Below are 72089 nucleotides of genomic sequence, written 5' to 3'. Positions count from 1 at the left end.
TCTTGGTTGGGCCATGATTATTTAATGGTCAGATGACAGAGTTTTGAATAAATGCGTCTATATGTTATGCAAAGTCAGTTTCAAGTGCCTACAACATTAATGTTGTTAATTCACACATACAATACACAACAGATAGAGCTAAAACAGCAGCAGTTGCTTAAATTAATAACAATTACCCTTGTGACAGCAGGCAGTGGTGGTGGGGGAGGGAACGGACAAAACTTACAAGAAAAACTACACAGCTTACAACAACAACACAAGATCCAAAGATGATATTAAAAATTATGGCCTTTGCTTTTATGATCAATCCTTCCTACCACACATAGTCACATCCGAGCCACTGTTGGGGGGTGAATTATTATCATTATGTGCCTTATTTTTAAGAGATTTACAGTTAGCCATTCTTCCAGTTGTGCTAGCACTGGCGCAGTCATTGTCAAAAAAAAAAAAAAAAAAAAAAAAAATCAAGCAAGTATGAACCAGGCTGGACAAACTAATTAAAAAATAATAAATAATGTACCTTGCAACAGAGCTGCATCCCACAGATTTTACTTGTAGCATACCATCCTGATGTATGACACTGTCTTTGGCGTCATACAGCTTTGTATGCTTCAATATTTCAAAATATCACGAGTTCCACATGACAATTATTAAACATCTGATTGCCTTTGTCACCTTTGTGTCGTTGATTCGTTTATTTATCCAACCATAGTCAATAAGCCCGTAAACATAGATGTCGCTAGCAGCTAGCAGTCCTAACTGCTTCAAAGTCCCGTGTCTGCACCACAGATGTCCCATTGAGAAAACCTAATGTCACTTTCTCTGCAAACCTTCATGGTAACACGCTTGCAAAATCAGAAAAAATACTGTGGCCTTTATGTAGACGTAAAAATAAAACATGGATGTCAAGCATTGTAAGGAATGGTACAGCAAACAAACAAAAACAAAAAAAATGGATGCTGCTGGAGCTTTTCAAAGTATATTTTAGAGCAATGGCTTTTCTCTTTGGTCAGCATTCTTTGAGATCATGGTGATGAAGTGCTCCCTTCAAGGTTTACAATGCCACACTTCTATATCTGTTGCCTCCAACTCCTTCATGAGCTGATTAGACCTTTTGTTGGACCTTTGGGCTTTTTTAATTTATGGGTGTTAATTTGGATCTCATTTCTCAATAACACAAGGTCTGTATGCTTCCAAGCTTCTTGTACTTTTCTATTGTTGTCTGTACACTTCTATGTGGTTCCATGAATCTTTTACAGATGGCTCGTAAGGAGGATTCGAATAACAACTAATCCTGTCAGTAATCTTTTGGAATCTTTCCGGATGCTTAAAGACAGCCATACAGTGCATCCGGAAAGTATTTCACAAGTTCCACATGACAATTATTAAACATCGCTTTTTCAACATTTTGTTATGTCACACTCTAATTCCAAAATGGATAAAATTCATTTTTTCCTCAAAATTCTACACACAATACCTCATAATGACAATGTGAAAAACTTTTGTTTTAGATTTTTTTTCAAATTTATTAAAAATAAAAACTAAGAAATCATATGTATTTACAACCTTTGCCATGAAGCTCAAAATTGACCTCAGGTGCATCCCGTTTCCTCTGATCATCCTTGAGATGTTTATACAGCTTAATTGGAGTCCACTTGGGGTAAATTCAGTTGATTGCACATGATTTGGAAAGACACACACGTGTCTACATATAAGGTCCCACAGTTGACAGTGCATGTCAGAGAAGAAACCAAGCATGAAGTCAAAGAAATTGTCTGTTGGCCTCCATCATCCGTAAATGGAATACGTTCAGATCCACCAGGACTCTCCCTAGAGCTGGCCGCCCGTCTAAACTGAGCAATCAAGGGAAAAGGGCCTTAGTCAGGGAGGTGACCAACAACCCAATGGACACTCTGTCAGAGCTCCAGCATTCTTCTGTGGAGAGAATAAGAACCTTCTAGAAGGACAACCATCTCTGCAGCAATCTACCAATCAGGCCTGTATGGTCGAGTGGCCAAATGGAAGCCACTCCTTAGTAAAAGGCACATGGCACCCTGCTTGGAGTTTGCCAAAAGGCACCTGAAGGACTCTCTATGCAAAACAAAATTCTCTGGTCTGATGAGACAAAGGTTGAACTCTTTGGCATGAATGCCAGGTGTCATGTTTGGAGGAAACCAGGCGCCATCCCTACAGTGAAGCGTGGTGGCAGCATCATGCTGTGAGGATGTTTTTCAGTGGCAGGAACTGGAGACTAGTCAGAATTGAGGGAAAGATGAATGCAGCAATGTACAGAGACATCCTGGATGAAAACCTATTCCAGAGTGCTCTCTTCCCCGCCTGACTGGAAAATCACTAAGGGCCCTTGGGCAAGGCCTTTAATCCCCTATTGCTCCCAGTGTGTAGTGAGCGCCTTGTATGGCAGCACCCTGACATCGGGGTGAATGTGAGGCATAATTGTAAAGCGCTTTGAGCATCTGATACAGATGGAAAAGCGCTATATAAATGCAGTCCATTTATTTGACCTCAGACTGGTGGGACGGTTCAAATTCAGTAGGACAAAGACCCTCAGCACACAGCCAAGATATCAAAGGAGTGGCTTCAGAACAACTTTGTGAATGTCCTTGAGTGGCCCAGCCAGAGCCCAGACCTGAATCCGATTGAACATCTCTGGAGAGATCTGAAAATGGCCGTGCACCGAATCTCCAAATCCAACCTGATGGATCGAGAGGTGCTGCAAAGAGGAATGGGCAAAACCACCCAAAGATAGGTGCGTCAAGGTTGTGACATAAAACTCAAGAAGTCTTGAGGCTGTAATTGCTGCCAAAGGTGCATCAACAAAGTATTGAGAAAAGGGTTTAAATACTTACATATGTGTGATTTCTAGATTTTTAAGAAATTTGCAAAAAAACAAAAAAAAAACTTTTTCATGTTATCGTTTTGGGGTGTTGTGAATAGAATTTTGAGAGAAAAAAATGAATTTACTCAATTTTTGAATGACTGTAACATAACAAAATGTGGAAAAAGTAAAGCGCTGTGAATACTTTCTGGATGTACTGTATTCTCTTCCAGAAAATCTGACATTGTGAATAAAAAAATGAAATAACTCTATCTTCCAACTATCTATATTAGAATAGCCAAGTAGCCTCTATGTGTATGCGTGTGTATGGCTTTGATCATGGAGAAACTGGGGAGAGCTGACATTTGCCGTTTGGTATGCTTATGTATTTTGAGTAAAGGATGAATGCTGCGACAATGAAAAGTTCATAGGACTAATATTTTTGGAGAAATTAGCAATATTAGCTAACAACAGTGAACAATGGACATTTGAGAGTTTGGGTTTTTAGGGTTTTAAATGTTGATATTGTGGTTCATGTCAGTTTAACTGTGTTGTTAGTGTTATTAATTTATTTTTTTTTGTAGTTCAATTAGTTTAGCAAATTTAGTTAATTGTCATGTTGCCATTACAATGAATGAAAAGTGTAGTGTGTTTGATGACTTCCACCGCCATCTCCCTTTGTGGGTATATAAAAATAAAAGCACGTGCTTGCAGCAGAATGCAGAAAAGACAAAAAGCTCTGTGTGCATGCGTGCTTATAACTTCGACTGCGGAAAGCTGACATTTGCCATTTGGTATGCTTATGTATTTTGGGTCAAGAGGGGGTGGTGGCCAAGTGGTTAATGCGCTTGGTTTCAGTGCAGAAGGTTCCGTGTTCAAATCCCACCCCTGCCACATTTCTCCATGTAATGTGGAGTTGCGTCAGGAAGGGCATCCGGCATAAAACCTGTGCCAATTCAACATGCAGATCCACCTTGGATTTGCTGTGGTGACCCCGAGTGCAAACAAGGGAGCAGCCGAAGGGACTTACTATGTATTTTGGGTCAGGATGAACGCTGCCAAAAGGGAACATTGATAGGACTAATATTTTTGGAGAAACTATGTACATTAATTCAATTCAATCAATCAATTTTTTTATATAGCGCCAAATCACAACAAACAGTTGCTCCAAGGCGCTTTATATTGTAAGGCAAGGCCATACAATAATTATGTAAAACCCCAACGGTCAAAACGACCCCCTGTGAGCAAGCACTTGGCTACAGTGGGAAGGAAAAACTCCCTTTTAACAGGAAGAAACCTCCAGCAGAACCAGGCTCAGGGAGGGGCAGTCTTCTGCTGGGACTGGTTGGGGCTGAGGGAGAGAACCAGGAAAAAGACATGCTGTGGAGGGGAGCAGAGATCGATCACTAATGATTAAATGCAGAGTGGTGCATACAGAGCAAAAAGAGAAAGAAACAGTGCATCATGGGAACGCCCCAGCAGTCTACGTCTATAGCAGCATAACTAAGGGATGGTTCAGGGTCACCTGATCCAGCCCTAACTATAAGCTTTAGCAAAAAGGAAAGTTTTAAGCCTAATCTTAAAAGTAGAGAGGGTGTCTGTCTCCCTGATCTGAATTGGGAGCTGGTTCCACAGGAGAGGAGCCTGAAAGCTGAAGGCTCTGCCTCCCATTCTACTCTTACAAACCCTAGGAACTACAAGTAAGCCTGCAGTCTGAGAGCGAAGCGCTCTATTGGGGTGATATGGTACTACGAGGTCCCTAAGATAAGATGGGACCTGATTATTCAAAACCTTATAAGTAAGAAGAAGAATTTTAAATTCTATTCTAGAATTAACAGGAAGCCAATGAAGAGAGGCTAATATGGGTGAGATATGCTCTCTCCTTCTAGTCCCCGTCAGTACTCTAGCTGCAGCATTTTGAGTTAACTGAAGGCTTTTTAGGGAACTTTTAGGACAACCTGATAATAATGAATTACAATAGTCCAGCCTAGAGGAAATAAATGCATGAATTAGTTTTTCAGCATCACTCTGAGACAAGACCTTTCTGATTTTAGAGATATTGCGTAAATGCAAAAAAGCAGTCCTACATATTTGTTTAATATGCGCTTTGAATGACATATCCTGATCAAAAATGACTCCAAGATTTCTCACAGTATTACTAAAGGTCAGGGTAATGCCATCCAGAGTAAGGATCTGGTTAGACACCATGTTTCTAAGATTTGTGGGGCCAAGTACAATAACTTCAGTTTTATCTGAGTTTAAAAGCAGGAAATTAGAGGTCATCCATGTCTTTATGTCTGTAAGACAATCCTGCAGTTTAGCTAATTGGTGTGTGTCCTCTGGCTTCATGGATAGATAAAGCTGGGTATCATCTGCGTAACAATGAAAATTTAAGCAATACTGTCTAATAATACTGCCTAAGGGAAGCATGTATAAGTGAATAAAATTGGTCCTAGCACAGAACCTTGTGGAACTCCATAATTAACTTTAGTCTGTGAAGAAGATTCCCCATTTACATGAACAAATTATAATCTATTAGACAGCAAAAAGCAGCACTGAGGTCTAACAGAACAAGCACAGAGATGAGTCCACTGTCCGAGGCCATAAGAAGATCATTTGTAACCTTCACTAATGCTGTTTCTGTACTATGATGAATTCTAAAACCTGACTGAAACTCTGAAAATTAGTGAGACGCCATTTCCTCTCCAACTTACGGGTTATCTGCTTTAAGCTACGAGTTTGTGAGTTATACCACGGAGTCAGGCACTTCTGATTTAAAGCTCTCTTTTTTAGAGGAGCTACAGCATCCAAAGTTGTCTTCAATGAGGATGTAAAACTATTGACGAGATACTCTATCTCACTTACAGAGTTTAGGTAGCTACTCTGCACTGTGTTGGTATATGGCATTAGAGAACATAAAGAAGGAATCATATCCTTAAACCTAGTTACAGCGCTTTCTGAAAGACTTCTAGTGTAATGAAACTTATTCCCCACTGCTGGGTAGTCCATCAGAGTAAATGTAAATGTTATTAAGAAATGATCAGACAGAAGGGGGTTTTCAGGGAATACTGTTAAGTCTTCTATTTCCATACCATAAGTCAGAACAAGATCTAAGATATGATTAAAGTGGTGGGTGGACTCATTTACTTTTTGAGCAAAGCCAATAGTGTTATGTGGGCCGCTGAAGAGGAGGTACTGCTGGCCCACTACCACCAGAGGGCGCCCTGCTTGGAGTGCGGGCTCCAAGCACGAGAGGGCGCCAGACCCAGAAGAAGTGACAGCTGTCATTCATCCCCTGCACCAGCTGTCACTCGTTCATCATCATCATCACCATCATAAAAGCCGGACTGCAACTCCACCTCCTCGCAGAGAAATCGACTACCGAGAGGTAATTTCTCTGCTGACTGACACATTGTGTAACCAACTGAACTTCTGTTGCAGCCGTTTTCCTGAAGTGTTGCCTTGTCTGGAGGATTGGCGTTTGGTGTGAGAGTGACGGCTTCACCTCGCACCCCATCCCAGATAAGTGGTAGATCAGGAGCTGCACAAGTGTGTGTGATTTGGAGGTGGAGGTGCTCCCTCCTAACTGTGTACAGACTGTAGACCACTGAGTGTACGGATTTACACTCATTCATCTTGTCTCTGCTTTTTGCCAGCAGTACCAGGGTCGACAGCCGAAGACAGAGGTCACCTGGGGATTCGGGACTTGGCGGCTCCGGTGTTCTTCAGACCGTTGGTGGTGGAGGCCGTGTGGGACGCGGCCTCTCTCTCGTCGGGGTCTTCTATCTTCGAGCCTGCCCACACGTCACCTGGTGTTAATTGACTTTGCAATTTCTGTGTATTTAGTTGTGTATTGTCACAACAGTAAATTGTTACCTTTTGGCTTACTCATTGTCCATTCATTTGCGCCCCCTGTTGTGGGTCCGTGCTACGACACCTTCCCAACAAATAGAGTCTAATAATAGATTAAATGCAGTGTTGAGGCTGTCATTCTCAGCATCTGTGTGGATGTTAAAATCGCCCACTATAATTATCTTATCTGAGCTAAGCACTAAGTCAGACACAAGGTCTGAAAATTCACAGAGAAACTCACAGTAACGACCAGGTGGACGATAGATAATAACAAATAAAACTGGTTTTTGGGACTTCCAATTTGGATGGACAAGACTAAGAGTCAAGCTTTCAAATGAATTAAAGCTCTGTCTGGGTTTTTGATTAATTAATAAGCTGGAATGGAAGATTGCTGCTAATCCTCCGCCTCGGCCCGTGCTACGAGCATTCTGTCAGTTAGTGTGACTCGGGGGTGTTGACTCATTTAAACTAACATATTCATCCTGCTGTAACCAGGTTTCTGTAAGGCAGAATAAATCAATATGTTGATCAATTATTATATCATTTACCAACAGGGACTTAGAAGAGAGAGACCTAATGTTTAATAGACCACATTTAACTGTTTTAGTCTGTGGTGCAGTTGAAGGTGCTATATTATTTTTTCTTTTTGAATTTTTATGCTTAAATAGATTTTTGCTGGCACCGTCTCTACGGGGATGGGGTAATGAGGGGATGGCAGGGGGAGAGAAGCTGCAGAGAGGTGTGTAAGACTACAACTCTGCTTCCTGGCCCCAACCCTGGATAGTCACGGTTTGGAGGATTTAAGAAAATTGGCCAGATTTCTAGAAATGAGAGCTGCTCCATCCAAAGTGGGATGGATGCCGTCTCTCCTAACAAGACCAGGTTTTCCCCAGAAGCTTTGCCAATTATCTATGAAGCCCACCTCATTTTTTGGACACCACTCAGACAGCCAGCAATTCAAGGAGAACATGCGGCTAAACATGTCACTCCCGGTCCGATTGGGGAGGGGCCCAGAGAAAACAACAGAGTCCGACATTGTTTTGTAGCCAACAACACTGAACAATGGACATTAATAATTATATTCTGGACTCACAATTATTTCCATTGTGGTCAATTTAAAAATCAAATTACAAAATAGAAGAAATAATAAAATATAATAGTAATAATAACAATAATAATAATAGTGTGTATATGACAGCAACAACCTAAACAATTTATAAATACATTAAGACATTAAATTTACCTTAAAAATGACATAACTAACAGGAAATAAATAGGTTGAGTTCTTCTAAGAACTGTTGAGGTCTAAGATTATAAAAAAAAACATTCTGGACTCACACACCATTTCAACTCATTATAGAAACTTTGCATAATTTATTACCACCCTTGAAAAAATGTCATCTACCTATTTTATCAATCTAGAGCCCATTGATCTCCATGGATCACATGCTAGTTATTTTTAAATGGCTTCACATAGAAATAAATTAGAATTAATTTATTAATTAAAATAAATTAATTATAATTTGCTTAGCACACATACTGTTTGGTAAAGTGGAATATGTGCCATTGGGGGAAATTCCATTTTAAAGTTTTTAACAAATGTCTATATAAATTTATGCACACAACAGTAAAGAGGCACAGCAACAACTCTATTTTGTGAGATTTCTCAGGAAACAAATGCACTACAGGAGAAGCTGCTGGTGTCCATTGACCCAATGTTGCATTGAGGTTATGCTGATGTACTGAAACCCTGTGTGGTATGCCAGCTGCTCAGCAGTAGACGGGACAACCCCTCAGAGAATCATCTATGCAGCCCAGAATGTCAGTGGCTGTCAGTGACCTCTCTGGAAGACGTATTCAGCTCCTGCTGCCTCAGTACACCAGCCAACATACTGAACAACCACTCCCACCCTGGACATCACCTGCCACTACCTGCCACACTCTGGTGAATGCCATTATATCACAGATAAACACATTTAAGCATGGCTTCTACCCCATAACCACACTGAACTGAAAACAGTGCAGGGCTGGTTTCCATGACCTGCCAAATTGAGCACTTTGAAGTAGAACATTAAACATATATTTAATGGAAACAGGTTTGCCCTGCAATAGACAGGCATCCTGTCCAGGGTGTACCCTATCTCATGCCCTATGACTGCTGGGATAGACTCCAGACACCCCCCCCCCCCCCCATCACCCTTAATTGCAATTAGCGAGTAAAGAAAATGGATGGATGGATGGAAGCAGGTTTATTTCTCATATATTACAAAAATGAATAAATAAATACATACATAAATAAAAAAAATATACAGTCACATGTTGTGGCTTTTCAGGTGATTCAAAATAGCATACTTCGCAAAACTGCAATGGAAGCACCTTTTTCACAATTATAGGTCACATGACGTACAGGAAGAGTCACATGACATTCTAAAATACATGCGATGATACATGTAGACAGAGAAAGAGCTGAAGACCTTCTTCTTTATAGCAGATGATTTTACTGCAAGATTGGATTTAAAAATCAACAACAACAATGAAATGCCGACATGTAGCAGGACTTGCACATCTGTTGTCATGTGTATGGGAAGGACAGTTATGGTGACAGGACAAAATCCAGTATTTACAATACATCACTCAATGGAAACACCGTCATGTCATTGTTTTTGTTAACATTCTGAAAATATCATTTAAATTTTGCATAAATTTGTAATGGAAATCCAATTGCTACCATGCATTATTTGTAACCTATGTAACTAACAGCTGTATTCATTAACCATAAAGGAATCTATCTGCAGTATGTATCCATACAAAAAGACAATAATACGGATGAACAAAGACATAACTAATCACAGTAAAATTAGGAAATAAGATCAGCCAATAATAGTCCATAACAACAACAACAACAATGGAAAATAAATGAATGAATAAAGCTAATATATATATATATATATATATATATATATATATATATATATATATATATATATATATATATATAGAGGCTTCTCTTATATTTATATAAGAGAAGCCTCTATATGAAGGGGAATTAAAACTATGGCTTCACTTAATCAGTCCCCATCAGATAAAACAAATATTATAGTAGCAGGGATAAATGACTCAGAGTTGCCTAATACACTCAATGCGTTCTTTTCTAGATTCGAAAAATCTGACTTTTTAGAGGATATTGTTTCTCTCAAACAATCTTTTGCTCCTTCAATGGACATTGACATTAGTCAGGAGGAGGTGGGTGCTCTCCTCAGGAATGTTTCTGTGTAGGCTCTCAGTTGTCCAGGTGGTTTCCATAGTAGAGAAGCTTGAATCTTCGACTGGACTGGGTTGCTTGACGTGAGGACGTTTCACTTCAAATCACAGAAGCTTCCTCAGCTAAAATTCTTGCTCTGGTAGTCTGACTTCTGTCTTGACTCTTGTCAGTCTGGGCTCTCATTAGGAGAGTGCTAACTAGAGCACAATAGGTGCTAATTAGAGCTATTGTTTAGTCACTAGCCTATAGCAGTCAGCCTCTCGGTAGGAGGGGTCTGGTTAGGTTAAAAAACTCCAGCTTTTGTTGGCTTCTGGTTTATTCTTCTCTACAAGTCAAGACAGAAGTCAGACTACCAGAGCAAGAATTTTAGCTGAGGAAGCTTCTGTGATTTGAAGCAAAACGTCCTCACATCAAGCAACCCAGTACAGTCAAAGATTCAAGCTTCTCTACTCTCCTCAGGAAGGTCAGCACTAGGAAAGCGTGTGGACCTGATGGCATCTGTGGGTGCACTTTACATCACTGTGCTGATCAGCTCAGTGGAATTGTGACCCAGCTTTTTCAAATGTCTATAGACCAGGGTCAAGTCCCCCAGTTATGGAAGACCTCAACAATTATTCCCATCCCAAAGTCCCCACGACCGAAAGAGCCTAATGATTTTTGACCTATTGCTCTTACTCCCCTGATGATGAAACTGTTTGAGAAACTTTTAAAAGACATTATCTTATTTTATACTGCTGACAAAATGGATCCTCTACAATTTGCCTATCAGCCCAGTAAAGGGGTGGAGGATGCTAAAATATTTATTATTGATAAAGTTTTAAATCACCTTGAAAATCCTGGAACCTTTGCATGGCTTTTATTTGCAGACTTCTCATCAGCTTTTAATAAAATGCAACCGCATGTTTTAATTGAGAGAGACTCTTCACATTTTAATCTACCTGATCAGGTGCTGGCAATCCTTCTGGACTTCCTCACAAACAGAGTGCAGTGTGTGCAGGTAAATGGGCAGATTTCTGATGCTTTTGTGTCCAATACCGGCTCTCCTCAAGGATGTGTACTATCGTTACTTCTTTTTATTTTGTACACAGATGGGTGTAGGAGCCCAAACAGCAACACACACTTTGTCAAATTCTCTGATGACACAGTGTTGCTGTCCCTTCTGCGTAGCGATGGTCAGGGGCATGGCTCGGCCCTGTCTTCATTTGTCACAGGTGTGATCAAAACTATCTGGACCTGAACGTTGCAAAAACAAAAGAAATCATTATAGACTTCAGGAAATGTAAGAGTGGTCATACTCCTAGCATCATTCATGATGAAGATGTCCAGATAGTGGAGCAATATAAATATCTGGGAACCATTTTTGATGCTAAACTGAGATTTGATGACAACACAGAGGCCATCTGTAAAAAAGCACAACAGAGGATTTATCTGCTGCACAAACTTCGATCCTTTGAAGTGAGTGAGAGGATCCTCAGAGTCTGTTACTGTTCCTACATAGAGAGCCTACTCACCTTCTCCTTTGTCTCTTGGTTTGGTTGTCTGTCTATGAAGGACAAGAACAGCCTGAACAATATAGTGAAAGTCTGTTCAAAAATAATTGTCGTCCAGCAGAGAGACCTGGCATCACTGTGGGAGAGTTGTGTCATGACAAAAGCCCAGCAGATCATTGATTTAGATCAGAGACACATTTTATCATTAGGCTTTACACTCATGCCCTCTGGGCGGCGCTATCAGATGCCCCAGATGAGAACTAATCGCTATTTAATGTCTTTTATTCCTTCTGCGATTAGACTCCTGAACACTGGTTGAGGATTTTGTCTTTGTTTTTAACCTTGATTCTGTGATTGTCATTTAGCATATACTTATGTTAATGTTATGTTTGTGTTTTTATGGTTGCCAGGGGGTCTGCAATGAATTGCCCTTTAAGGGACTAATAAAGTATTCTGATTCTGATTCTGAAAAATACAGCTTAATAGCAAACAAATGTCTTTTCAATTTACATTTAAATGGCTCAGTAGAACCAAAGTGTTAGAAAACAAAGAGGCACAATAAGAGAACGTCCAACAACAAACTGTCCTCATACAGACCATAATGTCTCCCATTGATTCCCGTGTTATTTGTACTTTGGTAAAATAGCACCCTGACCTGCACTTCAACTCAGTTAAGGAAACATAAATAGAGTTCTGTTGGACCTTGGCGGAGGTATGTGTGAACTATGTGCCCTTTAGCTTTTTTTGTGTTTTGTCTTCTTCATACATTTTAATACTTTTTTTTTTTGTCTAAATGTGTAAGCAAAATTTTCCACAAACGCTCAAACACTGTGTGAGTGTGTGTGTGTGTGTGTGTGTGTGTGTGTGTGTGTGTGTGTGTGTGTGTGTGTGTGTGTGTGTGTGTGTGTGTGTGTTAAGGCAACGTGCAAAGTGTTAGAAACATTATTTTATTTCAGCATAAAGTCATTTTCAAAACAATACCTACAAGACAGATTCATTTCATTTTTTTAAAACTATGTCAGATTTTTAGTGGGTCGTTTCCACCAAGATGACTGTTTCTAAATACTATGGAGGATTACAAAAAATTCCAGAAGATTCTGGAAATTAATGGGACTATTTGTAACCAAATCAGTGAGTTCTTGCACTGAAAGACAAATAAAACCAAAGCCTCCAGACCACAACCAAAGAGCTCCTCTGATTCATGGTACCGTATGATACAAAAATGTAAGAAAAACATAAGAAGTTTGTTACCATAAAACCTTACGCCATTGAGGAAGGAGGGCCAAACGAACACCCAGGAATTACTGAACTTTATTTCTAAAGGGCTGCCAGAACCTCAGGATCAAAACTAAGGAATTGATAAATGAGTTGGAGGTGTCAGAGAGAAACATGACATCATCCACTTTTAAGCGCTCCATCAGCATGGACAGAGGTTGTCCATCAAGTGTAATCTGCACTGTGTGTGAGACAGTCCTGCGATGGACCAGAACTTATATTGCTCCTTGCTGGAGCATGTGAGATGGATGCTTCAACAACGAGGTGAAAACACACAGTCTCTAGCCTCTTTCAGGACACCTTCTGGTGTTGGTTTGATGACAGTTACTAACTACTCACTCTGGCTGCCAATACACAAAGAGGAAGCTTTTAACCCAAAATCAACATTAAAGACAAACTTAAGTAGATCAGCACGGTAAAGGCTGAGGCTATGAAAAAACTGTTACATCTTCTGTATATATCATTTGGAAAGTATGCAGTTGTTGATTTTTGTGATGAAATAAAACTGACATATGCATGCACGCACGCACACAAGCTGATATAACCAACTGCCCGTCAATAAAACGACTGCTGAATCTTATACCTTTGATCTTAAAACATATTTATTTCCTGTTGCTTTATCATTTGGGCATGTATATATATTGCTTTTTTACTGGTTTGCATATGTTTTCATTTTTTAATTGTGTTTGAATTTGATGCTGTTTCAATTTTGTTTTTATTGGCTTGTTTCAACATTGCTACCATGGAGATCAACGCAAAAGTGCTCTATATAAATTTTACACAGTGTCCTTTCTGACACAACTCCAGTTCTACATGGAGAAATGTGTGCAGCACTTGGAGTTCTAAAAAATGTTTTCAGCCAAGTAGTCATCAGGGGCCTCATATACAAAGACTTGTGTGGATTTCCTACTGAAACATAGCATACGCCAAAACCCAGAAGCTGGCATGCGCACAAAAATATCCAGATTTATCAATGTGTGCATACTCATGGATCCAAGCACATTCCATTTGTGCATCCCACTGAATGTGGTATTGAGCACACATGCAGATGTACCAAACTCCTCCCTCTCCACGGCCCTATTCAGATATGTAAATCCATTTAAATAGGCCCTGGGATGTGGGATTCCCCTCTGTCTGATAATTCCACATGAATACAGAAAAGAAATTATACCGAGTGTGAGCTACAGTTGACTGGAAATGATGTGGACACACGCAGGGATAGTTTATTTAGTTCCCTATCAAAAGGAATAAACATGAAACAGAAATAAAGCTAGTGGGACCATGTGCGTGTGAGGCTGTAAACGCTGTGGGCTCAGAGCAGCGCACACACACTGCTGAAGTTAAAACAAGTAAGGTGCACCACGGCTGTTACTGTGTGACATTCAAAGCTTTACACGCTCATTTATTGACAAATACTGAATACAGGGAGAGAATCGGGGGCCTGTTAAGAAGCTCTGCAGCTTAATTTCACCATCAAGAAAAAAAACAATAACAAAAAAAAAACATATTTGAATGTGCACATGTGCAAATGTGCCCGTGCTGGTTTTTAGTCGGAACAATTACACAAATAAACTATATACTCACTAAGCAGCCACCCATCGGGCACCGTAACAGCCCCTAGCCTGTTCCCAACCCAACCCAGTACATTTTTGCGGATCACATATGATTTGAACATCAATGGAATGAAATTATTTCCTATTAACAAAGACAAATTCATCATGTGATGGCACCTTTATACCAGTGTGTGTGCAGTCCATAGCTCCAATTACATTAGGGAAACCGGCTCTTGCTGTAAATTGTGCTTTAATGTAGGAATATGTAGCTGGAGGACATTGTGATGAAGGCGTTCCACACAGCTGGCATGGCTCGGCTCAAGGTTGACTGGCACACTCCTGACTGCTCGGCTAGCTTCTGCTGGAATGCCCCTGTTGCCAGGATGCCCGCGTGGTCAGCACCTGTTTGGACACAGACAACTCTGCACTCTGGGCCAGTCGCAGTTCTGCAGTGATATCCAGTAACACTGGCCTTGGTATTCGAACTTGGCTTATAGCCAATTATCGTCATTTGCAAGGAAATCCTCACATTCCCTGAATACACACTCACCTCAGATTGCACCATTTGCAAGGTCCTCTGACGCTAACGCAGCCATTGTTAGTGCTATTCATCACTTTGCGCATGCTTTTATATCCATCCATATAATTGCAAACACATTAATTGTTCATAAGTGTGGCTCTGTGTGCACATCAGTCTGTGTACTTCTTGTTTTCATACTATTAACAGTTTCCCAGCATCACCTCTATGTGTCAGCACTGGACCAATAGCTGTAGAAATGTTCGTACACCAGCCATGAACTTGGTGTGGCATACTGCACATTTCCATGGTCATTTCACTTTTGATACATCTGAACGTTAGCGTGGAGAAGGACATACTCCACATTTTTGTGCATACTCAGCCTTTGTACATGAGGCCCCAGGATTTGTTCTGCTACATGTTAGAGTTCTGATGAGATCAGATGTACACAGAGCAGCACGGCTGCAGCAGAAAACATTCACATTTAACAAGCATCTTCAAATCCGCTGCTTGTCTAAGGGCCTGGTCCCACTGGAGAGAGGATTAATTGCGCATGAATTGAGTATACAGATGTCGGGCGTCTGCCACAAAATTGGCCAGAAATGACAAATTACTCAGTATGACTTACGGATATATTAATAATGTATAGCGAATATATGATGAACAATCACGGATGTATCACGCATGTATTGAGGAAATGGATCGGATGCATTGCGATTATCACGGAAGTATTACGGATGTATTGAGAATGCATTGCGCATGTGTAGGGGCAACAGCGGTTGTACTGCGCATACACGAAATCTGCATTTCGGTCATAAAAGAAGTGCACTTGGGCCTTTCGGCATCACTATTCATACCAACACCACAGCCTCTAGAGCAATTGCTGGACTTGGACAAGTTGATTGATATATTGTTGGATGGCAGCAACTATCACACTACATCTTTGGGAATCCATAACTACATCTGTACGTCTCCACAGCTGGACTCGCAATGACTGGCAAGTATGTCGATTTCTGCCACATTTATATACTACTTTGGGTTTAAGTGAAGTGTTTGTTATGCATTCACAAATTGTCCGCAAATCAGATGCAAAGCAGATGTAATACAAATGCTTTATCCATGGCTAATCTGTATGCATTCGCTACAGTTTAATTTAGTCCATGATGTGGACATGATCGGCACACTATATATCCGTTTTACACACTGTCCCAGTCCGCTGTCAGGCCGCAATTCCCCATCAGTTGCAGATATCAGCGGATAACGGTGGATATACAGCGCATAGATTATGTATTGAGTATGTGTTGCGTATGTAAGGCGGATGTCATCCGCAACCAAAATTTTGTGCAGCTCAAAAATCCTGGCAACGGAAAAACATGCCTCTGTGGATAATTGCGGACGTGTGCGGATGTCGGCCGACTCATGCAAGTATGTTTCACGGATATTGCGGATGTTTAGGGAATATAAACCAATTGTGTGCGTAATTCATGCGCAAAACTTCCTAAAGGCCAGTGGGACCAGGCCTTAATGTCAAATTACAGAGACAGATGTTACAATTTTAAGCCCTCTCAGAAGTGTTATATATCAGAAACAAAACGCTACAATCTATCTCAAAATCACATGTTCAAATCAGCAGGATGCTGATTTGAGGCAGCAGAGTTTTAATTCCTTGTCTGGAGGAGTGAAAGAAGAGCAATGAATTGCATTCATGGAGTTCTTTATCTGATCTATTTATGCATGTGGACTTGAAGGGCCGTGGGTTGATTTATCACCACTCTGTAGTTGAATTGAGGGGCAAGCAGGCGAGTGTCAGCGCTGCAAGAATTAGGGAATGTGAATAGGTGTAGGATGAAGTCATTTTACATCATGTCTGAAGGCAACTCTTCTCCTTTGTGATGTGTGCAGTATATATGGGAACTTTTGGACTCCATAACCTACTTGCAGGATGTGGGGCACCTTATGGAGAGTTGGAGATGCATCATGGTTGGGGTGAAAACTGGGGAATGTCTTATTTAATTGACTGATCAAGCATCAGTTCAATCACTGACTTAATAATTACACTCTGTTTTACTGGAATTTTAATCTTTTCACCTTTCTGTCATTATGAATTATGGACTTTAGATGGTTCCTTAGCTTCTACCACAGCACGGTTTGACAGTTCTTTGTTGGACTTTTGTTTTATTTGTTAGTACGGCCAAAGCAGATGGTCACCCCACTGCATCTGGTCTGCCTGAGGTTTCGTAGTTCAATCAAAAAACACTTCGGGTGTTCTTCCTTACTGCTGTCACCAAGGTTCTATCTCTTGGGCTGGATAATGTCTGGACTCTTGGCCTTGCTCATGTGTAGCACCTTGAGATTACATAGGCTGTGATTTGGTCCTTTAAAACTAACTGAGTTGAAACAACGCCATCACTAAATTACACAACTGCATCTTTCTTTTGAACATAAACTCTCATTATGAGCTTGGTGGACACTAGATCATTCCATCCTCTCATTTGTAGCAGTCCTTTTTCCTTCTCGCTTTGGTTACCATAATCAGTCTAGGGGCACGCCATGAGGCAACAGCAGCTGAGGTGTAAGGCTAAACCTGCGTTAACACCGTACAGCTAATAGGCACATCCATCATGGAGGAAATGAGATGGGCCCTCCCCCGCTCTCACCACCCTGCTCCGTCTCCCTCAGCCAAACAGACACACTCATACACTTCCAGGCAAAATTACTGCAAAGTTCTCTGCGAGGGTATCCTTTCTTTATTATTTTAACTGAACAAGGGGGCCCTTCATAGTCAACGTAATTTATCCAGCCTCTCATTTCAAAATAAAAAAGCCCAAAAATGAAGTGAAATGAGTGAGAAGGTCGTTGTGGTTTGAAACCTCCAAACCTCAGACCTTCCTGAGTGGCCGATACATGCACATGGAGCTGAGGCCACAAGGTCCAGTAGAGACCTTCTCAGTCCTGGCTCTCTTTCTGACACTAAACACATTTTCAAATACGTGCATTCTTACACTTTGATTTTCTCTCAGTCAGTTGGTGCTGGTGCTTTCATAACACTTCAAGGCCTTCAGTGGCAACTAGTGGGTATGACTAAATATACCAAAAAGGTTATACGCACAGTGTCCCATGAAAGGGGCAATACTGCACAAACACAGTCTTAACATAATCTACTATTTACAGTTAAATTTGTTTGGGATTTCATGTCAAAAATCCAAAGAGTGCCACAGCTCTACTTTCTATGGAAGCTCTCCTACTACAGTATAAACAAGATTTGAATGTGAACTCTTCACCTCTGGACTCCTGCTTCCACAGGTGACTTGAACAAACTGTCCCCAGTCGTTGATGACATGTCACAGATATGTGCAGACAAAAAAACAAATAAATAACAAAATCCATATCTTTGTCTGATCATCATTACACTGCAGAGCCACTGATCCTGACGTGGAGATTGTTGCCTTAAACAGGAGGTATGATGAGAGGTGGACACCTTGGGGGTCAGCGATTCGTCCGGGCCCGCGGCGTGGAGGTTCATCCAGGCCCACGGCATTGGCGGAGGTGGTTCGTCCAGGCATGCGGTATCGGTGGAGGCGGTTCATCCAGGCCCGCGGCATCGGCAGAGGCGGTTCATCTAGGCCCGCGGCATCTGCGGAGGTGGTTTATCCAGGCCCGCAGCATCGGCAGAGGTGGTTCATCCAGGCCCGCGGCATCAGTGGGGGCGATACATCCAGGCCCGCAGCGTCGGCTACATCCGAGGCTAACGGCGGCTACATCCGTGGCTAGCGGCGGCTACATTCGGGGCTGGCGGTGGCGACATCCGAGGCTGGCGGCGGTTACATCCGAGGCTGCCTACGGCTACATCCTGGGCTGACGGCGGCTACATCCGTGGCTAGCTGCCGAGGCTGGGGGTGGCTGTGACTAAGATTAGCAACGGGGAGGGCTGGTGTGCGGTGACCGAACCTGTGGTGGTGGAGGCTACGGGTGAGAACTGTTTTGTAATTGATAGTGGCCATACTGGGCCACGATAATCAACATGGCACCACCCAAGAAAACAGATAAACTCGAGGAAAATATAGAGGAGATAAAGACCTCAATAAACCGGATATCAAAAGACATGTCTAATTTAGATAAGCTGACGGTGGAGATTAAAGAACTCCAAACGTTGGTTAAAGAGAAGGACAAGATCATTAAGAAACTTGAACAACGTGTAGATGAACTTGAACAATTCACTAGAAAAGATGATGTTATAATATCTGGACTAGAAACTAAACATCAGACATATGCAAGGGTAGTGGATTCTGGTGGAACCAGTGGGGAGGATGCACCACCTGAAGAACGACAATCATTGGAACAACAAGTAACAAACTTTTTATATCAAAAAGGTGTTGTCATCCATCAAGACACGATATCAGACTGTTATACTATTCCAACTAAAGATAGAAAAAATAAACTAACATTGTTATACGCTTTACAAGCAGAAAATATAAAAATGAATTATTAAGACAGGCAAAGAATTTGAAAGGAACGAGTGTCTATATAAATGAGCATCTAACGAAAAAAAATGCAGATATTGCTAGGGAAGCAAGACTACTAAAAAAACAGAAACACATTGTTGCTACATGGGTCTGGAATTGTAGGGTGTGGAATAGAGTGAAAGAAGGAACAAATGGTATACAAATCAAAAACATGGAGGACCTTACAAAATACAGACCTGAATAGACAATCAAATATGATGTCTGTTGGTAATTTGACCAACAAAAAATCAGATCAAACATGGAAACAGATGATAAAATATATGACATAGACACTAATACTGATGAAAGTATATTTGACTTAAAAACGATTGGTTGTGAGTATTATACGAAAGAACAGCTAAATAGTGAAAAAATTGCAGAAGATACCCTGTCACTCTTACATATAAACATCCGAAGCTTGTATTGTAAAATGTCACAAATAAAAGATTATTTAAATCAGTTTAAAAATAAATTTAGTATTGTTGCAATCACTGAATCTTGGCTTAAAGATGATCTCATGGCTGATGTTCAAATGGAGGGATATGAGCTGTATTTTGTAAACAGAAGAGGTAAAAAAAAGGCGGAGGTATTGCTCTGTACATAAAAACAGATCTGATATGTACAGTTGTAGAAGAAATGACAATTATGGATGATGTCATAGAAATTGTAACAGTGGAACTTGTACATGAAACAGCTAAGAATATTCTAATCAGTTGTGTATACAGAGCACCTGGCTCATGTGTTGTGAAATTTACAGATAAAATAATAGAGTTATTCAATGCTTTATATGTGTGGAGACTTTAACATTAACATAGAACGCTCCAGTTGCCAAAGAATAAGTGATTTTGTGAATTCAATGTATAGTTTGGGGTTATTCCCCTTGATAACAAAACCAACCAGAATTACATCGCAAAGTGCAACGGTAATCGACAATATATTTACAAATAGAACAGATGAAATTATCAAGAATGGGATCTTGATGACAGATGTTAGCAATCATTTACCAGTTTTTTCAATATTTAAATATAAAAATAGGTACAAGAAAAAAACTGTTATAAACTTTAAAAGAGCTAAGTCAGTAAAAGCCTTAGAGGCATTAAAATATGACCTTAAAAATCAAAATTGGGAAGAAGTTTATGTCAGTGATGTTAATGTAGCATATAATTCATTTATGAAAATATTGATGAAATCATATAATAAAAACTGTAAATTAATAGAAATTAGTAAGAAAAGAGTAAATAAACCATGGCTGACAAAGGGAATAAAAAATGCTTGTGCAAAGAAAAACTATTTATACAGGTGCTTTTTAAAAATGCAAACAAAGGAAACAGAACACAGATACAAAAAATATAAAAATAAACTATTGACAATAACTAGGAAACAAAAAAAAAAGATTATTATAGTGAACAATTAAATAAGAGTAAAGATAATATGAGGCCAACATGGGGAATTATAAAAAGTGTGATTGAAAGTGATGGAGTGAAAGCAACTTTTCCAAATTACTTTGTCAAGGAAAATAAAGAGATATATGACATAAAAGAAGTTGCAAATGGGTTTAATGGTTATTTTTCAAATGTAGGATCAAGTCTGGTGGGAAATAAACCAATAGTAGAAGATAAATTACATACACTTGTAAATACGGTCAATAGTATTTTTCTGGACAGTGTGGAAAAAGATGAAATGAGAAATATTGTAAAAAACTGTGTAAGCAAAAGATCAACTGACCATGAAGATTTAGACATGATGACTGTAAAAAGTATAATAGAAACTGTTATTGAACCATTTACTTAGTAATCTGTCTCTGTCAACAGGGATTTTTCCAGACGAAATGAAAATTGCCAAGGTAGTCCCATTATATAAAAATGGAGACAAACATACTTTTTCTAATTACAGGCCAGTATCATTGCTTCCACAGTTTTCTAAAATTAGGGAAAAAGTTTTTGTGACCAGGTTGGATAAATTCATTGAGAAACATCATATTTTAAATAATGCTCAGTATGGATTCAGAACAAAACATTCGACAGCTATGGCAATTATGGAATTAATAGAGAAAATATCAACAACAATAGAAAATAAGGATTATTTTGTAAGTATTTTTATCGACCTGAAAAAGGCTTTTGATGTTATCGACCACTCAAGATTGCTTTACAAGTTACAACAATATGGAATAAGAGGTATTGCACATCAGTGGGTAAAAAGCTACTTAGAAAATAGAAAACAGTTTGTTCAGATAAATAATACCAAATCAGAATTGTGTAACATTATTTATGGAGTACCACAAGGATCGGTACTTGGACCCAAACTGTTTATTTTGTATATTAATGATTTTGTGAATGTATCTAATGTGCTTGGCAGCATTTTATTTGCTGATGATACAACGCTGTTTTACTCTGGATCAGATATACAGGAAGTAGCACAAGTGATAAATACAGAGTTGAAAAAAGTTAAATATTGGTTTGATATAAACAGATTGTCACTAAATATTAATAAGACAAATTTCATATTGTTTAATGACAGAGTGAAAAAAATAATGTGTCATTACAAATAGATGGAATGGATATACAAAGGGTAAAAGAAACGAAATTTGTAGGAGTCATGATTGATGAAGGTCTTACATGGAAGTCATACATAAATTACATAAAAGGGAAAATAGCGAAAGCCATTGCTGTTTTGCATAAAGTAAAATATTCATTAAATAGTTATGGTTTATTAACATTGTACAATTCATTGATTGTTCCATATTTAACTTATTGTGCAGAAATCTGGGGATCAACATATACAACTTATACACAACCTTTATTTATTCTGCAGAAAAGAGCTTTAAAAGTGATTAGCAACAGTGGTTTTAGAGATCCATCTAATCCATTGTTCATTAAGTATAGGGTACTTAAATTTCATGATTTAGTCGATTTGAAAATATTACAATCAATGCACTAAGCTAATAAAAATACCAACAAACATTCAAAATATGTTTGAAAAAAGAGTAAGTAGTTATAAATTGAAAGGAATAGAAGTCTTTAAAAACCAAGATACAGAACCAAAGTAAAGAAATGGAGTATTGCAGTAAATGGTGTAAAATTATGGAACAATCTCAACAAAGAAATCAAAGAATTAAGGTCGCTTAAGTTATTTAAAAAATGTATTAAACTAGATGTATTAAGTAAGTATGAAACTATGAAATAAGTCAGTGGGCTGTGAGAAAGCCAAAAAATGTAATCTATTAATAATGTTTAAAATGTTTTAAGTTTAAAATGTAACCTGTCAGAGATGTAATCTATTAAATAATGGTCATAATTATGAAATAAGTCAGTGGTATGTGACAAGTCAAAGAAATGCAATCTGTTAAATAATGTTGAATAATGACGCTGGATATTGAAAGATTGTATTGTAAAAAGGGGCAGAAAACATAAGACTTGTTCTTCTCTCTGCTCCTTTTCATTCAGGTGATTTGTGATGCTTTATTTCTGCTTTTCTGTTTTTTTTTTTTCTTTTAAATGAATTAAATAAATATTAAAGAAAGAAAGAAAGAAAGACAGTATGAGTGGTATATAAAGTACGCTGGTGTGAATGTGCAGTACTGTGGGGTTGTCCAAAGCCTCCTCTGGGTAATATTGGTAGCCTTCTAGGTGGCTGAGGATGGTGCACCCCTGGCATCACCATCTGAGGGAAAACCCTTTCCTATGCTTTGGTGCAGGGACCTCAACCCCAGGGAAGGTGGTTGTCCTTGGTGTGTTGCTGTCCCGTGCTGTGATGGGTAGTCCCTGGTGGGGCATTAGCCCACTCTGTCTGTTTGGTTTTGGGTTCTATCTGATGTTGGGACAGGGGATTTGTGTCCTATGTGTCATGGTGGCTGAACTGCTTCACTCCCACGTGTGGGGAGGTTGGGTGCACTCTTTGTTGGGTGGCTGGTCTGCAATCTCCATGGTCACCTTTCACCTTCTGTTGGCTTGGAGAAATGGTCCTGTCCCTGCACATCCCCTCCCCCATGGGGGCAAGTTGTTGTGAGGTGCTTGCCATGGCTGTGAGACCCTGCATAGCAGTGTGGCTGCTCTCAATTTGGGCACTGTGGCACTGATGCATCTACTCACCGTGATTCATGTAATCACACTTAGAATATGTTTTAATATTTCACATACTGCACATAGATTTATAACTTTCCCACATATATATGCTCATGTACATTCACTGATCATCCTGACCACCTCCGTGAGAATGCTTGGCTTGTTATTTGTTTGTTGTTTTATTCTCTCTCTTTTCACAGTCCTTGTTGGCAGCGTTGTTGTTGTTTAATGGTGCTATAATGTGTCAATTCATGGAGAAAGGAAAGAGAGCAGCAAATCACAGCTGCAATGCTAAAACTTACATATATTCTTTATGGTTGGATATATATGCAAGGTTGGGTAGGATTACTTTGAAAGAATACATGTGTACGAGGTCTGTCAATAAAGTAATGGTCCTTTTTATTTTTTTCAAAAACTATATGGATTTCATTCATATGTTTTTACATCAGACATGCTTGAACCCTCGTGCGCATGCGTGAGTTATTCCACACCTGTCGGTGATGTCATTCGCCTGTGAGCACGCCTTGGGAAGGAGTGGTCCCGCCCCCTCGTCGGATTTTCATTGTCTGGAAATGGCGGAATGAAAAGGACTTTTTTTCCATCAGAATTTTTTCAGAAGCTGTTAGAGACTGGCACCTGGAACCCATTCGAAAAATTTATCTGGCTTTCGGTGAAAATTTTACGGGCTTCACAGAGAATAAGGACTGTTACTACAGCTTTAAGGACCCCTTTAAGGACCCCTTTAAGGACGCTCGGCGCGCCTCGCTCTGAGCTGCGATGATGCGGCACAAGCCACCGGACCATTTCTAAACGGATGGCTCTGTGGATACGAGGCCGTCGTGTGCTCTTTCTCTGGTTATCACAAGAGCTGGACATCAGCCATTTTCCGGCAGATTTCACTTTTAACAAGAGATTTTGTCATGGAAAGCCACGCGGAGGCTTCGCGCGTAAAGACCGATTCGCTTTGGAAGCGAGACAAAGGAACACCTCCGTTTCGGCGTGTCAGAGGACAAGTTTGGACATGTCCAGCTCTCCACAATTTCTCTGATACTTACTGGACTGGTAAGCATTGAAAGCCGAGATAGGCATGTCCCAACTTGTCCCATGACACGCCGAAACGGAGGATTTTCTTAAAAAGAAGATCTAAATGTTTAGCTACAAATTGCCAAAAAGTATATCTGAGATGCAAGCCTAGATTTGATCTGTTTTGGTGAAAGAATATTCTTCTCTGCTCTACTTCACTATGAAGAGTGGTGACGCAAAATTCAATGCTTTCTCCAATCACGCCACATAAGCCTATAGCTTCTTCTGTGTGTCTTGGTGGCTTTCCTCATTATTCTCCATCTGTGGCTTCTGTCTGGCAACTCTACCATACAGGCCTGATTGGTGGATTGCTGCAGAGATGGTTCTCTTTCTGGAAGGTTCTCCTCTCTCCACAGAAGAATGCTGGAGCTCTGACAGAGTGACCATCGGGTTCTTGGTCATCTCCCTGACTAAGGCCCTTCTCCCCAGTCCCTCAGTTTAGATGGGTGGCCAGCTCTAGGAAGAGTCCTGGAAGATCCAATGTTCTTCCATTTACGGATGATGGAGGCCACTGTGCTCAATAGGACCTTCAAAGCAGCAGAAATTTTTCTGGTGTGCGCCTTTCCAAATCATATCCAGTCAACTGAATTTACCTCAAGTGGACTCATTTATGCTGTAGAAACATCTCAAGGCCGATCAGTGGAAACAGAATGGACCTGAGCTCAATTTTGAGCTTCATGGCAACGACTGTGAATTCTTATGTATATGTGATTTCTTAGTTTTTTGTTTTTTTTTATTTTATTTGTAATAAATTTGCAAAAAAATTCAAAAAAAATTTTTCACATTGTCATTATGGGGTATTGTGTTTTTACACACAATACCCCATAATGACAATGACAATGACCCCAATTTGATGGCACTGCAACTTTGGCTTATTTCAAGTGTTGAAACTAAAACTCTCACTGAGGATCCAGAACTTGTGGTGCCTCAGGCTTTAATAAAAACAAAGTGTTTACAGCTATTGTGTGAGCCTCATGTGTTACACGTTAGCTCCCCACCCCCCTCTTTTCACTTACTTATACAAAAACCCTTTAAAGATCAGTTTGTTGGTGTGACAACATTATGCTGACTCTGCATAACAGAGGAAACATAGGACACACCGTCACGCACACATAAACATCTTTTGATAGGAAACAAGACATCTTTGATTGGATCCCAAACGTTTTACCCAGAACTCTGTATGTTTTCCTAAAAGCTAAAAAATCGTAAAAAGTCCAGGTTCCTAAATTACTGTCACTCAAAGAATTTCTTTCTCTCTGCTGGTCTCCGTTCGCCTCTACTCCCGCCAGCCCCGCAGTCTCGGAGCCTTTCCTGCTTCCACCGGCAGCAATGGGGTCTTTCTCTTGTTTCCTGGTGCCAGTGCTGCTGGATAAACACGCAGCCTGCCCCTCGCATAAAGGCTCAATTCTTCTCCATCACGTTTAAATATGGATACAAAGAGAAACTTGTATGATAATTTTTGGCATATGGTGGTGGGGGTCAGCGGGTAAGGTGTGTGACTGTTTATAAGGGAGGGTGGGGGAGGTGGGAGGCAAGACAGAGTTCTGCCTTGTTCTGATGCTTGTCTAAGGTTTCAGGGTTTTTGTTTTATGCAACGGCCAACCTGTGCCATCTGACAGACTGCCTCGAGGAGCAGTACGAGCGTGCTTCCAACCGTGTTGGCAGCAGCACCCAGCTTGCAAAACAAAAAGGGTAATTTTAAACTTGTATGAATGGCATCAGAGGGTTGACGTATACGCTATGCATTCTGCACACTGAGAGATCAGTGTATTGTGAATTATGACGATTTATCTACTTCAGCCATATATGCATTGAACCTGGACAGACTACACACAGACTCTGACACATCCGATGATAACAAATGATGGCAAAGTATTTGCTGATGAATATCATCTTTAGATCAGCCATTCCCAAACGTAAGAGCATCATGTCAGAAAATCATCTTTGGCTCACTGAAATATCAAATCACAACTTTGATTGATATGTGACTAAGCTGAAGTATTTATTTCTCTCTCTCTCTCTCTCTCTCTCTCTCTCTCTCTCTCTCTCTATATATATATATATATATACCATGGTCAGTGAGAATTCCATGTCTAACTGGCATGCATTATTTTCGTGTATACGCACATGTAGTTCGGCGAGTTAAGTCACTGTTATAATCACTCCGCTCTGGTCGTCACCATAGCAACGTGCAAATCAGTTGGCGCAGATCAGCTGTGTTTTGACAGGTGAGTGACAGAAATGCGATAAAACATGGATTTCCAAGAGAATTTTAATATTTTTGGCCAAAATAAATTTTTGAGGAATGAAAAGAGGAGGAGAGCAAACGAGAAGAACAGCAAAAGCAACGGCATAAAGATTTAACATCGGACGAACTGGACAAGATTGAAGACAGGAAAGAAGAAGAGAACGGTTGCCAAGGATGAAAATATCTTGAGACTGGCATAAAATAGTCCCAAATACTTACACATTTTTATCAAGTTCTGTTAACTTAAATATTTGTGTGTTAGCTCACTGTGTGGAACCATGGTTTGAATGCATTTCGCGGAGTGTTTTTGACTCCGCGAAATGCATTCAAACCGTATAATGCACGGCTTCTCGTTGTTTAATCCTAGGGCCCTGTCCCACTGGCGTTTAGGAGGATTTGCGTATGGATTGCGCACAAAATTGGCCCATATTCGCCAAACATCCGCAATATCTGTGTAACATGCCTGTATGAGTCGGCCGTCATCCGAACACACCCGTGATCATCCGCAGAGGCACCCATGTCCACAGCCAGGATTTTTGAGCTGTTCAAAAATCTGAATGCGGATAACATCCACCTTACATACTCCATATATACTCAATTCATACACAATACATACTCACTCTATGCGCTGTATATCTGCCGTTAACCGCTGATATCTGCAACTGACGGGGATTTGCGGTTTGGCAGCGGACTGGGACAGTGTGTAAAACAGATATATTGCGTGCCCATCATGTCCACATCACAAACTAAAATATGTTGTAGCGAATGCATAGAAATTGGCCACAAATAAAGCGTTTTTATTACATCTGCTTTGCAGCTGATTTGCGGACAATATGTGAATGCATAACAAACATAAACCCAAAGTACTATATGTGGCAGAAAGCGACATACCTGCCAGTCAGTGCCAGTCAGACTGTGTAGATCCACAAAGACATAATAGCTGCTGCAATCCAGGACTTTTATTTGACACCAACAAAAGGAAGAGTTGCTGTTTACCCACAACTCAGGCTGAAGTCTGTTTTCTGTGACACTCTCAAAAAAAAAAAAAAGAAAAAACACTGTCTCACACCCCGCCCCCTCCCACTCCCCAAACTCATGAACAGTTAACCCTCGCATGACAACACTCTGTGATCAACTTGTCCAAGTCCAGCAAATGCTCCAGAGGCTGTATTGTTGGTGTGAATAGTGATGCCGACGGCCAGAGTGCGCCTCTTTTATGAGCACAATGCAGATGCCGTGCACGCGCATCATGTGTGCGATGCATTTGTCATACATTTGTCATTTTTGGCCATTTTTGTTGCGGATGACAACGAACGCCCGCAATTTGTGCACTCAATTCATGCACAATTAATCCTCTCCCCAGTGGGGCAGGGCCCTTACATACATACAGACAGACAGACAGACAGACAGACAGACAGACAGACAGACAGACAGATAGATAGATAGATAGATAGATAGATAGATAGATAGATAGATAGATAGATAGATAGATAGATAGATAGATAGATAGATAGATAGATAGATAGATAGATAGATAGATAGATAGATAGATAGATAGATAGATAGATAGATAGATAGATAGATAGATAGATAGATAGGGGAGGTGATGGTCTAGTGCAGGGGTGGGCAACGAGGGCCGAGACACTGCATGTTTTCCTTGCAACCAATAACCTCAGCAGGTGGGTTGCTGATGAGCTTCTCCCTTGAACATAAACACCTGGTTGTCAATGAAATCACCTGCTGAAACACCTGAACATTAATGAAATCACCTGCTGAGATGATTGGTAGCAAGGAAAACCTGCAGTGCTTCGGCCCTTCATGGCACATGATTGCCCACCCCTGGTCTAGTGGCTAAAGTGTTGGGCTTGAGTCCAGAAGATCATGGGTTCAAATCCCCACCTGACTGGAAAATCACTAAAGGCCCTTGGGCAAGGCGTTTAATTCCCTATTGCTGCCGGTGTGTAGTGAGCACCTTGTATGGCAGCACCCTGACATCGGGGTGAATGTGAGGCATAATTGTAAAGCTCTTTGAGCGTCTGATTCAGATGGAAAAGCACTATATAAATGCAGTCCATTTACCATAGATAGATAGTGTGCATGTTTCCGATGCAGATGGTTCCTGGTTCTAAACCACCCATGCCCATTTTCCATGTAAGAGTTGCATCAGGAAGGGCATCTCTAAAACTTGGGCCAAAAACATATGTGCTCCTTTCATTGTTTTAGATCATCTCCTCTAGTTTCATTAGTTGTGGTGATATCACACATATATACGTAACTAGTAACTAACAACTATTTTATACCAGTCTCAAGATATTTTGTCTCCGATGCGCTTACCGTGTCTGCGGGCTCGCAGAAACTACGCTCGCTGTTTTGATGCAGAGCCCGCAAGGATAGAACCATTCTCTTCTTCTTTCCTGTCTTCAATCTTGTCCAGTTCGTCTGATGTTAAATCTTTATGCCGTTGCTTTTGCTGTTCTTCTTGTTTGCTCTCCTTCTCTTTCCATTCCTCAAACATTTTATTTTGGCCAAAAATATTAAAATTCACTTGGAAATCCATGTTTTATCGCATTTCTGTCATTCACCTGTCAAAACACAGCTGATCTGCGCCAACTGATTTGCATGTTGCTATGGTGACGACCAGAGCCGAGTGATTATAACAGTGACTTAACTCGCCGAACTACATGTGCGTATACACGAAAATAATGCACGCCAGTTAGACATGGAATTCTCACTGACCATGGTATAAGTTCTTTTTAAACTAAATGTGACTTCATATTATAACTTATTTCATTGTGAAGTTAATAATGCCAGTTGATCACAAATATTCTACTGATAAATATTAGCCTTTGATCAAATATCTCACCACATTGATAGTAGAGATATTACTGTAAATTTGTTTTGTTTTGTTTTTCTTCCTTTGGCTGTGTTTTGCTTGACCTTTAACCAATCTGTTCCAATTGTTAATTATCTAGAAACACTAAGCAAAGTAATAATCTTAACACAGGATCAATTACAGAGCCCTGCTCACATGGCGGCGCTCAGGGTAATGGAGGCACTTGTGTCTGTGATGTTTTTGACTTTGTAGTGGAGTTGTACACATGGAGACAGACTCTGGCCGCTCAGCTGGAATATGCCACACACGACACAGATACCCGACAGATACTGATGGCCCGCTGATAGCCTGGATATCGCCTTACTGCCTGCTGTGCCAGCGACAGGAGGTGTACGAGCCCCTCAGGAGGGTGACGTTCCCCTCCTCGGATGCTTAAGAGGCTACCACAGCTCCCCATAATACAACAAAGCACCCGCAGGCTTCAAAATAGTTTGGTGGTTATAAATTAATTTCTGTTAAGCTGTATTTTGGAAACAACTTTCTCTTTCACAGAAAGTAAGCCAGCTGACACTTCAGACAGATTTTCCAACAGGTAATATGTTCAGTGTCAAGTATGATTGATGATTGATACATTAAATACATATCAAACACTGTTTTTATTTGTTGAATTCTTTGCTGTTGTGCATGACAATGAAAAAAAAGCTCCCACAGATTGGCCTTCAAAACACAAAATGGCCATTCTGAAAAGAGTGTTGTCATGAAAACGTGATGTCACACTTCAGAGCTCCATGAGCATCGGGGTGTACAAAAGGCTTACTTCTTTCTGTCTTGTATATAGGGGATTTTTAGAATATCATATGATCACTGACTTTGAGTGACCTTGAAAGGTCAAACTCACAGTTTGGACGTATTATAGTTTAATCGTGGTGGAAGGTTTGTGTGTTAGTCAAAAATAAAGTGGTTCAGTTTTAGACACAACTGATAAAATATCAAGGCCACGCAGGATATGTTGTGCAGTCACTGAATCACAAGGAATTGATTTGCATGAATCATTGTCAAATGTGAGAGATGCAAGAATTACACCGTCTGAGTGTTCCTTCTAGTTTATACACTGCACTGGGATCAGCAACGCAAGTTTAAACCACTCACATGAGACAAGATGTAGTCATCTTATCATGATTCTGTTTGCTTTTCAATATCCGCATGATTAAATATAACGCAAGGCTGAAATACCCACAGCTGTATGAGCATAACAATAGAAAACAGAATGTCACTTTTAACCTCTAAAAAGGTCAAGATTAGCCATCTTTGAACTTGTCCAACGTCTGTGTCCCAAGAATGTTCCCTGTGAATTTGAAGTAATAGGACTGCCACAGAGAAACACCTCTGTGTTGATAACCATTCGTAAAATTCAGGTGGCTTTCGATGGTTTTCAGTCGAGTGAGTATCCGAGAAACTGTTTAACAGCTGGGCATGTTCAAACTTGTCCCGTAACGCTTCCAATGGAGGTATTTCTCTGTGGTGCCGGGCCATGAGCGGCTGCCTGCCGATGCGCGAATCCGTCCGCACGTCTTTCATTACAAAATCTCCTTTAACAGTGGAATGTCCGGATAAACTGCTGATCCCGACCTCTTCTGAAACTTCTCTGTTCTCTCACGACATCCTGAGTCAACAGAGGCTTAAATTTGGAAGTTTTCAGCTCGAAACAGGCTGACGACGGCGGCTCGGAGTGCAGCGCGCCCTCCGGCTCCGTGGGTTGTCCTTAAAGCGACAGTAACACTCCATAATCTCTCATCAGCCCTTAAAATTTTCATCGAAAACCAGCTGAATTTCTCGAATGGTGTCCACTCGGATGTGCCTTACAGTTTCTGAAAAAATTTTGATCAAGCAAAGCGGCAGTCTCTGAGCCATTCCTAAACAATGAAAAAACAGACGGGAGGGGTGGACCACTCCTCACTCAAAGCCTGCCCACAGGCGAATGACGCAACCGACAGGCGTGAAAAAACTCTCGCATGCCCACGAGGGTTCAAGCTTGTCTGATGTAATCGCACGTGAATCAAATCCATATAGTTTTTGAAAAAATAATAAGGTCGGATACTTTTCTAACAGACCTCGTATAGACTAGTTAGTTTTCTGGTACCTTTCAGGATGAAGGCTCCACAGGGATGAGAAGTTCATTTAAAGTTTTCCTCAAGCTGAAAGCTTTGTGGTTTTTCATCAAACACTTTGGTGCGTCATTTAAAGAGCACAGCTGCCGCTTTGGGGATTTTGTTCGGTGTGAGGTTTACTTGTTAGGACTGGAAACGAATGTTGGAGGAAAAGCAATGATCAGATAGGGTCCGGCTCCAGGATCCTCTGGAATTGTGGTATGGTGATAAAACAGGATAAACAAGGATGTGAGAGTGATAGTAGGAGAAGGTGGAGTGATGTGCCGGCTAAGAAAATATTTAAAAGATGAGGGTATCCATGTACCTGCTTACTCCAATTAAGGGTCACAGGGGGTTGGAGCCTATCCCAGCAGTCATAGAGCGTGAGGCGGGGTACACCCAGGATGGGACACCAGTCTGTCGCAGGGCGACATATAGATAGATAAACATTCACACCTACACGCACACCTACGGATAATTTAAAGTTTCCAATCCACTTAATCTGTATGTCTTTGGATGTGGGAGGAAGCTGGAGCACCTGAGGAGAACCCACACAAACATGGGGACAACACGCAAACTCAGAGAATATATATATATATAGAGAGAGAGAGAGATCTGTAAATTGATAGATAGAGACTGACAGATAGAGAGAAAGAGATATCTATCTATCTGTATAGATAGATAGATATCTATCTATCTATCTATCTATCTATCTATCTATCTATCTATCTATCTATCTATCTATCTATCTATCTATCTATCTATCTATCTATTTATAGATATCTCTTATTTATTATTTTATTTATGTGTCTGTGTGTATGTATGTATACACACAGACACACAGTTACAGTTACAGTTGAACCCCTGTATTATATTCCTGCTGAGATAAAAGCACAGAAAACCTTTTCTGTTCCATTACTGGCTATTTCTCCTGTAAAAATTCACTATCTGCCAGTGAGTTTGTTCCACTAATACGTCAGGTTTGCAGAACAAATAACATGAAATGAGCCATGACTCCAAACCCTCCCATAGTCATCAAAGATTCAGAAGAAGCCATGAGCATGCTAACACAGAATGGGTGCTCTGTGAGCCTTTTCTGGACACAGTAACAGGTAGCAGCAATCTGAAGGCGTCTTTATCTTGGGCAGCCAGTCTCAACAGTGAACTTCTGTGGCATTTTGAATTAATGTAAATTTAATGTGGTTTCTATCAGACCACTGCAGAGAAAGGAGCTTTTTCCCTCTGACTCAGCCATCATCACCTTTTCTGTGGAAGTGGTTTAATGTGTTTTGGGTTGAGTACAGGAGTGTGCACCTCATGTCCTGACCTACTGCTGCAGCGATATCATCCAGTGACGTGCGATTGTACTCCCCTATGCCAGAATGTACGCTGGGAATCTGATCTCAGAGACAATAAGGATCTCAATCTGACGTCAAGGTTTCATGTTGGGAAGTTTTATTCATTACAACCTTGTCAGTGCAGCAGGAATGAAAGAAAAGCCCTGAATGAATCTGACATGTGGAACAATGACAGTGATAAGATCAGATGTGGGGAAGAAACGAGACAAACAATTCATTGTTTCCAGTGACTGTTGTTTGGCCACGAGGGACACAAATACACAATTCTGACTAACATAATGCTGACATGATGTTTTTAATGCCAGAGATCACTTCATAGCCACAGGTGCTTGCGTGCGTGCGTGTGTGTGTGTGTGTGTGTGTGTGTGTGTGTGTGTGTGTGTGTGTGTGTGTGTGTGTGTGTGTGTGTGTGTGTGTGTGTGTGTGTGTCAGACTTTTATATTATTGCAAAAAATCAACAACTACATCCATCCATAGAGGAAAAGCAATGATCAATGTAGTTGGGGCAGCAGCTCAGCTTGAGCTACAACTACAACTACATATTTTACAAAAGATATATGTGTTATTTCTGACAAATTCTATAATTATTAATAATCCTGAATTTTTGAACATTCAAAAACAAAAAACATACAAGGCACACCTTATTTATGTACCCCAAAGTCTTTTGTTTTTGATCTCAGTACATGATAACTTGGGCCATATTGCAGAAATACTGCAGTAGTGTTTAGTAACTCAAACTCTGGCTGAGTTCACAACTCTGTGAACCTTACTGTCAAATTTGTGGTGTTTTCTCATCAAAATATTTGGTAGATAAGTAAATATATATATTTTGTTGGAAATCAACTACCTCCATGATGGTTTGTGCATGTTTTATTGTGATAATGGCTGGTTGGTCAGTTTACATGGTCAGTATGAACTTGTAAACTAACATTTTATCTTATTGTATCTTAAATTGATATCGTTCGGCTATGTGAATAAATGTAGAATTATCCTACATTTCAAGTTGAAGAGTTAAACTGGATAATGTCAATGTAATAATGGCCTGTAATTTACAGTGAGGAAAAGAAGTATTTGAACACCCTACGATTTTGCAAGTTCTCCCACTTAGAAATCATGGAGGGGTCTGAAATTTTCATCTTAGGTGCATGTCCACTGTGAGAGACATAATCCAAAAAAAAAAAAAAAAAATCCGGAAATCACAATGTATGATTTTTTTTTTATATAATTTATTTGCATGTTACTGCTGCAAATAAGTATTTCAACACCTGCCAATCAGCAGAAATTCTGGCCATCAAAGACCTGTTAGTCCGCCTCTAAAAAGTCACCTCCACTCCACTTATTATTCCAAATTAGAAGCATCTATTTGAGGTCTTTAGCTGCATAAAGATACCTGTCCACCCCACACAATCAGTAAGACTCCAACTACTAACATGGCTAAGATCAAAGAGCTGTCCAAAGACACCACAGACAAAATTGTAGACCTCCACAAGGACGGAAAGCAGCTTGGTGAAAAAGATCAACTGTTGGAACAATTATTAGAAAATGGAAGAAGCTAAACATGACTGTCAATCTCCCTCGGACTGGGACTCCATGCAAGATCCCACCTCGTGGCATATCAATGATCCTAAGAAAGGTGAGGAATCAGCCCAGAACTGCACAGGAAGAGCTGGTCAATGACCTGAAGAGAGCTGGCACCACTGTTTCAAAGGTTACTGTGGGTAATACACTAAGACGTCATGGGTTAAAATCATGCATGGCACAGAAGGTTCCCCTGCTTAAATCAGCACACATTCAGGCCCATCTTAAGTTTGCCCATGACCATTTGGATGATCCAGAGGAGTCATGGGAGAAAGTTATGTGGTCAGATGAGACCAAAATAGAACTTTTTGGTCTTAATTCCACTCGCCGTGTTTGGAGGAAGAAGAATGCTGAGAACCATCCCAAAAACACCGTCCCTACTGTGAAGCATGGGGGTGGAAGCATCATGCTTTGGGGGTGTTTGTCTGCACAAGGGACAGAACGACTGCACTGTTTTAAGGAGAGGATGACCAGGGCCATGTATTGCAAGATTTTGGGGAACAACCTCCTTCCCTCAGTTAGAGCATTGAAGATGGGTCATGGATGGTTCTTCCAACATGACAATGACCCGAAACACACAGCCAGGATAACCAAGGAGGGGCTCCGTAAGAAGCATATCAAGGTCCTGGAGTGGCCTAGCCAGTCTCCAGACCTAAACCCAATAGAAAATCTTTGGCGGGAGCTCAAACTCCGTGTTTTTCAGCGACAGCCCAGTAACCTGGCTGATCTAGAGAAGATCTGTATGGAGGAGTGGACCAAAATCCCTGCTGCAGTGTGTGCAAACCTGATGAAAAACTACAGGAAACGTTTGACCTCTGTAATTGCAAACAAAGTCTACTGCACCAAATATTAACATTGATTTTCACAGGTGTTCAAATACTTATTTGCAGCAGTAACATACAAATAAATGATTAAAAAATCATACATTGTGATTTCCGGATTTTTGTTTTTTTTTTTGTTTTTTTTTAGATTATGTCTCTCACAGTGGACATGCACCTAAAATGAAAATTTCAGACCTCTCCATGATTTCTAAGTGGGAGAACTTGCAAAATCGCAGGGTGTTCAAATACTTATTTCCTCACTGTATGTGGTGATTTTCAATTTAAAACTGGTTCAAAGTAATGAAATATTCAATCAGTTACTGAAAATTTATTTTTGGATGACAGCAGATTATTTGCTTATGCTTCCACCTATGGGCCTTGACCACTCGTAGATTTTGTTCATGTGTGTGACAAAACTCAAAATTTGCAAAAAATGGTGAATGCAGGAAGTGCTCTTAAATCACTCATACACACCTTTTACAAACAAATCTATTATTATGAAAGGTTCTTGAAATAACGCCAGATGTTTTAATCTGACAAAGGGGAGTATTGTGTGTTGGGGGGGGTTTGGCTGGACATTTTGGTGTTCTTTTCTTTTCTTTGCTCTCCAGGTGGTATGCAAACTGATTTATTGTCTGTGGAGAAGGTGCTGGCAGAAGAGTCCTTCACCCTCATCAACGTGATATGCAGCACCTGTGGATGGTGCTCACGTGCAACCTTAAAGACTTTCAGCTGAAGCAGATAATGAGATGGCGTTCTGCATTTAAGCCATGTGTGATTCAAGCAGAATTGCCGGGAACTCGACCTTGTGACGTTCGTTTGTGAGACGCTGAGGACCGCGCCTGGGTTTGACACATCGTGCCTGTGAAGGAGGACGGGTGAGGGACACATGCTGTCAGCACACATCAGAGGTGATTGATTGTCTGAATAAGTGTTAACAGTAATTTGGTATTTTGTTACGCAGTATATGTGAATATTGATGAGAATTGTGCAGCTCGCTTCTCACGGCCGTGGCGTGCGGACTGATGATCCTCCACCTGTTGTGAGAAGCTGCTCATTTACATAAAGCTTAAATTCAGACCTGAATGTGTTGCTGATAGTGTGTGCCTTTGAAGGATATTAGTTGTAGCTGCTGACTTACCTCACCTTTTCTATCCTTCGCAGAGTCGGTTTGTCGTGTCCACCTGGGGGGTGTTTGGCGGTGAACGTGAGTCCAGCAGCGCCGGGCTTCGATCCCTTTGGGCGCTGGAGAGCGCGCCGTCCTTCGCTCCGCCAGATAAACGCACTTTTTGTTTGTACACTGAGTATTGCACAAAAGGGGGAAAATAAATTGTTTTGTTTTTTCTGGAACCGCTTTCTGGTTATTTAGCGCTGGGTTCAGTCAGACGCAGGTCTGCTCCTCAACCCGCGTCGGCACATAACAGGGAGTCTCCCACTGAAATTTCTTTTATACTCGTTTGTCTATGTTTTTGGTGCTAAAAAAGAACTAACACCCAACTGGGGCCTGAAAAATGCAACCTGATCTCACCGCAAGTCGTGATCCAGCAGCACAAAATATACATTAATCTACTGGTTTGTGATATTGTGACGAAAAGTGCCTCATTTTCGGCACAGTAGCACAAATTCATTCTAATTCATTCTGTGATGGCTGCACGAAATTAAAAGTGAAGCTGGGGGTTCGGGGTGGGGGGAAAGAGTAAGATTAGGTTATGGTTAAGGTTAGGGTCGGGGGTAGGAGTAGGGTTAGGAATAGTGAATTAAAAAACACCCCGTCACGAAAATTTGACTCATTTCGTCACGGCAGCACGAAAAAAAAAACGTGAGACTGGGCTGGAAAAATTATGTAATCTGCGGTAAAGGTACCATTATACAACACTGTGAGCAATGTGAGCAACACTGTGAAAGTTTTAAAGGTGTTTAAAAATTTAGTGATGGATAAATTGTGATAAAAAAAAGTGAATAACTGGAATTAATTGGTGCAGGTCAGGTGTAATCTTGTGTAAAAGTACGTGAAAGTGCACGAGTAAGTACAATATGCAGTAATTGGGATCTACTGTTCTTTGAGTGGAAGTCTCCTTCTGATCCGACTGTGCAACATCAAACCCATGAAAAGCATGTTGTGCTCTTCAACAGAAGACAGTTTTGAGATTTTAACAGACATGTTTTAGATTTTTTGAAAAGTGCAGTAAAAAGCGATGGTGTATGCGCAAAAACAATCATAAAGTGGGAATTGTACATACTTGGGTGGATTCAACCATAACTGGTTAAGCTTGCTTGGATATAAAAGATTGCAGAAATAATGAATGTTTATGAGTGCAATGGTAAGAATATTAATGAGTTGAAAGACAGAACATACTGACATGATGTTTAAAGAGGCACCAATCAAGTTGAATGGTACATTTTGTCTTTCAACAAATCAAAATATTTTCATTGCATAAATAGAAAATTGGACAAATCATGAATGTCAGCAATCAAATGACAAAGATCTATTTAGGTGCAATATAATAGGAAATAGAAAGAATTACAATTACATACAGAAGTTGGCTATGATTGTAAACAACTGTCCCGATTTCTTCAATTTTGAAATTAGGACAGAAATCAGGGCCACAAATTGGCAGTGAGAGGTTGTAAATGAATAAACAAACAAAAAGAAGAACTTATCTTTTAATTTTCCTGAATATGTGCATACTAAAGATTGATAAATACATAGTGAAGTAACTCAGACCACTGCAATAAATGATATCAGACAGTATTCTTCTGCTGCTCTTTCCCTCCTTGGGCTGAGCTCATCACAGCAGTCTATGTATATCAGTGATATGACTTTGGGAATGCGTCCACTATGTCCTGCTTTAATCAAGTCCGGCTTAGTCTGTCAACACTCCATAATGTACGTTACCCTGCCCTGATCAGGTTATGTCCAGCCAACATACTGAACTCTCCAGATCTCAAGGTGAGCTGGAGGATGAGTTAAAATATTGAGTTCTCCCTGTTTTCCTACATAAATCCTGTGAAGAGGAATCCTGCATTTGCCACAGGTGGGGGGGATGGAAACACAGATGTCTCCAGATCTGAGAACCACATTCATATCTCATGATCTGGGATCATAAGGTGTGCTTTGTGCATATAAGGTAATGTAACACTTCGGACTGGCTCCACTCTTGCCTTCTCTTCAAATCTAACCATGATTCTCTGTGCGTCAATCCAGATTAAGCAGACATGAGTTTTATGATTCCTTCACTGACGTTGTCATGTTGTAGTTGTTCTGGATCGTTGATTTACAGAACGTGTCTGAACAGTTCAGTCTGATGATCACCAGCACGTGTCTCAACTGTTTACTGTGCTGATTTACAGTATGTGTGTGAGCCATTTGTCCTGATGTGGGAGACCCATGAACTATGGTTAGGCAGCTCCTGGCCAATCAGGAGCCAAATGGATTAGGTCATGCTGGGTAACCTGGTTCCACAGGGTAGTATAGGGAAGTCTAATAAAGCTCCAGCCTGAGAACAGAGAGGCCCCAGTCCACAAGGGGGGCTCAGTCTGTCACGGATTATCAGAGAAACTCTAAAGTACAGTCGTAGCTGGATTTCATATAGCTCACAGGGGCGGCGTTTGTTATGGAGCAAGTCTGTGCAAAGCTGCTACTACTTCTGCTGGGGTCCCATCCATCACAATTATACTATACCCCAAACACAAAACATGGAGATGCCGTCATGGCCATGATATACAGTAGTGTTCAGAATAACAGTAGTGCTATGTGACTAAAAAGATTAATCCAGGTTTTGAGTATATTTCTTATTGTTACATGGGAAACAAGGTACCAGTAGATTCAGTAGATTCTCACAAATCCAACAAGACAGAGCATTCATGATATGCACACTCTTAAGGCTATGAAATTGGGCTATTAATAAAAAAAAAGTAGAAAATGGGGTGTTCACAATAATAGTAGTGTGGCATTCAGTCAGTGAGTTCATAAATTTTGTGTAACAAACAGGTGTGAATCAGGTGTCCCCTATGTAAGGATGAAGCCAGCACCTGTTGAACATGCTTTTCTCTTTGAAAGCCTGAGGAAAATGGGACGTTCAAGACATTGTTCAGAAGAACAGTGTAGTTTGATTAAAAGGTTGATTGGAGAGGGAAAAACTTATAAAAAAAATTATAGGCTGTTCATCTACAATGATCTCCAATGCTTTAAATGGACAAAAAAAAAAAAAAAACAGATGAGTGGAAGAAAACGGAAAACAACCATCAAAATGGATAGAAGAATAACTAGAATGGCAAAGGCTCACCCATTGATCAGCTCCAGGATGATCAAAGACAGTCTGGAGTTACCTGTAAGTGCTGTGACAGTTAGAAGACGCCTGTGTGAAGCTAATTTATTTGCAAGAATCCCCCGCAAAGTCCCTCTGTTAAATAAAAGACATGTGCAGAAGAGGTTACAATTTGCCAAAGAACACATCAACTGGCCTAAAGAGAAATGGAGGAATATTTTGTGGACTGATGAGAGCAAAATTGTTCTTTTTGGGTCCAAGGGCCGCAGACAGTTTGTGAGACGACCCCCAAACTCTGAATTCAAGCCACAGTTCACAGTGAAGACAGTGAAGCATGGTGGTGTAAGCATCATGGTATGGGCATGTTTCTCCTACTGTGGTGTTGGGCCTATATATCGCATACCAGGTATCATGGATCAGTTTGGATATGTCAAAATACTTGAAGAGGTCATGTTGCCTTATGCTGAAGAGGACATGCCCTTGAAATGGGTGTTTCAACAAGACAATGACCCCAAGCACACTAGTAAACGAGCAAAATCTTGGTTCCAAACCAACAAAATTAATACCTCGCAGATGTGAAGAAATCATGAAAAACTGTGGTTATACAACTAAATACTAGTTTAGTGATTCACAGGATTGCTAAAAAAGCAGTTTGAACATAATAGTTTTGAGTTTGTAGCGTCAACAGCAGATGCTACTATTATTGTGAACACCCCCTTTTCTACTTTTTTTTTTACTAATAGCCCAATTTCATAGCCTTAAGAGTGTGCATATCATGAATGCTTGGTCTTGTTGGATTTGTGAGAATCTACTGAATCTACTGGTACCTTGTTTCCCATGTAACAATAAGAAATATACTCAAAACCAGGATTAATCTTTTTAGTCACATAGCACTACTATTATTCTGAACACTACTGTATGTTTGGTGGAGCTTTGCATGGTTTAACCCTGAACAGTGAGTTCTTATGAGACAAATTACAGAGCGAGACAAACACTGTAACAGTCTGTTGGACTGCAGGAAGTATGCATGTTGTGGCAGTGCTTTGAGCTTATCACTGTCTGTGATCATTTTGCGTGCAACTGTGTAATACACATGCACATTCACACTTATGGATGATTAAAGTCAGCAATTAAACTCCAATAAGACTGTGGGAGGAAGTTGCAGCGCTGCTTAACTCATTAGCTAAGTGTGCAGCTTATTGCTTTCAGGAAAGGAATGTTGACCCCTTATTTATATCATTAATTCCTGCAGAAGCAATATGATATATTAGTGCAATCCCATAGATAAATCCACTCTAATCTAGCCATCCATCTTGAAAAGACATAAGAACAATTAAGTATCACACAAGCGTGTTGCCCGTGGGGATCCATGGGCTCTAGATTGAGCAGTAGGGTTCTCATCAGGATTTGTTTCACAGCATGGGGGGAACTTACTAGGGCATTGTTGCACAACAAGCGTTTTAGGCGCAAGTATTGTAGGAGGCCCGGGGGTATCCCCCGAAAAAAACTTGAAATTTATAACGCTTTGAAACACTATTTCCTGCATTTTGAGGGCCACTTTGTGTTGCTCACTGGGATGTTGAATAACGAAAAAGAAAAAAATACAAAACAGAAACCGCCCCCTATGCTGTGAAATCACAGCATAGGGCGCCCTATGCTCAACTGTGCTGGCGAGGACTCTGAGTAGCGTTTGTAAAATAGGTATCTGACATTTTTCAAGGGTGATAATAAATTATGCAAAGATTCTATTATTATTTGGAATAGCGTGTGACTCCAGAATGTAATTATCCTGCAACGGGCCTGTCCAGTGTTGCCCGCACCCCCGAAAGGCTGAGAATTTATGCACGTATAATAGAGCTGCATTCAGTCTGTGTCTCCTCCTGTCTTGCAGGGGAGAACACATCATTTAGGCCATTAATAATGTAATTCATGTGTTGATTGTTTTGATTCCCTGGCCTGTATGTCTTTTGACACACTGGTCAGGAATAGCACAACTATTTGTATGTTTACATTTAGTTTAGAGACAGTCTCATGTGCAGGGGTGCCGAAAAGGGGAGAATAAGGAGAAGGATTCTGGAGCAGGGGTGGTGGCCAAGTGGTTAATGTGCTTGGTTTCAGTGCAGAAGGTTCCGTGTTCAAATCCCACCCCTGCCACATTTCTCCATGTAATGTGGAGTTGCGTCAGGAAGGGCATCCGGCGTAAAACCTGTGTCAATTCAACATGCAGATCCACCTTGGATTTGCTGTGGCGACCCCGAGTGCAAACAAGGGAGCAGCCGAAGGGACTTACTTTTTAAGGAGAAGGATTCTATGGGCCGATGATTGACAGGGGACCAGAGATGCCCCTAATACAATTATAATACTGACAAAATAATATGAGGGGTGGCCCAAATCTGGGGCCCAAAATCCCTGGCGAGCCCCTGGTCATGTGACAGGTGAACATGCAGTTTCTGACCTGTCACATGAGACTGTGAATGCAGCACCTTGCTGCTCTCTCTCTCTCTCTCTCTCTCTCTCTCTCTCTCTCTCTCTCTCTCTCTCTCTCTCTCTCTCTCCACCTCTCTCTCTCGCTGACTTTCTCTGGATCAACTGTGTATAGGGGGCACTGTGCTGGCCAGGCGGATTCACGCATGAGCTGTGACGCAAACAGGTGAGATGCGTGGATGAAGCAGGCACATGCACGTGCAGCACTGCGATCAGCTGTTGGCCGGACAGAAAGGAACAGGAGTCCATGAGTTTGTCAGTTGCCTGTACAAAGCACCGGTGGCCCAGAGGCACGCTACACCTTGCACGGCTCTAAGACGCACAGACAGGCATGAGAAAACTGGCACACTGTCCTGTTTTCTCTTTTCTTTTTTCTTGAAAACAAATACTAAGAACAAATAAAAATAAAAACAGTCAGGCGAGAGATTCTGTACATCTCAACGCACATCACCTTGCACGGCTCTGAGACGCACTGACGTTGATGCAGCGCATGTGATCGCAGTAGAACGCCCAGATTGTGCATGTAATCACACATCCATTGACAGTCCACCTCATGTGTCAGAGAATTCATTTGAGTTACCATGTCATCATGGCTGTTAGACCCCGTCCACATGGCCGTGGCGTGCGTGAACTTGTCACAGAGACGTGCTGACTAGATGTGACACACAATGTACTCTGTGTGATTGCGCAGTGTTCACGTCTAGTGCACATAATGATTGTGACTTTGCACAACATGTCCTTTGTGCACCGAACAGGATGTAGGGCAGGGGGCAATCCGGCTCATCGGGGGCACAATTGGGACATGCCAACGCAATAAGACTGCTCCGAATGCTGGTGGGTTGCCATTTCCGGTGCCAGTTCCTTTGTCAGTTCGAATGCCATTCAGGTTAGCAGTCACACAGCGGTGTGGCCACCGTACGAATATTCCCCAGTGAGACTACAGCATGATTTGCATCTCTACATTCTTGCTGGCCTGCCAATTTGGCATATTTCCCTAAATGCCACACAAATGCTGTCCAAGGAATTGGAATGTAGCTCCTATGCAGCACAAATTACATGAATGTTGTTTGAATATCAATTCGTAAGGCATTCATGTAATTTGACCTGCAGTCAAACTGCATTCAACCTGCAGCACAAATGATGTCGAGTGTCCATTCCTACGGCAGTACAAATGCGGTACGACTGACTCTACTGCCGTTCAGGTTTTTTCCAGCACAATTGACACACGAATGTGCCAACTGCTCCAGAAATGCTGTACGAGGCGTTTGTGTGTAGTTCGAATGCAGCACAACATGCATGAATGTCGTTCGAATGTCAATTCGTCCTGCATTCATGCAATTTGTGATATACTGTGATGGTGGTGTCAGATGCGTAATTACTAGGGGTGTAACGACACACAAAAATCACGGTTCGGTACGTACCTCAGTTTTGAGGTCACAGTTCGGTTCATTTTCAGTACAGTATGGGAACAAAATGCAAAACCTAAATTTGCTTGTTTAAACCAACAATTTATTGTAATAATATAACACTAATACAAACAGGAACATTGAATAATTGCAAAGTGCTGCCTGGTAATTAGTTAAATAAAATCTTCTCAAATAAACAACAAATATATGAAATATTATTAAAAAAAAATAAATTCCTAGTAAACAGTTTTTAACAAAACCTTTACACAAGTAAAGTGCAGCACAACGGTTCCAGCATGAAGCCTTGTTCAATTTTAATCAACAATCATTTTTTGCCAGAAAAATTAATTTGTCCACATTGTCAGCAGTAAGTGCAGATCTGCTGGCAGTTACAATGTCCCCAGCGGTTGAAAATACCCTCTCGCTCGGGACAGAGGTAGCTGGTATGGCAAGGTACGCTTTTCTAACTTGGCAGTTAGGGGATATATGGGCTCATTGGTCTTCCACCATAGAAGTGGGTCAGAGTCCACTGAAATAGAGCTCACTGCCTTGTATGCAGCAACCTCGTCCTTCGTCAACTGCAAAATATCTTTGTTTCCCACCTGCGTCTTGAACAGCTCACCAAACAGTTCAGCCATTGCTGACTTCTTGAGAGGAGGAAGTGATTCAGATGCCTCTGGCTGTCCTGTCTCTGGGGATGAAGCAGCTGCTGTCCCTTTGGCCTCCTCACTCTGTAAAATAAAATGCAAAAAGTATATTTATTTTTAATATGAATACTAGTAGTGACACAAGCAATTAGTTGTTTCAAAATTATCAGTGAAAAAGACATTTTATGCACATAAAATTATTATTATTATTATTATTATTATATTATTATTACAATACTTCTCCTTCCATGGCTGTAATCTCTGTGATGAGGCTGTTGTAGATCCTGTCACGACAGGCATCATCCACATGAGGAAGAGGTTTTTACCTTGGGTCAAGTGCTGTGCATTTGTGGAGGAAATCCTGACAAGAAGAGTACCTGTCCTCCAGGTTTTCTCTGATGGCAGCTTTGACTTGGGTCACTGTTGCACTGTCTCCATCACTTGGTTCCATAGAGTGGAGCACTGTAGCTTTGAGGGGCAGGATCATGGATGCTGAAGGTGTAGCTTCAGTGCTTATCAGTGTTGTGAGAGTTTTTAGTGGCTTCAGGACCTCAATTACTTCCTCTGCCATTCTCACTTCCTGGTCAGATAATGTGCTGATGCTGTTATCTTTCTTCTTGAGAGCCCGTTCTGTCAGTGCAGAGTACACTGCTGCTTGCTGCTCAAGGTACCTCTCAAGCATATCATAACTTGAGTTCCAGCGGGTGGTGACATCCTGAATAAGGGTGTGTTTTGCTACACTAAGCATCTCCTGTTTGCGCTCCAATATGTGTGCAGCTGTTGGACTATGGTGAAAGAAAGACACGATCCATCTCACTTTACCAAGAAGTCTGGACATTTGGTTGAGACCTGTTGCTTTCTGAGAAGCTAGATTAATAGTGTGCGCAAAACATCCGATCTGGGGGCCCATTCCACCTTCACTCACTGCATTGACCATATTCCTGGCATTGTCTGTTGTGACTGTTATTGTTGTTCCTGGCCTCTCCAATTTCCACTCCAACACTGTCTCTTTAAATACCTCGGCCAGGTTTGCGCTGGTGTGTTGTTCATACATGGGCCGTGTTTGCAGAACATGGCCCACCATGTTCCAGTCTGGGGTGATGTGATGGGCAGTCACAGTTATGTAGCTCTCATTAGCTCTGGATGTCCATCCATCAGTTGTGAGTGCTACTGCACAAGCTTTTGACAAGTCTTGCACAACAGAAGATTTAGCTTGTTCATAAAGGCCTGGTATTATTTTCTGGCTGAAGTGTGGATGAGTGGGTACTTCATACTCTGGCTCAATCACCTTTAGCATGTAGTTAAAACCAGCATTTTCAACAACTGAATATGGTCTTAGATCCGCTGCTATAAAAACTCCAATGGCACTTGTTATAGCTTTGGCCCAATCTGAATTGTCAGGGAGAGTCTGCTTGAATGCAGACGTCAGCTGCGTTTGCATTAATGTGCTTTTTTTCTTGTAGCGCCGATATTTACACTCTGATGGTGTCGTTTCAGGTGAGTTAGCATGTTTGACATGTTGCCAGAAACATACCCGATCTCGGCTAAACAGCGTTGGCACACCGCTTTTGTCTTATCCACCTGTCTTTCTCCGTTGCAATATTTAACCAGAAAGCCAAAGTGGTCCCAAACAGGAGACTTTAGTGATGGGGCAGCGTTTTCAAACTCCAGTTTATCGCTAGCAGTAGCCATGATGCAAACGGGCTGCAAGTGTAGCGGAACGTGTAGAGGCGGAACGTAAACACAGTAACACACGCAAGACGCGGAACGTAAACACAGTAACACACGCAACGCGAACTCACCCATGCACAGCCCTGAACCGAACCGAATGTCCCACACCGAAACGGTTCAGTACAAATACATGTACCGTTACACTCTTAGTAATTACCTTGCTTTCTTTGAAAAACACATCACAAGCTCTAATCACACACGAAAACCTTAACAGAAAAGGGACAACCTTATTTACTCTATGTATGTGTCACAGCACAGTGCACAGAGTGCACCACAGCAGCATATCACAAAGTGAACAGTTTTTAGCTCTCGGTTAAAAATGCTGCAGGTGACACGTCTCAGAACGGACTCTCCTTTGGACCAATGGGTCCTATCTTCCACACAGAGTAAAGACGTGCACAATACAAGTGTTTTTGGTAGTTTCAACCCAACTGCCCACATCCTTAAAATTACAAAAACGTCTGCCGTCATTTTTACTTATTAGATGTTTTCTTTATTGGACAGATGAACAGGTGTACCTAATGAAGTGGCCAATGGGTGCAGTCAGCCACATTACCGTAGACCTGATTTGGTCTTTTGGATTGATGAAATGTTCTCCTAGTGCTGCAGCTGGGATCCAGTCTCCTGACTTTTACACACAGTGTATGCTTTAGAGACTCAGTTTGCCATGTACAATACATACAATCCTTCAGGAACTGACAAGTAATGTTTTTGCTGCTGCCGCCCACTAGTGCCAGTGAAAACCAAGTCACTGTGCTTGAGTAGCCAACAGAAACAAAAAGGGTAGTCAGTTGTCTTTACTGAGTAAAGACTTAGTATTGTGATCAAATGTGTCAGGTTCTCATTGGCTGCCACATGCAGCACTAGGTTCAGATGCCAGCAAAGTCCATAAGAGCAGAGGTCTATGCTTTGGTGCCAGGGGAGCGAATTTGAGTCATGATGGGATACAGCGGGAGGAGATCACACAGAAACTAAACAGGTTCTAGCCCTCACAGAAGAGCCTCACAATAGTGAGGCTGTGTTAAATAATATATTAAGATAATGTCAAAGAGTTATCATTCAGTCCTCTTTGTCTTCTTTCTAAAATGAAAAAAGACCACCTACTGAGCTGAGTTTGACAGATTTTCTCATTGTTTGAAAATCTGTATTTGAGCAAACAAATTTCACAGTGTAATCCTGACTTCACTGACAATGCTGTCATCTTTGTGGAAATGAAGGATACCGTGATTGCAGTACTTCAGAAGTTGAGTGTCTGGGTGTACGCTTGTCCTGGATCAAGACTAAGATCCAGACTTTCATTGACTTTCTGAACTGGACCATAAGACGTGTTTCTGTATGAGGTAAAAGACTTGAACTTATAGAGAGATTCACTTATCTTGACAGTAACATTCATTTTATTTCACATTCATTTCTCTGGGTCCTTGGCCTTTGAGATCAAGAGATCCATTGGAAGTGTTTATGGAGTTCATGAGGGTCCTGGACAGAGTTTCATGGTTTGTGTTTGATCATACCTCTAGGGTCATCAGTCTCCTCCCTTCAGTATCAATTTCCTTGTGACATTTCTTCTGTACTATCTTTACTCTGAATTGTTTACCTTGTTACTTTTCCAAGCAAATTCTGTTCTGTGGTGCTTTTATTTTCATCTGTTCCTGGTGCTTTTCCTTGGCATTATTTTCTGTACAGAGACACTTGGGCTTCTGGTTTCATGTGCATGCTCCTGTGTTTATTGATTGAATCATGTACTATATAATGTTTCTCACCTGACTCTATTGCCAGATTGTCTAGCTTCTATGCCTGCTTTCTCGTGTTGTTTCCTCATGTTTTAACCCCAGCTGCATTCTTGTGTTTCTCGAGCCTTGCCTGCCTATTATTGGACTGTCTGCCTGATATGTTTGTTGACTGCACTCTACCCTCTGCCAGCTCATCTAGTTAAACTGATTGCTGTTTCCCCACATTGGCACTGTTGCCTCACGGACTGTTGTGCATTGATCTTATGCCTGTATACTCAGTTAACCCACCAGCCTGTTCCCACACGGATGCTATTGTCAAACGAACTGCTACTACTATGTTGACTGAATTCTACAGTAACATTGGCTGTAAATAAAAACTGTGAACTTTTAATATCAGCGTGATTCTCTGCTCTGGGGTCCCCAGTTGTGCACCATTCATTACACAGAGATGCTTGGAGATATCTTTGCAGGAGAACAAAGGTTAAGTCTAGCTGTCTTTGGAGGATCTTTGGGAACACTTTAAAACATGAACCGCTGTCTCAACAAGAAAAAGTGATGTCAAAATTTGTATAGATTTTTTAAAAGTTATTTCAGCTTAACTAAAGTTATTTCAACTTAACTAAAGAAGTCTTGTGGCATTAACTCAGTTGAAATAATTGAACTGAAATAACTAACTAAATACTATGCAAATTATTACATCACTTTTTCTCATTGAGACAGCAGTTCCTTTTTTAGAGTGTACTGTTGGAATGACTTTTTGTCAAATGACTGCTTACTTAGAAAGATTCAAATGAGGGGCATCACTTGCGGTGGTCAGCAGTGGCATTCTGGCCATGTGGCACAATCCTCTGGGTATGATCCAGCACACAGATGCCTCAGTGTTGAGAATACCAGCGGCTGGAGAAGACCAAGGCGGCACCCACATTTCACCTAGCTGTGGGAAATAGATGGCTACTTTTGAGAGATAGGGGTGATTTGGTTGTCTTCTTTGTCTGCCACAATATGGACCCAATGCAGCTCCACAGTGTAGCGGATGTGGCTGCAAGTGGCACTAGTCCACACTCTCAGACCTGACTAAACTACTGGTTTATTTTGATGCAGAATGAGACCCCCTTTTTTTGTCTGGAGCAAAAAAAAAAAAAAAAAAAAGTAGGTGTTTGGACCACATTGTGATTTAGGGCAGCTTTCAAACCTTTCTGACCAAAGTCAAAAAGTCAGAAGCAAAGTGGGTAATTGTGAAAGCACACTAAGCTCACCTCATCTCCACCTTCCAGAGGTCTTCCCCTATGGCCAAAAGGGTCACTTTATAAAGCTGTACCTCTCTGGCCCAGTCAGTGGAAAGGTCACAAGCTGACGGTCTCTGTGCTCTTTTTGGGATGAGGAACATCTTCAGTTCTACACTCTGATCCATAGATGCCAGTCGTGGGTGACTGAAGCCCTCCAATACATTCTAATGCATTCAGAATGGCACATGTGCTGTTAAGTGTAGATTTATCTAGAAATGAAGGTCCTCATCTGTGTCAGTGCTAACGTTTTAAACATTTGACCTCCAGATCTTGATATCAGTGCACGCTGAAATTAGTTAAAATGGCCTGGCCTCTGTGCACGGCGGAGAGACGGAGCCTTTGCAGGACATGTGTGCAGCTTGATCTCAGGGCATATTTGCAAGGGATTACGGCGATGATCTGTGATAAAGTGCTCAAGTGTTTTCCACACTCTGCTCTCATGGTCACAAGGGCATTAGAGTTGGTTAGAAAGAGAGAGACAGAAATAGCAGGCCAGCTACGTAGCTACAGTAACAAAGAGTGACACAGAGACACAGTGGTAGAGACGGAAGGCCAGGCTGAAGGAAAAATGAGCAGTGGCAGAAGCGACAGACTGCAAGTATGAGATGGCAGAGAGGGAGAGTTAGAGAAAAAGGGGAACAAAGAGCATATTGTCAGTGCTAGGCGCTAATCATCTCCTCTCAAGCTGCCAGAGACAACAGGTGAGAGCAGTTTGACTCCCTGCAGGCTCCATGAAGCTTTCGGGACTCTGTGTGTGTGTGTGTGTGTGTGTGTGTGTGTGTGTGTGTGTGTGTGTGTGTGTGTGTGTGTGTGTGTGTGTGTGTGTGTGTGTGTGTGTGTGTGTGTGTGTGTGCGTGCGTGTGTGCGAGCGTGCTTGCACACATGAGCCAGCGGACCACGAGAGAACTCTGCCAATGCCAAGTCAAACGGTAAATGAGGAGCGAGGGCCGCCGCACCATCAATGGCTTCTTTTCAGATGTGCCAGGGTCTCAGCTACATATGTTCATCGTGCATAAGAAATGCGCCGTATCCTCACACCGGCGTTAAAAGTGCATATGTGTTCAAAGCAACAATGTTGCTGTATTGCAAAGTCTTGGATGTTCACAGATTATTACGTGTGAACAATCTGACAGTGCACGTGACAGGAGCAACTGTTTCGAGATCTTTCACCTGTAGAGGCACTGGTGTATTAGAACTCTGTTTATGTCACATTAGAAAAGCAAAAAGCTGAAAAAATATCTAATGAAATGAGAAAAATACAATATAAAACAATATGATAAAACCTTGAACTTTGTAATCATCATAATTGTATCTCTGTGTGCATTTCCAGTTGCAGGAGAGGCCTTCAGAGAGTCATCTATATTGCCAGATGATCCTCTCTGGAAGATTTATTCAAAGATGCCTCAGACACTGGACATCATCTGTTTGATCTGCTCAATTCTGACAAACACTTCAGGGTCACCGTACTATGGACAAACAGACTGAAGAGTGACTTCTACCCCAGAGCCACATGGAAAATGAACACAAAATACTTACCAGAGTGTTCTGTGACAATATGTACGATACTTGCAGTTGCATTTGGAGAACACTGAACATAGGTTTACATTCTGACTGCACCTTGTACATATATATTCTCAATGCCACCACTGGTATATTCAACCGCTGCTGTTCTTCAGTAAATGTGCAAAGTGTTGGCTGCTAATAATAAGTTATAGTTTTATAGGTTAGAACATACATGGATGTTCTATACGAGTGACGCGCCATGCAGTGGCGCAAAACTCGCTCATGGTAATTTAATTTATTTCATTTACATACCGCCAAATCACAACAAAGCTGCATCAAAGTGCTTCACACAAGTAAGATCTAACCTTATCAACCCCCAGAGCAAGCACACAGGCAACAGTGGTAAGGAAAAACTCGCTCTGATGATTTGAGGAAGAAACCTCAAGCAGACCCTCTCCTTGGGCCATGCTACTGACACAATTTACAAAATGAATATACAGGAAATTTTTATTCTCTTTACGAATAAAATTAATTTAAAAGGGTTAAAAGTATAGTAACATACAATTCCAATGAAGTTGGGACATCGTGTAAAATGTAACTAAAAGAGAATACATCCATCCTTCCATTTTCTTCCGCTTCATCCGAGGTTGGGTCGCGGGGGCAGCAGCTCAAGCAAAGCCGCCCAGACCTACCGATCCACACACACCTCCCCCAGCTCCTCCGGGGGAACCCCGAGGCGTTCCCAAGCCAGCCGAGAGACGTAGTCCCTCCTGCGTGTCCTGGGTTTTCCCCGGGGCCTCCTCCCAATGGGACATGCCCAGAACACCTCGCCAGTGAGGGGTCCAGGGGGCATCCGAAAAAGATGCCCGAGCCACCTCAGCTGGGTCGTTTCTATGTGGAGGAGCAGCGTCTCGACTCCGAGCTTCTCCCAAGTGACCGAGCTCCTCACCCTATCTCAAAGGGAGCGACCAGCCACCCTGCGGAGGAAACTCATCTTGGCCGCTTGTACTCGCAATTTTGTTCTTTCAGTCGTGAGCCAAATCTCATGACCATAGGTGAGGGTCGGAACGTAGATCGATCGGTAAATCAAGAGCCCTGCTCAGCTCTCTCTTCACCACAATGGTCCGATACAGCGACCGCATCACTGCAGACGCTGCACCGATCCGTCATTGATCTCATGCTCCATCCGTCCCTCTCTCGTGAACAAGACCCGAGATACTTAAACTCCTCCACCTGAGGCAAGGACACTCCAGAAGAGGGTAAAGCACCTTTTTCCAGTCGAGAGCCATGGCCTCGGATTTAGCGGTGCTGATTTTCATCCCGGACGCTTCACACTCAGCTGCAAACCGCTCCAGTGCACGCTGAAGGTCCTGAATTGATGAAGCCATCAGAACCACATCGTCCGCAAACAGCAGAAACGAGATTCTGTGCCCAAACTGGACCCCCTCTACACCCTGACTGCGCCTAGAAATTCTGTCCATAAAGGTAATGAACAGAACTGGTGACAAAGGGCAGCCCTGGCGGAGGCCAACGTGCACTGGAAACAGGCTTGACTTACTACTGGCAATGCGGACCAAGCTCCTGCTGCAGTCGTAAAGGGTCCGGATAGCCCTTAGCAAAGGACCCCCGGACCCCGTACTCCCGGAGGACCCCCTACAGGGCGCCTCGAGGGGCACGGTTGAACGCCTTTTCCAGATCCACAAAACACATGTGGACTGGTTTGGCGAACTCCCATGAACCCTCGAGCACCCGATGGAGGGTGTAGAGCTGGTCCAGTGTGCTGTGACCAGGACTAAAACCACAATGCTCGTCCTGAATCCAAGGTTCGACTATTGATCAATTCTCCCCTCCAATACTCTGGAAAAGAACTTACCAGGGAGGCTGAGGAGTGTGATCCCCCTGTAGTTGGAACACACCCTCCGGTCCCCATTCTTAAACAGAGGGACCACCACCCCGGTCTGCCAATCCAGAGGCACTGTCCCCACTGCCATGCGATGTTGCAGAGACGTGTCAACCAAGACAGTCCCACAACATCCAGAGACTTAAGGTACTCCTGACAAATGTCATCCACCCCAGGAGCCTTGCCACCGAGGAGCTTTCTGACCACCTCGGTGACTTCAGCCTGGGTAATGGATGAGTCCACCTCTGAGTCCCCCGACTCTGCTTCCTCTTCGGAAGTCGTGACAATGGGATTGAGGAGATCCTTGAAGTACTCCTTCCACCGCCGGACAACATCCCCAGTCAGGGTGAACAGCTCCCCACCCGCAACATAGACAGTGTTGGTGGAAAGCTGCTTCCACCTCTGGAGGTGACGGATGGTTTGCCAGAATTTCTTCGAGGCCGACCAATAGTCCTCCTCCATGGCCTCCCCGAACTCCTCCCAGACCCGAGTTTTTGTCTCTGCGACCGCACAGGCTGCAGCACGCTTGGCCTGCTGGTACCTGTCAGCTGCCTCTGGAGTCCCACCTGCCAACAAAGACAAGTAGGACTCCTTCTTCAGCTTGACGGCATCCCTTACTTCCGGCATCCACCACCGGGTTTGGGGATTGCTGCCGCAACAGGCACCAGAGACCCTGCAACCGCAGCTACGAGCGGCCATGTCGACAATGGAGGTGGAGAACATGGTCCACTCGGACTCCATGTCTCCAACCTCCCCTGGGATCTGGGAGAAGCTCTCCCGGAGGTGGGAGTTGAAGACCTCACTGACAGAGGGTTCCGTCAGTCGTTCCCAGCAGACCCTCATGATATGTTTGCTTTAGCCCATGGGGCCCGGCCGGGCCCAGCCCGAAAGAGCGACGTGGGCCCACCCTCCTGTGGGTTCACCATCTGCAGAGGGGGCCATTGGGGTCGTGTACAGAGAGGACTGGGTAGCGGTCGAGGGCAGGCGGCCCGGTCCGTGCTCACAGCCTCTGGCTCTGGGGACGTGGAAACAGAATACAATGATTTGCAAATCATCTTCAACCTATATTCAATTGAATACACCAAAAGACAAGATATTTAATGTTCAAAGTGGTAAACTTTATTGTTTTTGTGCAAATATTTGCTCATTTTGAAATGGAAGCCTGCAACACCATTTCAAAAAGGTTGGGACAGTGGTATGTTTACCACTGTGTTACATCACCTTTCCTTCTGACAACACTCAATAAGTGTTTGGGAACTGAGGACACTAATTGTGAGTGTCATGATTGGATACAAAATGAGCATCCCCAAAAGGCTCAGCCATTCACAAGCAAAGATGGGGCGAGGATCACCACTTTGTGAACAACTGAGTAAAAAAATAGTCCAGCAGTTTAAGAACAATGTTTCTCAGCGTTCAGTTGCAAGGAATTTAGGGATTCCATCATCTACAATCCATAATATAATCAGAAGATTCAAGGAATGTGGAGAACTTTCAACACATAAGCGGCAAGGCTGAAAACCAACATTGAATGCCTGATCCCTCAGGCCGCACTGCATTAAAAACCGACATCATTGTGTAAAGGATCTTACCGCGTGGGCTCAGGAACACTTCAGAAAACCATTGTCAGTTAACACAGTTCGTTGCTACATCTACAAGTGCAAGTTAAAACTCTACCATGCAAAGCGAAAGCCATACATCAACAACATCCGCCGCTGCCTTCTCTCGGCCTGAGCTCATTTGAAATGGACAGATGCAAAGTGGAAAAGTGTGCTGTGGTCTGATGAGTCCACATTTCAAATTGTTTTTGGAAATCATGGACGTTGTGTCCTCCGGACAAAAGAGGAAGAAGACCTTCCAGATTGTTACCAGCGCAAATTTCAAAAGCCAGCATCTGTGATGGTATGGGGGTGTGATAGTGCCCATGGCATGGGCAACTTACACATCTGTGATGGCACCATCAATGCTGAAAGGTACATCCAGGTTTTGGAGCAACACATACTGCCATCCAAGCAATGTCTTTTCAGGGACATCCCTGCTTATTTCAGCAAGATAATGCCAAGCCACATTCTGCACGTGTTACAACAGTGTGGCTTCATTGAAAAAGAGTGCACATACTAGACTGGCCTGCGTGCAGTCCAGACCTGTCGCCCATTGAAAATGTGTGGTGCATTATGAAGCACAAAATATGACAACCGAGACCCGGCCCGGACTGTTGAACGACTGAAATCGTACATCAAGCAAGAATGGGAAAGAATTCCACCTACAAAGCTTCAACAATTAGTGTCCTCAATTCCCAAAGGCTTATTGAGTGTTGTTAGAAAGAAAGGTGATGTAACACAGTGGTAAACATACCACTGTCCCAGCTTTTTTGAACCATGTTGCAGGCATCCATTTAAAAATGAGCAAATATTTTCACAAACAATAAAGTTTATCAGTTTGAACATTAAATATCTTGTCTTTGTGGTGTAGCCATACAAAAGGGTAAATAAGTGCTTCTTATGTCTGGACTTGAAAGTCTCTAGAATCTGACTGACTGTTTTATTGATGCAGGGAGATCATTCCACAAAGCAGGTGCACGAAAAAAGAAAGCTGTGTGAACTGCAGACTTTTTATTCACCCTACTGACAGAAAGTAGTCTTGCACCATGAGAATGCAGAGCCTAGGCCAGTATGTAGGGTTTAATTAGGTCAGCTAAGTAGGGAGGTGCCAATCCATGAACAATTTTATAGACTAGTAGCAGAACCTTAAAATCTGATCTCACAGGGACAGGAAGCCAGTGAAGACATGCCAAAATGGGTGTAATGTGATCAAATTTTCTGCTTCCTGTCAAAAGTCTAGCAGCAGCATTTTGGACCAAATGGAGACCCCTAATGCTGGACTGTGTTAAACCAGAAAATAGATCATTGCAGTAGTCCAATCTAGAAGCAACAAATGCATGAATCAGGGTCTCAGCATCAGCCATAGACAGGATGGGACAAATCTTCGCTCTATTTCACAGGTGGAAGAACGCAGTCCTCGTAATATCTCTAATGTTGAGGTCAAAGGACAACGTAGGATCAAAAATTACCCCAAGGTTCCTCACTTTGTCAGTGTGATGTATGACACACGAGCCTAGGCTAAGCGTTAGCTGGTCAAATTGATGACGATGTCTCACTGGACCAAGAACCATCATTTCAGTGTTATCAGAGTTTAAAAGTAAGAAATTGCTAGACATCCAGCTTTTTACTGATGCAAGGCAATCTTCTAAGGATTTTATGTGGATGAGATTACCAGCAGTTATCGGCATGTATAACTGAGTATCATCAGCATAGCAATGAAAGGTAATCCCAAAACACCGCAATGTGTGCCCAAGTGGTGCTATATAAAGGGAGAAAAGCAGGGGGCCTAAGACGAACCCCTGTGGAACACAAAATTTCATGTCACTAAGGTTAGAGGTCGTGTTATTGTACAAAACACAAAATGAATGGTCAGGTATGATGTCAACCATGCAAGGGCATTCCCAGTAATCTGAAAATGATTCTCCATCCTATCAAGGAGAATATGATGATCCACGGTATCAAATGCAGCACTGAGCTCTAACAGCACCGGAACCATAGTGGTGTCCAAATCCATTGCAAGCAGAAGATCATTCACCACTTTAGTGAGAGCCGTCTCTGTGGAATGATATCTTCTAAAAGCAGACTGTGGCGCAAAAAGATTATTCTCAGTAAGGTGGTCCACGAGCTGCTGTGAAACCACCTTTTCCAGAATTTTAGAGCAAAATTATATCGGCTGACAGTTTTTCAATACACTTGGGCCAAGATTAGATTTCTTAAGTAATGGTTTAATCACTGCAGATTTGAAACATTTAGGAACAGATCCAGAGGTTAATGAGAGATTTAAAATTTCCGGCACAGTCGGCCCAAGAGTGGGCCACAGATCCTTAAACTGTTTTGTTGGTATAGGATCAAATAAGCAGGTTGTGCTTTTTGTATACATTACAAGTTTCATCAGCACACCCAGTGAGATACTATCAAATTCTGTAAATCTAGGTAAAACCTCAGTGATGACACACACCTCAATCGCAGGGTGTAGTGGCTGGGTTAAGGCATGCTGGGATATGTTTAGCCTAATGTTGTCTATTTTGTTCTTGAAGTAATGCAAGAAATCTTGTGCTGTAAAAGGACAGCAAACTACAGGTGGTTGTCCATGAATAACTGTTGCCACCGTGTTGAACAAGAACTTTAAGTTATGCATGTTTTTGTTGATCAAATCAGATTAATAGGTCTGCTTTGTAGCCAGTAGTGCATGCTTATATTCAAAGATAGCATCATGCCACGCGAGGTGGAATACTTCAAATTTTCAACTACGCCATTTCCATTCTAGACCTCGAGCCTTATGCTTGAGGTCACACAGGTAATCACTGAACCAAGGTGATGGTATTTTGGGGTGGGGGGGGGTAATATAGGATATATATATATATATATATATATATATATACACAAACACACACACACACACACGCAATCATGTCGAGTGTAGTTTTGAACGCTGAGTTTAAACTCTCCACAAGACTGTCTACTAATTGGGCATTTTCCAGATGTGAAGCTAAGGTATCAGGCAGTCTAGCTTTGAGTTCAGTTATTACTGAGGAGTTGATGCATCACCCCAATTATAAATAAGGTTGTTGTTCCACTAAACACGGCAGCGAAACTGTAAACCTAATAAGTGAGTGACCAGAGACCACTGATGCAAGAGGCATGATGTCAGTATTTGTGACAGCAATACCATGTGCGAGAACCGAATCCAGAGTATTTTCACTGATTCACAAACAGGAAGTGCCAAATTTTGAGTCCATAGTGAAATAGGAAATGTCAAATATTGAACACTTCCTGGATCGACACTTCCTGGATTTACAGATGAGATCTCGTGGAATCTCATGGGAATTTAGTGGCAAGTTCACAGTGAAACAGGAAGTCCCAAATTTTGAGTCCATACCCAATTATGATACTCACCTGTTTCCAATTAACCTGTTCACCTGTGGAATGTTCCAAACAGGTTATCTTTGAGCATTCATCAACTTTCCCAGTCTTTTGTTGCCCCATCACAGCTTTTTTGAAACGCATTGCAGGCATCCATTTCAAAATGAGCAAATATTTGCACAAAAACAATGAAGTTTATCAGTTTGAACATTAAATATCTGCTCTTGTTGGTGTATTCAATTGAATATAGGTTGAAGAGGATTTGCAAATCATTGTATTCTGTTTTTATTTACATTTCACACAACGTCCCAATTTCATTGGAATTGGGGTTGTAAATTACAATTTAGACATGTTCAATCATGCCCCTCTGTACTGTCACATGAAAATTTCATAAGGACCACAATGGAAATAAGCGTTTATGCGGCGGTGCCGCATGGCGCAAAGCAACGCCGTGATGAAGCCTCACAGGACATGTTCTGGCATGTCCAGGCACATCCACAATTTCTCGGATAATCACTCCATGGAAAAACCACCGACAGCTGTCTGAACGCCATCTCAAAGCCGTCCTGTGAGACCAAAACGGAGGTGGTTTTGTCTCGCTCCAGTAGCGAATCCATCGTGACGCGCGAAGCCTCCGCTCAGCTTTCCATGACAAAATCTCTTGTTAAAAGTGAAATCTGCTGGAAAATGGTTGATGTCCAGCTCTTGTGATAACCAGAGAAATGGCACATGATGGTCATGGATCCAGACAGCCATCCGTTTAGAAATGAAATGGTCGTTCAGCCTGTCGATGGCGGCTTCGGAGCGCGGCGCGCCCCACAGCTGCTGGGGGCTGTCCTTAAAGCGACAGTAACACTCCTTATTCTCTACCAAGCCCGTAACATTTTCACCAAAAGCCAGATAAATTTTTCTAATGGTTTCCAGCTGCCAGTCTCTAACAGTTTCTGAAAAGATTCTGATGGAAAAAAAGCCCAAATCATTCTGCCATTTCCTGGCAATGAAACAACGACGAGGGGGCTGGACCACTCCTCACTCAAAGCCTGCTCACAGGTGAATGACGCAACCGACAGGCGTGGAAAAACTCACGCATGCGCACGAGGGTTCAAGCTTGGCTGACGCAATCACACGTGATTCAAATCCATATGGCTTTTGAAAAAATAATAAGGTCGGATACTTTTTAACAGACCTCGTATAGCATAAAAATAGGAAATAGAATGCGACCTTTTGACCTCTTAAAATAGTTCAAGTTAGCCATCTTTGAACTTGTCCATGGTCTGTGTCCCAAGAATGTTCCCTATGAAATTGAAGACTCTGGCAGTAATAGGACTGGACATCTTTGAAGCTGCATCTACAGACATTCATGGACTTTGTGACACTGTGACACACACACACACCCACTCCATCCTCAACAACACTGTGTCTACTGTGGACGCTTTCCAGTTCCTGGGATCCACCATCTCGCGGGATCTTAAGTGGACCTCCCACATAGACTCCATCAGGAAAAAGGCACAGAGGATGTACTTCCTCAGACAGCTCAGAAAGTTCAACCTACCCCAGGAACTGCTCATCATCTTCAACACATCCATCGTCCAGTCTGTCCTGTGCATCTCCATCTCTGGTTTCCCTCTGCCTCCAAACACGACTGGCACAGATTTCAATGAACTGTCAGGTCTGCAGAAAAAATAATCGGAGCCAGCCTGCCCTCCATCCAGGACTTATACAACCCCTGGCAAAAATTATGGAATCACCGGCCTCGGAGGATGTTCATTCAGTTGTTTAATTTTGTAGAAAAAAAGCAGATCACAGACATGACACAAAACTAAAGTCATTTCAAATGGCAACTTTCTGGCTTTAAGAAACACTATAAGAAATCAAGAAAAAAAAAATTGTGGCAGTCAGTAACGGTTACTTTTTTAGACCAAGCAGAGGGAAAAAAATATGGACTCACTCAATTCTGAGGAATAAATTATGGAATAACCCTGTAAATTTTCATCCCCAAAACTAACACCTGCATCAAATCAGATCTGCTCGTTAGTCTGCATCTAAAAAGGAGTGATCACAACTTGGAGAGCTGTTGCACCAAGTGGACTGACATGAATCATGGCTCCAACATGAGAGATGTCAATTGAAACAAAGGAGAGGATTATCAAACTCTTAAAAGAGGGTAAATCATCACACAATGTTGCAAAAGATGTTGGTTGTTCACAGTCAGCTGTGTCTAAACTCTGGACCAAATACAAACAACATGGGAAGGTTGTTAAAGGCAAACATACTGGTAGACCAAGGAAGACATCAAAGCGTCAAGACAGAACACTTAAAGCAATATGTCTCAAAAATCGAAAATGCACAACAAAATAAATGAGGAACGAATGGGATGAAACTGGAGTCAACGTCTGTGATGAACTGTAAGAAACCGCCTAAAGGAAATGGGATTTACATACAGAAAAGCTAAACGAAAGCCATCATTAACATCTAAACAGAAAAAATAAGGTTACAATGGGCTAAGGCAAAGCAATCGTGGACTGTGGATGACTGGATGAAAGTCATATTCAGTGATGAATCTCGAATCTGCATTGGTCAAGGTGATGATGCTGGAACTTTTGTTTGGTACCGTTCCAATGAGATTTATAAAGACTGCCTGAAGAGAACATGTAAATTTCCACAGTCATTGATGATATGGGGCTGCATGTCAGGTAAAGGCACTGGGGAGATGGCTGTCATTACATCTTCAATAAATGCACAAGTTTACGTTGATATTTTGGACACTTTTCTTATCCCATCAATTGAAAGGATGTTTGGGGATGATGAAATAAATCATTTTTCAAGATGATAATGCATCTTGCCATAGAGCAAAAACTGTGAAAACATTCCTTGCAAAAAGACACATAGGGTCAATGTCATGGCCTGCAAATAGTCCAGATCTTAATCCAATTGAAAATCTTTGGTGGAAGTTGAAGAAAATGGTCCATGACAAGGCTCCAACCTGCAAAGCTGATCTGGCAACAGCAATTAGACAAAGTTAGAAACCAAATTGATGAAGAGTACTGTTTGTCACTCATTAAGTCCATGCCTCAGAGACTGCAAGCTGTTATAAAAGCCAGAGGTGGTGCAACAAAATACTAGTAATGTGTTGGAGCGTTCTTTTGTTTTTCATGATTCCATAATTTTTTCCTCAGAATTGAGTGATTTCATATTTTTTTCCCTCTGCTTGGTCTAAAAAAGTAACCGTTACTGACTGCCACAATTTTTTTTCCTGTTTTCTTATAGTGTTTCTTAAAGCCAGAAAGTTGCCATTTGAAATGACTTTAGTTTTGTGTCATGTCTGTGATCTGCTTTTTTTTCTACAAAATTAAACAACTGAATGAACATCCTCCGAGGCCGGTGATTCCATAATTTTTGCCAGGGGTTGTACCAGTTCAGGTACAAGAAGCGAGCTGTTAACATCTCTGCAGACCCCTCACACCATGGGCACACACTGTTTAGACTCCTCCCCTGTGGTTGACGTTACAGATCTCTGTACATCAAACAACAAGACACAGGAACAGTTTCTTTCCACAGGCCATCACACGGATGAACAATGTAACCTGCCAAAAACTCACTAATTCATATACAGTGAGGAAAATAAGTATTTGAACACCCTGCAAAGTTCTCCCACTTAGAAATCATGGAGGGGTCTGAAATTTTCATGTTAGGTGCATGTCCACTGTGAGAGACAATCTAAAAAAAAAAATCTGGAAATCACAATGTATGTTTTTTTAATAATTTATTTGTATGTTACTGCTGCAAATAAGTATTTGAACACCTACCAACCAAGAAGAATTCTGGCTCTCACAGACCCGTTAATTTTTCTTTAACAAGCCCTCTTATTCTGCACTCTTTACCTGTATTAATTGCACCTGTTTGAACTTGTTACCTGTATAAAAGACACCTGTTCGCACACTCAATCAATCACACTCCAACCTGTCCACCATAGCCAAGACCAAAGAGCTGTCTAAGGACACCAGGGACAAAACTGTAGACCTGCACAAGGCTGGGATGGACTACAGGACAACAGGCAAGCAGCTTGGTAGAAGACAACAACTGTTATGATTATTTATTAGAAAGTGGAAGAAACACAAGATGACTGTCAGTCTCCCTCGGTCTGGGATTCCATGAAAGATCTCACTTTGTGGGGTTAGGATGATTCTGAGAAAGCTCAGAACTACACAGGAGGACCTGGTCAATGACCTGAAGACAGCTGGGACCACAGTCACAAAGATTACATTAGTAACACATGATGCTGTCATGTTTAAAATCCTGCAGGGCAGCAAGGTCCCCCTGCTCAAGCCAGCACATGTCCAGGCCCGTTTGAAGTTCACCAGTGACCATCTGGATGATCCAGAGGAAGTATGGGAGAAGGTCATGTGGTCAGATGAGCCCAGAATAGAGCTTTTTGGAATCAACTCCACTTACCATGTTTAGAGGATGAGAACAACCCCAAGAAAACCATCCCAACCATGAAGCATGGGGGTGGAAACATGACCCATCATGGCTGGGTCTTCCAGCATGACAATGACCCCAAACACACAGCCAGAGCAACTAAGGAGGGGCTCCGTAAGAAGCATTTCAAGGTCCTGAAGTGGCCTGGCCAGTCTCCAGACCTGAACTCAATAGAAAATCTTTGGAGGGAGCTGAAACTCCAAACCTGAAAGATCTGGAGAAGATCTGTATGAAGGAGTGGACCAAAATCCCTGCTGCACTGTGTGCAAATGTGGTGAAAAACTACAGGAAACGTTTGACCTCTGTAATTGCAGACAAAGGCTACTGTACCAAATATTAACATTGATTTTCACAGGTGTTGAAATACTTATTTGCAGCAGTAACATTACAAATAAATTATTAAAAAATCATACATTGTGATTTCCGAATTTTTTTTTTTTTTTTTTTTTTGGATTATGTCTCTTACAGTGGACATGCACCTAAGATGAAAATTTCAGACCCCTCCATGATTTCTAAGTGGGAGAACTTGCAAAATCGCAGGGTGTTCAAATACTTATTTTACTCACTGTACATCACAACTTAAATCTGTTTGTTCAACTTTGCACACATTTTTAATTGCACATTTTTACTGTGAATTATTTAGTATGAGCATGTATAGTATTTATACATGCTCATACAGAGAGAGTACAGTTCAGACCGGAGTCAAATTCCTTGTATTCTTGTAGATACTTGGCAGATAAAGGCTATTCTGATTCTGATTCTTATGCTGAGCACAGACGGGCAGATGCAAAACCTATGCAATACCCGATGGCCATATTTTGATCGCCTTGGGTAAAAATGGTGTCACTGTCGAAACGCTTATGGACCTGACTGTAATAAACTGCTGTCTGTGGTTAACATTTCTGCATTTAAAATCTTACAACACATTCCCATTTAAAATAATGGACCATTTTGATTTTGTCTTTTTGTTCCAGCCATTATCTTTCTGCTGGGCTTCAGGAAAATGGAAAAGTTGGTCGGAAACGAATCAACCTGCAGATGAAGTGCTCTGAAATTACTTTTTGGAGGCTTAACTGGGAGCAGTTATCGTGGAAAAATGGCTTTTTGGGGAATATTTTCCTCAAATGTGAGCATGACTTCAGTACATATGTTTTAGAGGTCATATTATTGGATATTTCATTTATATTTGGGCATCCCAAATAGGCACTAAGACCAATAATCTGAATTTATAAGTTATTTAAAGGTCAAACTGAAAAGTGAAATGCATATTTTTTTGTGCTATGGATGGAAGTTACAATGGTTCCCCACATATAATGTACTATGAAAGTGTCTGAAGCACCTTTCTATACACGTTACTGTTTATTATTCATTACTATGTGAGTAAAGAAACCAATTTAACATTTAGAAATAATTTAGAAATTTAGAAATTATTTTTCTTTCAATTTCATTAAAGAAAGCAGTACATCACTAAAAACCTAGGCCTGTATGCAAGAAGCAGCCTAAGGCTACAAAATAGCTCCTAGTGATGTTTTTCTAAGAAAAATCTTAGCATTTTCCCTTGGTAAGATGAAACTTGTCCACAAAGCGCCTTAGGCTTTAAGAGAGCTCCTAAGGTGCCAAACTGGTAAGAGTAGTGAGGAGGACTTTTAAGAAGCCTAAGAGTGCCTTAAGCAGAGGAGATGGCAGAAAAGACAGAGAAGAAGCAAAGATATTCTCCGTGTGTAGGATGATAGTGAATCAGTAACACAATACCGGCTTGAACTATGTAATTATTTTATGTTAATTTACTGTCCTAATGTATTTATAAATTGTTTAGGTTCTTGTTATCATATTCACACATTAATATTATCATTATTATTATCAGAATTACTGACATTTTATTTTATTATTACTTCTATTTTGTCATTTGATTTGAAATGGACAACAACAGAAATTTCATTGTCTTGTCATGCATGTACATATTTACAATTATATTATGTACTTACATTGAACTTATTAATAAACTCACACATCCATGCACACTTTTAACATGTAGATAATCACATGACATGTGAATGAGATATGTTCAAACATCTTCAAGCTGTGTAACAATTCAGTTTGTGGTGAATTGCATTGAATAATGAAAGACAAGCGAGAGCTTTTGTCTTTTTGGCACTCTGCCACTAGAAGATGCTCTTAGTTTTTCAGATAAAACAACACAGGGACGGCATCAAACACGATACACTTTTCACTTATGGTGACAACATGGTGACACTTAACTCACTAAATCAAATGAACTACAAAAACACAATAAATCAACACTAACAACATTTTTGAACTAACATAAACTACAATAACATTTAAAACCCCCAAACCCAGAACTCCCATAATGCATTGCAGCACATGAATTTACAGGTTTAACGACCAGCCCAGCAATCACTCCAAACTAATTATGCTGAGTATCGTCATCATTAAAATATTAAATTATTAAATTTGTGAACATAATTTAATTATTTTCACGATTACGCATTTCTTAATGCAGTTATATGATTAGTTGATTTTACTGTTCATTCATATGTAGAAGCGCAGAGAGAGTGCATTTATTTTTTATTTCCCCTTCCCTTTCTGTGACAATCAATCACAGCTCTTACAGGACCACGTCATACCTAGCAACAGGATCAACCCTGCCTCTTCACTAAGCTAGGAATTTCTGTCAACTCCTTGCCCGGAGTTGCTCTCAGACGCCTCTTGGGTCTCTCTTAGGCTGGGAGTCCTTGCCAGGATATTTTAGGCTAAGTTAGGAGCTCTTAGAGAGGGCTTTGAGATGCATCTCCTATAATACGATCAAACATGTATCTAGATATAAGGGCAATGATACAATTCAGAGATGATAGGTTTAATTATGGAAACGAATCCCTTGAATCTCTGCTATTCGATTTGATGAAATCCGATACAATTCTTTGGTTAATGTCAGCATTTATTTTCCATGATAAATTACAATATGTTGTGTGGGCCGCTGAAGAGGAGGTACTGCTGGCCCACCACCACAAGATGGCGCCCTGCTTGAAGTGCGGGCTTCAAGCACGAGAGGGCGTCGGCTTTGCTGGAGGTGACAGCTGTCAACAATCAACACAAGCTGTCACCCATCATCACCACTACAAAGACCGGACTGCAACTCCACCTCCTCGCCGAGAAATCAACTACCATTCAGGTAATTTCTCTGCTGACACATACGTTGTGTAATAATCTGAACTTCTGTTGCAGCCGTTTTCCTGGTGGTTTCCTTGTCTGTGGGATTGGCGTTTGGTGTGACAGCGACGGCTTCGCCTCACACTCCAAACCAGATAAGTGGTTAACCAGGAGCTGCACGAGTGTGTGTGATTGGAGCAGTACCGGGTCTGACTGCTGAAGACAGCGGCCACCTGGGGCGCAGGGCTTGGCGGCTCCGGTGTTCTTCAGCTCCGTTGGTGGTGGAAGCTGTGTGGGGATCCAGCTCTTCTCTCTCCAGGCGTCTTCTATCGTCGAGCCTGCCCACACGTCACCTGGTGTATGATTGACAGTCACCATATTGTTATTGTCTGTACGTTGTTGTGCGATTCACAACATTAAATTGTTACTTTTTGGCTTATCCATTGTCCGTTCATTAACGCCCCCTGTTGTGGGTCCGTGTCACGTCACTTTCTCAACACAATAAGCTAGAAGTGGAATTGCTTATTTTCAAATACATTTTTCATAAAACACCAGGGATCTTATTGTGGTTTTACAGCCCAGTCTCACATTTTTTTCATGCCCCGTCACGAAAAGTGCCCCATTTTTGTGACACGTTTTTTTTTTATTTTGCTATTTATAATCCTTCCCCTTCTCTTAACTCTAACCATGATTACAGCATAAGTGTGTCCCCTCCCCTAAACCTAACCATAGCCTCCCATATTCCCTCCATCACCCCACATTTTGTGCCCTGTCATGAAAAAAGCCCTGTCACAAAAAGCGCCCCATTTTTGTGCCCCCATGATAAACCCATAGATTAATGTACTTTTCGCAAAACCACCACAAACTGCTGAGAAACTGGGTGGGGTTTATACAGCTGTGCGGTAGAAAGTCAATCAATCAATCAATTTTTTTATATAGCGCCAAATCACAACAAACAGTTGCCCCAGGCGCTTTATATTGTAAGGCAAGGCCATACAATAATTATGTAAAACCCCAACGGTCAAAACGACCCCCTGTGAGCAAGCACTTGGCTACAGTGGGAAGGAAAAACTCCCTTTTAACAGGAAGAAACCTCCAGCAGAACCAGGCTCAGGGAGGGGCAGTCTTCTGCTGGGACTGGTTGGGGCTGAGGGAGAGAACCAGGAAAAAGACATGCTGTGGAGGGGAGCAGAGATCGATCACTAATGATTAAATGCAGAGTGGTGCATACAGAGCAAAAAGAGAAAGAAACAGTGCATCATGGGAACCCCTCAGCAGTCTACGTCTATAGCAGCATAACTAAGGGATGGTTCAGGGTCACCTGATCCAGCCCTAACTATAAGCTTTAGCAAAAAGGAAAGTTTTAAGCCTAATCTTAAAAGTAGAGAGGGTGTCTGTCTCCCTGATCTGAATTGGGAGCTGGTTCCACAGGAGAGGAGCCTGAAAGCTGAAGGCTCTGCCTCCCATTCTACTCTTACAAACCCTAGGAACTACAAGTAAGCCTGCAGTCTGACAGCGAAGCGCTCTATTGGGGTGATATGGTACTACGAGGTCCCTAAGATAAGATGGGACCTGATTATTCAAAACCTTATAAGTAAGAAGAAGAATTTTAAATTCTATTCTAGAATTAACAGGAAGCCAATGAAGAGAGGCCAATATGGGTGAGATATGCTCTCTCCTTCTAGTCCCCGTCAGTACTCTAGCTGCAGCATTTTGAATTAACTGAAGGCTTTTTAGGGAACTTTTAGGACAACCTGATAATAATGAATTACAATAGTCCAGCCTAGAGGAAATAAATGCATGAATTAGTTGTTCAGCATCACTCTGAGACAAGACCTTTCTGATTTTAGAGATATTGCGTAAATGCAAAAAAGCAGTCCTACATATTTGTTTAATATGCGCTTTGAATGACATATCCTGATCAAAAATGACTCCAAGATTTCTCACAGTATTACTAGAGGTCAGGGTAATGCCATCCAGAGTAAGGATCTGGTTAGACACCATGTTTCTAAGATTTGTGGGGCCAAGTACAATAACTTCAGTTTTATCTGAGTTTAAAAGCAGGAAATTAGAGGTCATTCATGTCTTTATGTCTGTAAGACAATCCTGCAGTTTAGCTAATTGGTGTGTGTCCTCTGGCTTCATGGATAGATAAAGCTGGGTATCATCTGCGTAACAATGAAAATTTAAGCAATACCGTCTAATAATACTGCCTAAGGGAAGCATGTATAAAGTGAATAAAATTGGTCCTAGCACAGAACCTTGTGGAACTCCATAATTAACTTTAGTCTGTGAAGAAGATTCCCCATTTACATGAACAAATTGTAATCTATTAGACAAATATGATTCAAACCACCGCAGCGCAGTGCCTTTAATACCTATGGCATGCTCTAATCTCTGTAATAAAATTTTATGGTCAACAGTATCAAAAGCAGCACTGAGGTCTAACAGAACAAGCACAGAGATGAGTCCACTGTCCGAGGCCATAAGAAGATCATTTGTAACCTTCACTAATGCTGTTTCTGTAGTATGATGAATTCTAAAACCTGACTGAAACTCTTCAAATAGACCATTCCTCTGCAGATGATCAGTTAGCTGTTTTACAACTACCCTTTCAAGAATTTTTGAGAGAAAAGGAAGGTTGGAGATTGGCCTATAATTAGCTAAGATAGCTGGGTCAAGTGATGGCTTTTTAAGTAATGGTTTAATTACTGCCACCTTAAAAGCCTGTGGTACATAGCCAACTAACAAAGATAGATTGATCATATTTAAGATCGAAGCATTAAATAATGGTAGGGCTTCCTTGAGCAGCCTGGTAGGAATGGGGTCTAATAAACATGTTGATGGTTTGGATGAAGTAACTAATGAAAATAACTCAGAACAATCGGAGAGAAAGAGTCTAACCAAATACCGGCATCACTGAAAGCAGCCAAAGATAACGATACGTCTTTGGGATGGTTATGAGTAATTTTTTCTCTAATAGTTAAAATTTTGTTAGCAAAGAAAGTCATGAAGTCATTACTAGTTAAAGTTAATGGAATACTCAGCTCAATAGAGCTCTGACTCTTTGTCAGCCTGGCTACAGTGCTGAAAAGAAACCTGGGGTTGTTCTTATTTCTTCAATTAGTGATGAGTAGAAAGATGTCCTAGCTTTACGGAGGGCTTTTTTATAGAGCAACAGACTCTTTTTCCAGGCTAAGTGAAGATCTTCTAAATTAGTGAGATGCCATTTCCTCTCCAACTTACGGGTTATCTGCTTTAAGCTACGAGTTTGTGAGTTATACCACGGAGTCAGGCACTTCTGATTTAAAGCTCTCTTTTTCAGAGGAGCTACAGCATCCAAAGTTGTCTTCAATGAGGATGTAAAACTATTGACAAGATACTCTATCTCACTTACAGAGTTTAGGTAGCTACTCTGCACTGTGTTGGTATATGGCATTAGAGAACATAAAGAAGGAATCATATCCTTAAACCTAGTTACAGCGCTTTCTGAAAGACTTCTAGTGTAATGAAACTTATTCCCCACTGCTGGGTAGTCCATCAGAGTAAATGTAAATGTTATTAAGAAATTATCAGACAGAAGGGAGTTTTCAGGGAATACTGTTAAGTCTTCTATTTCCATACCATAAGTCAGAACAAGATCTAAGATATGATTAAAGTGGTGGGTGGACTCATTTACTTTTTGAGCAAAGCCAATAGAGTCTAATAATAGATTAAATGCAGTGTTGAGGCTGTCATTCTCAGCATCTGTGTGGATGTTAAAATCGCCCACTATAATTATCTATCTGAGCTAAGCACTAAGTCAGACAAAAGGTCTGAAAATTCACAGAGAAACTCACAGTAACGACCAGGTGGACGATAGATAATAACAAATAAAACTGGTTTTTGGGACTTCCAATTTGGATGGACAAGACTAAGAGACAAGCTTTCAAATGAATTAAAGCTCTGTCTGGGTTTTTGATTAATTAATAAGCTGGAATGGAAGATTGCTGCTAATCCTCCGCCCCGGCCCGTGCTACGAGCATTCTGACAGTTAGTGTGACTCGGGGGTGTTGACTCATTTAAACTAACATATTCATCCTGCTGTAACCAGGTTTCTGTTAGGCAGAATAAATCAATATGTTGATCAATTATTATATCATTTACCAACAGGGACTTAGAAGAGAGAGACCTAATGTTTAATAGACCACATTTAACTGTTTTAGTCTGTGGTGCAGTTGAAGGTGCTATATTATTTTTTCTTTTTGAATTTTTATGCTTAAATAGATTTTTGCTGGTTATTGGTAGTCTGGGAGCAGGCACCATCTCTACGGGGATGGGGTAATGAGGGGATGGCAGGGGGAGAGAAGCTGCAGAGAGGTGTGTAAGACTACAACTCTGCTTCCTGGTCCCAACCCTGGATAGTCACGGTTTGGAGGATTAAGAAAATTGGCCAGATTTCTAGAAATGAGAGCTGCTCCATCCAAAGTGGGATGGATGCCGTCTCTCCTAACAAGACCAGGTTTTCCCCAGAAGCTTTGCCAATTATCTATGAAGCCCACCTCATTTTTTGGACACCACTCAGACAGCCAGCAATTCAAGGAGAACATGCAGCTAAACATGTCACTCCCAGTCCAATTGGGGAGGGGCCCAGAGAAAACTACAGAGTCTGACATTGTTTTTGCAAAGTTACACACCGATTTAATGTTAATTTTAGTGACCTCCGATTGGCGTAACCGGGTGTCATTACTGCCGACGTGAATTACAATCTTACCAAATTTACGCTTAGCCTTAGCCAGCAGTTTCAAATTTCCTTCAATGTCGCCTGCTCTGGCCCCCGGAAGACAATTGACTATGGTTGCTGGTGTCGCTAACTTCACATTTCTCAAAACAGAGTCTGCCAATAACCAGAGTTTGATCCTCGGCGGGTGTGTCGTCGAGTGGGGAAAAACGGTTAGAGATGTGAACAGGTTGGCGGTGTACACGGGGCTTCTGTTTAGGGCTACGCTTCCTCCTCACAGTCACCCAGTCTGCCTGCTTTCCCGGCTGCTCGGGATCTGCCAGGGGGTAACTAACGGCGGCTAAGCTACCTTGGTCCGCACCGACTACAGGGGCCTGGCTAGCTGTAGAATTTTCCACGGTGCGGAGCCGAGTCTCCAATTCGCCCAGCCTGGCCTCCAAAGCTACGAATAAGCTACACTTATTACAAGTACCATTACTGCTAAAGGAGGCCGAGGAATAACTAAACATTTCACACCCAGAGCAGAAAAGTGCGGGAGAGACAGGAGAAGCCACCATGCTAAATCGGCTAAGAGCTAGTAGCTACGCTAAGCTAGCGGATTCCTAAAACACGCAAAGTGAATAATGTGTAAATAATTTAGAGGTGATTCAGCAGAAGGAGTGCTTTAGTTAAAGCACGTAAAGATTACACTGGGAAACAAATCGTAATCTAGATAACTAGATCAATCTAACTGCGCAGATTAAACAGCTAACAGATACAGCAAAACACCGCTGTGCTCCGGAACAGGAAGTGATACAATACCGCAGTGACAGCCAACCACCAGTAGAGGCAAGCAAGAGTAAAAGTCTTCAGTCAGCGCTGCTTCTGCTTATTTTTTGTACACCACTAGGGACAGCAACTCATAAAGTAGCAGAGAGAAGAGCGAAGAAACCCAGAAGAAGAAGCCACCTGTTTTTTTTGCCTGCTAGTATAGTATAAATGTTTGAACCTCCTCGGCGTTTTCTTACATCTGTTTCTTCTTAATTACATCTGAGTCTGATGTGCTGCTGTGCATGCGTCATTTTGGAGCATCAGCAGCAATTCACCGATTATTGCCTCGTTTCTGCTTAAAACCGACTTTAGAATGATTTAAGAGGTTTTACTTTGTCATCCAATGGCTAATAATCACATTATACCATGGTCAGTGAGAATTCCATGTCTAACTGGCGTGCATTATTTTCGTGTATACGCACACGTAGTTCGGCGAGTTAAGTCACTGTTATAATCACTCCGCTCTGGTCGTCACCATAGCAACGTGCAAATCAGTTGGCGCAGATCAGCTGTGTTTTGACAGGGGAATGACAGAAACGTGATTGTGTGATAGATTAATTTTATTAAGAAACCGATAATTGATATTGATAATTTCATAAGGCAGCAAAACAGTCATTAAAAGTAGTTCTAGAATACACAATTAAAAGCAGTCAGTTAACACAGTAAAATTGGGAGTTAATCTATGGACAAATGCCTGAAATGTAAGACTCTTTCATCATTAATGATTTTAAAATTCATTTTGAGTCACATTAATACTATGAGAGCTGTTAAAATATTAAGTGCTAGGAAAGAACTAACAATGGGTTAACACAAGGTTAAAATGGCCATAAATATACATGTCAGGTTATTTTATCTGGGATCCACTTGTTGAGCCTTCAGAGTAATTGATGGTGATTGATTAGTTATTCCTGCAGGGACTAGGAGGGGGAGCTCACGGTCACGATGCTTCATTCTCAATGAAGCTGCCAGAGAGGAAATATCGTGTCTGAGCGTCTTTATTGATATTCCCCCTCTTCAGGTATGTAAAAAGTGTTTATGATCTCTGGGATATTCTGTATGTGTTTTATGAAGATCTTGAGTATGTTTTAGGGTTTTCTTATGTGTTAATCCTTAACTGGTGTACTATTGAGGTAGTTAGCTTAACTTCATCTACCTCGTGGACACACGGAGCAGCACCTCGTTAAACACGTGACGCTGGACTGTGTTTGTTTTATGGAATGCTGCTGCTACTGTTGTGTTTTTATAGTTATCACAGTATTTGTGGGTTTATTTCATCGAGTGACTGTTTAAAGAACTTAACAAAGACAAATGTTAAAATATACTTTATTAACTTAGGACACATTTCATTTTGAATAATTTGATGTTCATTATTGTAAAGGACAATTTCATAGTTTTTGCCTGTGGTATTTCAGTTAACCTGTTGAGCAGAAAGTAGAAAACTTAAATTGCTTCACTGTTAAAGAAAAAAACATATTTACCTGTTAAAGGACAGAATGAATGTGGAACTTTTGTATATTTGTAAATAACTTTTGAAACAAATATTCATTCTCAATGAAGCTGCCAGAGAGGAAACATCGTGT

The 72089-nt window shown here is 41.5% G+C and overlaps 1 long non-coding RNA gene across 1 annotated transcript; it reads left to right on the top strand.

Annotated features, from left to right (window-relative positions):
• Window positions 1–25898: 25898 nt before the first annotated feature.
• Window positions 25899–53392, top strand: LOC117509207. The gene is made up of 3 exons (XR_004560312.1): window positions 25899–25909; window positions 33678–33683; window positions 53231–53392. It is a non-coding gene; the product is annotated as an uncharacterized LOC117509207 (long non-coding RNA).
• The last annotated feature ends 18697 nt before the right edge of the window (window positions 53393–72089 follow it).

Source organism: Thalassophryne amazonica, chromosome 4, assembly GCF_902500255.1.
Source record: "Thalassophryne amazonica chromosome 4, fThaAma1.1, whole genome shotgun sequence".
Classification (NCBI taxonomy): domain Eukaryota; kingdom Metazoa; phylum Chordata; class Actinopteri; order Batrachoidiformes; family Batrachoididae; genus Thalassophryne; species Thalassophryne amazonica.
This window is presented reverse-complemented; position numbering and strand designations above follow the sequence as displayed.